Source organism: Sinohyriopsis cumingii, chromosome 7, assembly GCF_028554795.1.
Source record: "Sinohyriopsis cumingii isolate HCF-2022 chromosome 7, ASM2855479v2, whole genome shotgun sequence".
NCBI lineage: Eukaryota > Metazoa > Mollusca > Bivalvia > Unionida > Unionidae > Sinohyriopsis > Sinohyriopsis cumingii.
Genome location: NC_142967.1, coordinates 32,548,658 through 32,609,605, shown reverse-complemented (window position 1 = coordinate 32,609,605; position 60,948 = coordinate 32,548,658). Strand labels below are relative to the sequence as shown.

The 60,948-nt window shown below is 35.4% G+C and overlaps 2 protein-coding genes across 3 annotated transcripts; one reads left to right on the top strand and one right to left on the bottom strand.

The window, feature by feature from the left end:
- Nucleotides 1-1,430: 1,430 nt before the first annotated feature.
- On the bottom strand, nucleotides 1,431-4,510 carry LOC149794984 (neoverrucotoxin subunit beta-like). Its single transcript, XM_089964641.1, has 2 exons — nucleotides 4,328-4,510; nucleotides 1,431-3,969 (listed from the first exon to the last, which is right to left on the bottom strand). The coding sequence occupies exon 2, from the start codon at nucleotides 3,964-3,966 to the stop codon at nucleotides 2,347-2,349; it is 1,620 nt and encodes a 539-aa protein (XP_089820767.1). The 5' UTR covers nucleotides 3,967-3,969; nucleotides 4,328-4,510; the 3' UTR covers nucleotides 1,431-2,346.
- A 195-nt stretch (nucleotides 4,511-4,705) lies between these two features.
- On the top strand, nucleotides 4,706-49,615 carry LOC149794983 (cytolytic toxin-beta-like). 2 transcript variants are annotated; one of them, XM_089964019.1, is made up of 12 exons: nucleotides 4,706-4,831; nucleotides 19,717-21,024; nucleotides 34,247-34,321; nucleotides 35,921-35,995; nucleotides 39,170-39,244; nucleotides 40,009-40,083; nucleotides 41,389-41,463; nucleotides 42,164-42,238; nucleotides 43,081-43,149; nucleotides 43,774-43,848; nucleotides 46,443-46,505; nucleotides 47,802-49,615. In XM_089964019.1, exons 2-11 carry the CDS (start codon nucleotides 19,950-19,952, stop codon nucleotides 46,463-46,465), a joined length of 1,692 nt encoding a protein of 563 aa, XP_089820145.1. In that variant the 5' UTR covers nucleotides 4,706-4,831; nucleotides 19,717-19,949; the 3' UTR covers nucleotides 46,466-46,505; nucleotides 47,802-49,615. The 2 variants fall into 2 exon arrangements, with proteins under 2 accessions (XP_089820145.1, XP_089820146.1); XM_089964020.1 differs by having other exon boundaries at nucleotides 4,733-4,822.
- Nucleotides 49,616-60,948: the final 11,333 nt, after the last annotated feature.

The following is a 60,948-nucleotide window of genomic DNA, read 5'->3' as shown; positions in this document are numbered from 1 at the left end:
GGGCAATATTGTGTGTATTTTCTTCATAGACGCAGTCTTGTATTTTCCGTACAACATTTAGCAACATATTTATATAGAGAAAAATCTAGAAATGATTGTAAACTAGATATATGGTTGTGTGATCATTATGGGTATTTTTTGCATTTAGTCTTTTGTGTATCGACAGCAATATGTCAGTGCCTTAGATTAACGGAAGTCAAATTTAACCTTGTAAATACGTTCATCTTTAAATAGTGTTTGTATTCCTGTATTCTGTCAGAGGAAGCTGCTTTTTAATTTTGGATATGCTAATTCGTGAAATAAAGGTGTTGTCTTTTCAATTGAAAACAAAATGGTATGGATCACATTTCTTTATTATTAATCTTCATCAGCATGTATTCTTTATATTCGCGTACGTAATCGGAGGTATTTTTGCCATCGTGTTTGCGCTGCTTCCATACAAAACAGTGTTTGCACCAGATTGGTTATACACCCTTGATAGTGTATGATGATTTCTTTATATTTTCCCCTTGTTGTACATCCTCCCAATCTTCAGTCATAACAGGTTTGTATGTATGTAAAAAAAACGTGTGTAAATCACTCCTACCCTTTTCACTGGTTAGTACATGTAGGGCATTGATTAGTCTGAGAATTTGTTGGATAATGATGAACACATGGGTATTGGATAGTCATCAAAATGTGGGTTTTGTATATAAAAGTTGGGTGTTTGGTAATATGTTTGTTTGTTGGATAGTAATAAAAATTACTAGTGCGTAGTAGGGTTAGGGGTCGAGAGTAATGAAAGCTAGATGTTGGATAGTATGCAAAATGGGTGTTAAATAGCACATAAAAATGTGTGTCTTGGTTAGTAATAAAAGTTGGTGTCGGATAATATATTAAAAGTAGGTGCTTAATAGTAATTTAACGGTTGATGTTGAATAAATAGTAGGCTGTATGCTGGATATTAATAACAATTGGTTTTGGATAGTATGTTTATGTGATTTCATCGCTTATTTTACAGCCTAGCCTTTTCGTCTGATAGCATTTGTGGGTTTTTAGACATAACACAAAGTGTTTTGGAGAATGTGTTTGAGTTTTTGGATAGTATATGTGATATAATGGATAGAATGTATCATTTCAAACTTCGTGTAGATCATACCATTTCTTTCTGATAGCATATATGATGTTTTTAATGGGGTGATAGATAACTAAGTAATTTGATATAGATAACTAAATATTTAATTGTAGGTAACACAGCAATTGGATAGTATCCATATTAAATTCTCGTAGACCCCCACAAACTTTCGTCCCTTTGAAGTTGTGCACTTTCGACACCTTTTTCATATGTTACTTTCCTGTTGATCCTTTTACGTTCTGGATAGTAATAAAAAAGCCGGTGTTGGATTGTATAAGTAGTTTGTGTCGATTGTAGTTAAAAAGCGGACGCTGGATAGTACCTCAAAATTTTATTTTGCACAGCATATGATATTGTTAACATTCCATTTCCCGTTTGACAGCAAATATTTTTCAAAATTGAAACGGTCTATAATAATTATAAAGTTAACGTTACAATCATCCTTGTTTCTATAAACACTTTTGACTCTATAAAAACAAACACTCTGACAACATAATACGAAAACGTACTGGTAATGGTAGCATAGGATTTCCTGTACGTACCTACAGCGACGCGTTTTGAGGTCAACTCTACAAAAATGTTGCCATGTAACCCCAAATTAGGTCAGCCCCTTCCAACAATGGTATCATTTACCCCCAATGTTTAACCTATGGGTGTTTAACCTATAGGTTCCTATATAATAAGCATTTGACTCTTGAGTGCTTCCTGCATGTTAACCTATTTGCACATATATAATTATCCCTTCATACAATTAAAGTCACTTTATTGCAAAATGCAAATATTTTATTGATCCACACAAAAGTCTATGCATATCACAATTAATCTTTTTAATTATTTACATTAAATATTTTGTTGACAATGTCGAAACTTCTGCTCTGTGGATGGCGTTTAGGGAAATCGTAGTATACTAATACTCTTACACTCAGCCCTTGAGACTTCTTTCTTCGTTATACTTCACAATGGTATGAACACAAATATTTGACTAATGGTCATTTAGAACTCTATCTCGTGATATTTCAATTGAAAGAACTATAAAGGCCATGAAAATGTACAATATATCAATTCGTGACTCTATTAGCTAAGTTTAACTTAGATAAATTAAAATAAGTCAAGCGACTTAGCATGAGAATAATGCTTTTGGTTATTATGCTTATCAATTTCAAACCATACTAGCAAAAACCCGAGATTATTATTAGTTGCTGATGTCTTCAAAAATTGAATCTCTCTCTGGATCATTTCATCTCCGTATCAATGTAGTTGTCAATATCAACTACTTCATTGTCACCTTTTAAATCATCGTACTTATAGATTGTTGGTTGCCCTTCCATTATATAAACCTTGAACACGCACCTAAACTGTGTTATGTGTTCCTCGTCGTCATCTTTATTTGAGCCAGCTAAATGTGCAAAAACCTTGGCATATTTCAGAACCTTTCTTTGAATGTTCTCGTCCTCGAATGGTAACGTCAATGACTCTGCAATCCAACGTGCCGAACTTTCACCTTTGTCCGGGTCATAGTTTTGCATTTCCTTTAGTAGATCCTCCTCTTCTGTAATGATGGGTAACTCTAGTACAAAGACGTTTGATTTTTCAAACGGGATCACAAGATCGATGTCGTCTGAACGGATATCAATAGTAGTTTTATTTTTTCTAGCTTCCCCTTCTTTTCTGCTTGTGTCGTCAACGCTGCTTCCATTTTCATGGCTCACGGTAAGCATTCTCACCAGATTCTCCATGAAGCGTACCTCTTTCTCCATTCTTGATATATAACTACCAAGAGTTTTAATTGAGAAAGGCGAATTTTCATGCTTCTTCAGGACTGCCCGTATTTGTTCAGATTCTGAGGAATCTTTCTCCATCTTAGGATCACTCATTATATCGTGCAACTTCATCTGTAGCCAGATTTTGTGCCCTTTCAGCAAAGCTGCCAGTTGTTTAGCCTTTCGTCGTATTCTCGGTTCCCGTGTAGCAATACCCGAGGTCTGTATTCCACTGAGTGCCACTTCTGAGCTGGCTATATCTTCAAACGTTGCTGTAACGGAACTCAGTAAGGATTCCTTAATCTGACCGCACACTTTAGGTACAGATGGATATATAGAAGCCAGCGGTAAAAGATAAACTGTCATTGGACAGTCTTTGTCTTTCGCCAGCTCTGGAATTGTTTTATAAATCTCCATCGCGTCTTGGAAGGTTGTCGGGTTTGTTTTGATCTGCACGGTCCCGTGAATTTTAACTTGCAACTCGTTTACTTTCTTTTCTTCTTTCGTATTATACGATCCTTTGATACTTCCTTCGACAGGAAGATAAGCAACTTTCAATTGAATACATCCTTCAACTTTCACCTTCTCTTCTTCGCTCTCACAACTTGTCTCCAGCTTCAAGAAGAACTGAAACCCGTACGTTATTCCAACAACAACGTGTGTAGCACCAATCCTTCTAATCAGTTCCTGATCAACCTTTTCTTTGAAAAAGCAATTCGTTTGTAAGAACTCGTCTTTTGTTGTACCGCTTGCCTCAAGTACTACCCTAGCTTGAGTTTTTGATGTTTTCGTATCACTGAAATATTCACCGGAGCCTTTGACTTCCACTTTGTTTGCTAAGGCGCTAATTGCCAAATTGCCTGAAATGCCGAGAGACCGCATCTTAGATTCTAAAGAATCTCTTGTAGTAATATCTGTCTTGTACGTGATGTTGCGACGCACGTCTACATTTGCACTGCGCTCATTTGCGTCTTTATATTCACATAGTGAAATTCCTGGAACTATTTGGTTCTTGTTCGCATTATACAACGTACCAAGCGCAAAAGGAAGTCCCAGAGCTGGCAACTGTAAAAACTTTTGCTCCTCTGCCATAATCTGAAATAAAATTTGAAAAAAACTATAGAGATCAGACAGTGGTTTCTCTTTGCATTTTAATAATTAATATCAGATCGATAATTTTATTAATAGATGAAACTTATACAAATATTGTAAAGACGAAACCGAACGGTCAGACATTTCTACGAACGTTGAAAATTGATTTGCATGTCATTAATATGGAAAGAACTTGAAATAATTTTAATTACTTTGTTTATATCAAAGAGCAATCTTAGATAAAAGATATATATATATATATATATATATATATATATATATATATATATATATATAATAAACGATAAGTACATAATTCCAAATTGGTTTTTTATATAAAGTTTCCAAACTAAATACTTACGTTAATCAATATGCACGCTTATTTGTATGGTATTTCTTGCTGCAAAGAATATATGATCCCTTATCAAGACTTCATTGACAAGTCGTCTTTCTAAATATTTTGCAAATATAGCAAGCAGTGACAGGTGGAAGTAATACGTTGTTGGTCCTACTGCATTATGCCATCTGACAGTATAATGACTGGGCGTTCTGTATTATCAACCTTACCCGTCTAATCCAACAGCTGTGGTTGTATCGATCGTCTTTTGCATTCGTGTTTCCTGGAAGAACAAGTAGACGAAATTTAAATTTTAGGTCGGGCCATTTTCCGTAAAATGTATTGGGTTTGTAACTAATGAAACACAGTATATACATTCGCGATACCTGCAAGCACAGTTCGGCAAAATCCAATTCTAGGTCGGCATGTGCCTTGTACAATGTATTGGATTTGTAACCGTAACGAAACACAACATACAATAAGTGCTGGTTTGATGACTTACAGACCAAGTATCAAAGGGTATTTTGGGTATAGTCTCTCTCTCTCTCTCTCTCTCTCTCCCTCTCTCTCCAAGAATTACTTCACCCACATTTAAAATATCTTAAACGTGCAGGTTCTAAAGTGGAAGAAAGCCACCGCAAATCTTGCTTCAAATGAGCGACACAATTTTAATGTTATTTCTTAATACGTTTGTGAAATTCGCTTTAATGGGCTTGCTAAGTTAGCTATAATTATTGCCTTTACGTATTTTTAAAGAATCAATAAATCTCTAGGGAAATTGTATAAACATAATGGCTATTTCGATAACCGAATCATTGTAGATAACCAATTTTGTAACCATTACTTATATGTCAAAATTTATTTTTGAGACTTAAAGCTTATCAAAAATGTATTCATAAAAAAACAGTTTTCATGCGTCCACAAAACGTTTGTGTTAGTAGTGTCGTTATGCCGTTTATATTTTCTTTTACTTTCTGACTCCTGACTAAAAGCTACATAATATTATCAACTCGTAGACAATCAGCATTAATATTAAACGACACGAAAACGAAGATTTTTTTACTCATATTTTATCATCTGTTAATCCCCTACACGGTTCCTAATTTGTGCTCAGAAATGCGGGTGATTTTCTATTGAAGTAAACACGGTCTCAAATTTGCCCGCGCTAATTATTTTATCCTCGACAGCAACCGAATTATTTATTGGTCGTGTTAAGATTGCATAGTTCCGCTGCAAGAAACTCTGAATATACGCATAATCGTGACTCTAATCGTACAGAAATTAAATTGCTAGTACCACCAGATGCACCTATTACTATATATATATATATATATATATATATATATATATATATATATATATATATATATATATATATATATATATATATATATATATATATATATATCTCCAACAGTAATTCCGATTGGTATACCTACGATGACCACAACAAATAGTATCTTATAACCAAACAAGCGCTTTTGCATTTTTCAATCAACACGGTTCTCGTAGTGATTTGATCTCTTAGCCCTTGTTCCTCTTCTCTCATTTGTTAATCTTGGTAATATTGAGGGGCCATCTAAGTTCCTTTATTAATAGTGCAATCGCGTAGTACAAATTACGCGAGCAACATACCCTGTTCAGAATAATCACATATATTTGCCAAAGGCAGACACATGTCTACTCAATTATCCATTTTTACTTGCAAATTTGTCATTCAATTATATAAAGTCTCTTCTTGAGTAATATTTAAATTTCCGGCAATTGTGCATTCTGGGATTTAGCGCCCTTTTCATTTATAAACACGGTTATTAACCACTATGCCCATTATAACAATTGAGGAACATTTGGCTTCCCTATGGGAAGATGATAGAAACTAGAATATAAACTCCCGATTTTTTCATGAATTCAAAGTGTTATAGTCAATTTGAAATCTGTAAAACAAGTAAAAAAATGTATTAAAATTTATTTGTAGACCTTTTAATTTCCATATTTCTATTTTTAGCATATTTTTAGCATAAAAGCCAGCCGTATAAAATATTGTTAGTTTGTATGGGGTGGTGGTAAAATTTTATTAGGGGGCTCACTGAGAGTTTGACAGTTGTTGACAACGGTGGGGGGAGGGGTGTAAAAAATTGCCTAAAATTGTTGACATAATTAATAGACGTCCCCTTAAATAACAGTCAAGATTTTTTTTCTCAGCTGTGTCAATGATGGTGTAAAATGTTGATTGGTGAATTTAACCGTCATGGGTACAGCGGTAAATGTCAATGCGCCAATGTAGAAACAATCCCTGAGTGTTTTGGGACCTGGTGGCACATCCATTTGCTTTGCGTTTCACATACTACTATTATTATATCATGTTGGCCTCGAGTTGGTTGCGGTACATACGGGTGGGCCCAAACGTCAATTTCTATTTGACCTTTAACAAGATTATATTTCAGCGTATACGAGGGTCTGGTAGCACCATTCTGAAGCAGATGTTTGTCAACAAGTAGACCAAAACTACTATCGATATAGGCATCCGCTGACAATTGGTTTAACACCTAGTCAGTCGATTCCTCAGCCTCATGACCATGATCAAAATCTATTACATATATACAATAGTAAATCTAACCTTAAACACAAACTCCAAAGATAGATAGATGTTGAGTCTTTGGAACTGAATTTCATATATTGCCACTATTGGTACTGATAACACAAGTATGAAGCTCTCTATAGTATTTTCTTCTGAAAGGCGTGTTATTAATGCACGGTGTAGGGCATTATATATCGCTATTGTCATTGCACACTACACACCTATATATCTGTTTATAATAAACAAATACGGTCTGAACTCACGCAACGTTCAAATTAAACAATTAGGCATAACAAAACCATCCAAGAAAATGATTAAACCACAAGGATACAAATTCGGTCACGTTTGTTCAAGAAAGTTTGAGGGTGACCCCACATTAATTTTTTAATGATGGTTTTATTTTCGTAAGTTGATTCTCACTAAGGCCGACATTCCCTTCGTGACAGGAAATTTTTATTTAAATACATGACAGGTTTAACTATAAATTTTCAATAGTTGCATCGAGTACACTAATTCGACCACTAGCACCACCAAGCAACACAGTTTTGTCAGAAAGTATCACAAGTTTACCATCGGAAACCACCACCAGCCTTATCTACACGTGGAGGAAAATACATGTTGACAAAGTATTTTCTGAACAATTCAAGGTGCTTCAATGAAAGGTAATACATCCTGTCAGTAGGTAATGTTGGGAAATCTGCAAACCAGTGTCAATGTTTTGATACAAGTCCATTATATTATGTTATGCATGTGATTGGTTTCAAAGAAAAGATTAATTTCTTCAGAAGGTTGTTGAAGATCATTTAACCGCAAAGTAACCTCAGTCACTTCTAGGATTTCCAATATCATTTTACTTTAAGTTTGGGCACATGTTTTGATGCAGTAAGTCGGTGCGGAGTACTTATTTGCCATGTTAACTGTCCCACAGTGGCCTTTCTTCGGTGGGCATCTGTGGTAAGTGCGAGAAACGAAAGCTTTGATGTGGTTCCCAACTGCATAAACCATAGCAAACGTGATTTTGTAGTCAGTGAAGGGGTTAACACAGGCATCCATAATGTTCAATCTGCTTAAAGTCAGATCTCCATTGTCCGATGTGACGATCTGACAGCGACAGCTAGGGGTCATGTTCTGGTGACATGTTATTACCATAACAGCTAATTTGTTCGAACAGTCAGATGAAGTCTTTTATCGTCATATTTGGGAGACTCAGCAGTGTTACTGAAGAGCATCAATGTGTGCCAAAGGATCTGAATAACGTTTTTATTTTCGTAGGCTGCATTTCCATTGGCTCATTCAAAGGTCACCAGAGCATGACCCCTAAGCGGTCAATGTCAGATCTTCACGTAGTTCCTCAAGCACCGTTATGCGCCTGTGAACACTCTGCAAGCAACATCAAAGAAGCCAGTTCCGTAATGTGTCGAGTAAACGCACGACTGTCACTGTATTATATTTAAATCTCATTTATATCTCTATGTACAGTTGTATTGTCAATGTTACACCGCCTAGATCAACAACGTGCTCGTCTTGATCTACAAAAAATAAAACGAATATGTGCCTACCGATTATTATGACACGGAACATATACAGGTGGTGTCGCATGTTTAATTGATATTAAATCACCCGGTTAACCGGTTGGTGAAAATCCAAATAGTATAACCATGAACAGCAACGCCTGTCATTTCAGACCTACTTTCGTAGCTCTCACTGACAACGTCACAAGTTAAATTGATCTGCGTCATTCAGGTAATCATCACAATGTCTGGCCTGATATGATATCGCATACGCAAAATTCGTTTATCATCTGGAATGTCGTCAAGTTAACATAAAACTGATCTTATTGGTGACCGTGCAATGCCAACCGCGTACGAGATTCTATTGCAATGACAGAACTGAGTGTAGGCCCATTGGCACGTACAGAAATTATAGAGGCTCTGCCAGTCACCAACGTGATTCTTCGTCAAATTTCTTCATTGGTCGACTCCATGTTGTAGGGATTTAATTAGTATTCCAGGTGGCGCCAGTGTCTACTGAAAGCACAAATGAGTTATTTACAGAAACACAACCAAACGGATGCGATCCATGTGTGTGTGTGATTTGGATTTTTAACGTAGCTGTAATAATTTTTCAGTCATATCGCTACGATGTCTGCTGCATTGTGACAGTTTATAGCGATGTCTAGCACTGGGGCATCAAGCCGCAGACATGTAGCATGATATCCCACCTAGTCACATTATCCTGACACCAGGCCGACCAGTCCTAACACTAACCTCTTAATGCTGCGCGCCACGCGAGGCAGCTGTTATTACCATTTATGTAAGTCTTTGTTAAGACTCGGTCCGGGAAAGAACCCACGATATTAAGCCAGTCGTAATACTCTCACAGCGATACAAATGCAGTCTCAAGTGTGCGTGATTCAACAGGTGCATAAAACGTCACACTGAATTCTGTTTTCGTTGATGAGATTGTGATCATCGCGGTAACGCTACGTGTTGTATTTACAACACCCTATTGCATCGCAGCATACGTCATCATCGGTGCACAAACTTCGTTCGTCGTATACATCATTAATATCTTCAAAAGTTCATATTAGTAGTGTGCGATATGTATCTATGTCCATAATATCATTGGCGAGGAAGCCAAATCGATGGGGCTTCATTGATGACATCTGGTGCATTATTGTCCACACGAACTGAGCCCACCAGTGTTTTCGATTGAACCGCGTGGTCGTTAGGGTCGCATAGTCAACCAAACCTTTCTCCTTTCTTTGTGGGTGTACGTTTGTTAACTATTGCTATGCCAGTGTTTTTACCTGTTCGTCTATCCATTCTGATTGTTCTTTGATTGTTCGAAATTCAAATGCAGGTTCTTCCTCTTCCAGTGTGGGTGCAGGACGTTGCTCTTGTTCTTCTGGTGTTTTTACTAAGTTTTCCCGTGTAAATTTTACGGTGGCCATACACGTTTTGGTTGAGATGCGGCTGCATGTTTGGACTATTCTTATGTCTCTGTTTCAGCGGCTGATTCTGTTCCATGCAGGAGTCTCGTAAACGTGTGCATGCTTGAACAGCTTCGTCAATTTTTCTATCTTTATCCAAAGCAAGTACTTTATTATGCGACTCCAGAGACTTGTTAAGACCCAGTAAATTCCCTGTATACCCAGTTGTCCCATAAAAAACATTCTTTATGTTCGTTGATGGTTTTTTGATTACTAAATATTTCCAGTTGGGTCAAGTCAATGGTGAGAAAATTATACGCGTCCTTAATTGTCCGCGCAAATATGTCACGATATTCATCCCACATCTAGTCAACGACAAACCAAATCCAATGAATATTTCCAAGACCATGCTCGTCAACAGCACGAAAAATCACCAACATTTTACAGTTGTCACGAATCAAGTTCAGGACATGTGCGTATTTTTCAGTTAAATACACGTCGGTATTTTTCTGCCGATCTCTTAAAAAATAATATCTGGACGGGATTGACTTGGTTTACAAGCATTATATGATCCTACACTAAAAACAATATTGTCGTTTGAATACAAATCGTGAATGGTATGAGCTACGTCAATGATGATAAAGTAATTAATCTGGTGCTGCAACTATTGTCACTTAACACATTTTGAAAATCTTTGAAATCATCATAAACATCATCAGCCAATGGCACACTCATACACAACGAATCCCACTTCAGCCATCCTACAATTATATTCAACACGAGTTGAGTTTTTCTTGGTCCGTCGGGACCAATGGTCAGTGCGCGAACTGAATAAAGAAACATATCACCATGCTTGAACAGTTTAGGTGTTGACTGTGCAGTGAAGTGAATGACAGTGAAACTCTTAATTTCTTGCAAGTCCTTTTTCTACGGAAAGCATCTGGGGATTCCATTTTTCGTGATGTCAAGAAATAATGCATTATACAATAAAGTCATGTCTTCTTAGTGTATACAAAAACACGTACCGCAAATCCAACTCGAATTCAACAGGTAATGGACGAGCAGCAATTACTAGAACTTGTGCTTGAGGTGGAGAAAAGAAATTCACGTTGATAGTGTTATATATATTTGATTTAATTTAATTGTTTGTTTGTTGGTTTCAATATTTTTTATTCCATTACTTGTTATTGTAATGTAACTTTCTTTACTAGAATAGAGTTCAGTTCTGACTGATTTTTTAAAATATTTTTGACGCAAACAACTTTATAGAAACATTTTCAGAACCAGTGATAATTTGCAGTAAACAACCTTTTCTCAGAGCAAGGTTTATGAAGTAGAATCAAGACCATACTTGGACTACGTGTTAAATACCATTGGGTTTTTCCAGAGGATTGACAAACATCCGGGCATCTGTTTTGCGTTGTGCCTAGATTTATTACTGGTGTCTTGAGAAATAATAATCATTAGTGCCTTAACACTTTAAAAGCTATTAAGTATTTTATGCTGTGACCACTTTCTGGGCTAATTATTTTATTTTATTTTAAAGAAAAGTGATTCTTTTCCCTGGAAATACTAGGGCATTAAATTAATTCTTGGACAAAGACATTTATCGAAATTTATACAGGATTCAAAAACTGGAATAATATTTTCTGTGATTCAGCAAGAGAATGTTGATACTGCCGCACTTCACAGATTACAACTAACGTCATAGTCTTCCATTTTAGATTTCATTGGGACTCGAACTCATTTAGGACTTTTTAATAATAGGACTTCTTGTTTTAATTCTTGGATTATTTTTGGATTTGATTCGTAAAACCGTAAGTTCTTTGTCTCACCTTTACCTTTTTGTTTTCAAAGGAAATAAATTATTTGTTAAATTTTATAAAGCTTGTTGTCTTCACATTTTTTCTTGTTACGTTTCGTAAGAGCCTAAACGCGTCGAGTCTGGTTTAAAAAAAGTTGGTGGTGATTGCGCTGCTGTATTAACAAAACACATTCCTAGATACAGTTACTGTGGGCTTCATGCACGGCGTGATATACGACTTGTTTCTAATAACAAACGAAAGCCTAGTGAAGCACTTATAAACTGTGTTGATGCTGCGGGTTACCAACATGACCTTGCTGATAAAGCATCAAACGATATCCGTGCACATCAGCTTGCGGACGTGGATCTTATCTATGATTTAAATATTATTAATACAACACTCGGAAAACAAATAATAAGATGGTTCATCAAAAGAGGTATGAACGCGTAGACTGCTCTTGGGGGTACTCATTAAATGGAAATTGTACTGATATAAACGAACATAAAAATATGGACACAAAAAGCCGAACATTATCAAACATATACTACAGTCTGAATGAAAAGATGAAGCTGCCGTGTATAAAATTAGCAAGCACGGGGAAATTCAATCATGGGATTGTCTGAACTTGTTTGGCTAAGCAAACGAGTTGTGGCACATTTACCTACCAGTACCAAGAAAATTTTCGCGTGGTTAGTTTGATATCCTAACACCTAAAGAGATTCATGAGGCTGGTCTTTTCTCACGATCGTGTACGTGATCGACAAGGTAGATTGCACACCTACGAATATGAGCTTACCTTTAACGATGTTGCTAGCAGATACAAACAAGTGGAGTCTCTAACGTTAATAGCTTATGGAAAATTTGCAGATGCACTCGAACGGATTCCAAAACATTCACCATTAACATATCCACGGTGGTTACAAGTGGAACCTGGTAAAGAATTTCTCAGATAGGTGCTTGCTGATTTTTTGTTGACCAAACACCGTGTGTGAGACCATGTTGGATATGTCAATATTCATCGTGACCATGCTGTTGTAGGACAATTTAATGGCACACTCGCGGATCGGTTATTCGGACATCAGTATGAACTGGAATTGTCAATGTGATTTCTGAGTGCTAGCGCTCTACAGCGGTCTCCCAAATTGGTATCACATCTTCCATTAGTCATAGCAAGACTAAAAAACAAAGTCACACGCAAGATTGGATTAAAACCAGCTAATGTGATTCGATAAAAGACTGTGATCTTTACTCAGAAAATGATCTTACAACCGACACTGTTACAACCACTCGGAGACAATTTTGTTCGGTATATGTATGCTCTAGGAGAGTTAGAAGGTGGACAACGTCGTGCTGCCAACCCGGTATGGTTTGTGGATGTTTTTTCGATTTCAGAAAGGATTAATACTCCAAGACACCAACACATTACTGTTTGGGGCAGTCAACAAATAAACTAAAGGCAAGTGGACGTCGTAAACCGAATTCGAACATTTGGGCGAGAGGATGTGCACGTCGTTCTGATAAATACGGAACTGCCACTAAGAACTGTATTAACACGTTAGCGTACATCAGCAACGCTTTTGATGCTAAATGTTAATCGTTGTGTACATCATGCAGATGTCCGCGGAATTCTAGATCATCTTCATGGAAGTATCCGTGATAACTGTTGATATTTGTATCGTTGAAGTCTTTCTGCACGTCAATGTGTATGGGATAAATCCACTAAAACCGACCAACCGGCAGCGGTTGCATCATTGTCTTTACATAGAAAGCATTTCTATCCAGACACAAAATGTAAATGTTAGTAGTAACGGGGCCATACTCGTTGTGTTGTTAGCGCGAGCATATCCCTGACTCGCCATAAAAATCAAATTACGAAGACAGTGATCAATAAACAGATGCTGGTCAATATCGATGAATAATTTAAACTTGATTTTTGTTTTGACAATAATGCATCCCAAGCCGTTTCTGGTGATGAAAATTAATGTGCATCATCTAACTTATATATATGCATGGTAGTGTCACGAAATCTTTCAAAAACACCAGAGAGCAACAACACATAAGTGCGCAGATACAGATCGTGATAGTCACCCTTTTTTGCAAACAAAGCTTTGTTTGCGTGCTTGTAATATTTTCTGAAATACATTGGCTATTCAATGACTTATTAAACGCCTCGATCTGAGGCAAATGAGTTCAACAAACTTGTCCCAGTCACTGATGTACTCGAATCGATACACACATTTTCTCGTAAGCAGGTCCGTGTTGGTTGATTAGCATCGAGGAGGATTGCAAAGCCTTCCGCCACTTAATTGCTCACTAACTTGACAAAGGACGAAAACAAAACCTGTAATAACTCGATAAACTGCAGTTGACCCAGCCAAAACGTCATGTGTTTTTTCATGTTGTTTCCATGTTGTTGAGAATCACGCTTATTGGTAATTGTGATGTTGTGGCTACTGTCTGCATTATCAAGTGGCCATCATACCCATGCAGTTTATGAAGCACTACAGGGACTTTGTCTTGTTTGGGTAAACTATCAATTGTTGACTACTTGCGCTGTGTGCGAATCCTGTATAATGTAATGTGACAGTGATCACGAACCTTTTTATTCGTGTAAGTAAAAGCCTCTACACATGTCCAGCATTGAGTGGCTGCGGAAAACTGACGAATGTTTTGACCAGTTATAACCAAGACCGCGGGTGAATAGAGTCGTTGTCGAATCAATTTCACTGTAACTTCAACTGATTTAAGAAACACCTCAACCGAATCATTACCAAGATGCAAGATTAATAGATTAGTTTGTCCATCACACCTAACTTCTGCTTAACAAAACCAGGAATGGAATTGTCCAGCGACTTGTATTGTTTGGCTGTTGTTGGACTCAGAAATGGACACGTTCGCTTCTACCGCTGTAACGTTGATATATTCATAGTCCGACTAGATGATATAAAGGACTTTCATCTTTCGTGCACTGTCCTTTTTTTATTTGGTTCTTTGAAATGTTGGCAATTATGACTACTTATAAGCCGTTTATGTAAGGTTTTACAGTCAAACTAATGAGTGCAGTCCATTTCAGTTTCAGATACGATTCAAAGATTATGCGTGTCACGTATCCGATACAGACGTCAACTTTACAGTATCAAATTGATTTTCATATGTTACATTCACCAGCTCAGACTCGGTAGTCTCCTACTTACTAAAGAAACCTTTCTTCGAAACTTTGATTCGAACCAGCAGTGTCATGTTGGATAGCATGACGCTTTAGCTTTCACTGCCCTTATCTTTGTTAAGATAATAAATGAACACCCTCCTATTTCAAGTTATGAATTTTATGGGAAAACACGGTAGAAACCCTTCACCTAGTCAGCTAATGTCGAAAAATACGCCATTTTAAGTTACAATTTCACAACATTATTATGCATATCCACACGTGCCTCAGCCTTGTACTGGAAAGTAAATATAGTCATGAAATAATAATTTTAGACCAATCGGATATTTCGCCAGCGTGATCACTAAAATAAATCAAGTTATTTTAGCAAAACAGATTTTGTTATAACTGGTGTAGATTTGAAAGCTTGTATAATTTTGATTTGAATTGTAATTGAATTAGTACTTGCAACATTTAATCCAATTTGCTTATTCTCCTTGAATTATTCTGGCACGCTAAATAAAATATCTTGATTTTAGCTGCAGCGGCTGTAACTTGCTCATGCATTCCGCAAAGAACTATGTATAGCCTGAATATACTGGTGAAAATGCTTCCAAAAGAATGTAGTCAAACTTTTCTAATTCTAGGTGACTGAGAACAAAACTGATGCTTAAAATTGTTGACTGGCTCTAGTTTTAAAGATATGATACTGGGTCAGTATATACGACTCTTGACTTGGGAATGGCGGAGGACAAGAGAGTTATAAAGGGAAGGGATCTCAATTTTTAAACCAGAAATGACTAAAATACACCTTTGACTGGATCTATGAATAAATCTATGACTAGGTTTGGACAGTACTTGCTTTTTAGGCAAAACAATGAATGGTGCGATCTGGAGCTGGTATTGCGTCATTCATTATATGAATTGTATCATGCTATTCCTATAAGTCATGGATGATGCAATCAAAACTATGCTTACATCACTCTGCTCAACAAATTGTCCTATATCAGCTTTAGAAATCATACGGTGTCATGCTCTCTTATTTGTCAGTTTTTGACCTTGCAAAGGAACAAATTTCTGTTTAGCAAAAGTGAGCAGAGATGCCTCGTACTTGTGTGAACAATGCAGATAACTACTGCTTTGTTTATGGTGAAGTGACTCTTGCATCACAAAACCACTATGGTTAAGAAAGGCTATCACCTTTATTTTACCTCAGAACTGGAGATCAAGACAAGAGGTGGGCCCCACACATAGGCTGAAACGCTTGTGCAACAAATCTTAGCTAGTGGTTGAACATGGATAGGAAGTCGATGGTTTTTCCAGTGCCACTGATTTGGAGATAGCCAAAAGATCATAGCAGCAATTGTTATTTCTGCATAGTGTCTCCAGTTGGGGAAGGTGTGTCAAAGAAGACAAAGTGTACTGTGCATTATCCAATCTCACTTGAATCAGACAAGGAAGAGGAAGAGGATGAAATTTTTTGTCCTGAACCATCAATGTCACATGACCCATATTTTCTCTCGTCCTCCTCCTCTGAACCACACCTCATAACACAAGCTGAAATAAATGACCTTCTTGGGGATTTGGAACTATCCAAGAGTAAGACGGAGCTGTTGGACTCCAGACTACAGCAGTGGAATCTCCTGGCAGGTGATGTTAGGGTTTCCATGTTCCGTGATCGTCAAAAGGATCTTGCCCATCCTTCTTCATGGAGGGTGATTTTTAGCCTGCAAAAGCACCGATAGTGTGATGGCAGCCCACAACATCGCTCATGATCCAGATGAGTGGAGACTTTTCATTGATTCATCAAAGACGAGTTTTAAATCTGTTTTGCTGCATAATAACAATGTTTTGCCATCAATACCAGTTGGTCATGCAGTCCAAATGAATGAAACCTATGAAAACATGAAACAACTTTTGAGTTGCATAAACTATGACCAACATCAGTGGCAGTTGTGGCGATTTGAAGGTTCTTGCTGTCTTGCTTGGTCTGCAGACTGGATTCACATTGTACTGCTGTTTCCTTTGCAAATGGGACAGTTGTGTGAAAGATTCCCACTACATCAAGATAGATTGGCCACTCCGACAGTCATTGCAGCCTGGGAGGAAAAGTGTTCAGCTTCCACCACTTGTTGAATCAAGGAAGATTTTTGTTACCACCCTTGCACATCAGGTCTGGTCTGACGAAGAACTTTGTCAAGACCATATACAAAACACAGGCAGATTTCAAGTACCTCCATGGAAAATTTCCAGTGTTAAGTGAAGATAAAGAAAGGTGTCGTTGTTCGTCCTCATATTCGTGAACTTCTTCGAGATGATGCATTTGACCGTGCACTGCCCGGAAAGGAAAAGACGGCATGGAAATTCTTTCAGTTATAGGCAACACATTTTCTCTGAAACAACAAGTCATACAACTACAGTGAGTTGGTGGAAGACCTCTTCAAGGCATACAAAAGCCTTGGTTTCAACATTCACTACCGATACAATTATTGCACTCTCATCTAGATTTTTTCCCACCGAACTGCGAAACAGTGAGCAATGAGCACGGTGAGCGATTTCACCAGGACATTGAATCAGTGGAGAAACAATGCTTGCAGACCATTGATGGACAGTAACTAGAGATGTTCCATTTAATGAATACAAGAAAAAGACCACGAACAGCCGAGTAGGTACTGAATAAGGACTAAACTGTGTACTTATAAATACATAATAGTTTTACTTGCCTTTTGTTTTAAAATAAATTTTATTTATATAACCCTTTTCCTTTTCTTTAAAGTGTTACTTAGCAGGACAGGTGAAATAGTATCATGTGAAGCAACCACAAACACATGAAAAGACTTTGGGTTAAAATTTATGATTAAAACTCTATTATCTATACAATATACATATACGTAAAATCTAAAAACTTCCGTATCTCGGAAACAGTAGCCAATTAGTATGATTATAATTGTCATATTTGAATTCAACACATCAAACACCATAAGAAATAACACATTTTATCCCTAAAGCAGACGTCTTCTAAACAATTGTAGACCAGTGATGTCAGTCGATAACGCTAATGATTAACCGCCTGCCACTGATCTATAATGATACCGTGCACAGCCTGAAGAACGTGGATTATTGGTGCTAATCATTTACTGGTTGCACATATAATGTAGTTCCCTGCTAGTTTAAGGGGGAAAGAGGCTGTTGCCACTAGTCAAGACCCAAAAGAGCAAAACGTTGCGAAAACGGCATAATGACACTACTGTTTTGATATCTATATATTTATTGATACATCTTTCTACGTTGTTGAATGTCTGTCAATATGCCTACTTGAATCTTTCATAAGGGCTTTGTTCAAACCAGTTCGTGATAAATATAGTTCACCACTATCAGAGTATGTCCATACATAGTCAAGAATACATATTGCTACATCTCAGTTGTATCTTGCAAACATAATATCCTGATACCTACGCATACAAATGTATACATATGCATATATGCATCAGTCCATTAATCCATACAAACCATATATTGATTTCAATTCGTTAAAAAAATGAAAACGAAATTTTGGCATATTTTAACCAGATATCTGTACTTTAATCTTTCACTGGCTCCAATCAATGTATGCACTGCAATAGAGTGTCTTGAAAATTGCACATTCCAATATTTCGAAGCTGTGATCTATGGACCACAAATATGTTCTCCATGGAGCATACCAGTGGCATGTTCCGCAAGTTTCATCCAGTCTTATATTTAACAAGCATTGAATAAAACATTAGTCCAGGGACAAGCCGCAACATTTTAAAGGATATCGGTACTTGTTATCATGCCAGCAATTATATTGTCATTTAAATATGTGTAGAAAAGAAAATCGATGCCTTTTGACCTGAGACTGATTTGTTGTGATAATAAAAACAAGATCGGTCTAAACCATACCTTTACAATTCACCAATTTAAGTTATTATATTTCATGCAATGATGTCCAAGCTGATTCATTACCATTTTTGCCACCAAATTTAGAGTGAAAAACATAAAAATTTAAAACAAAATGTTCAATGTAGTCTACATTACCTGAGGTGTATATTAAGGTTACGGAATGATAATATTATAATAAAGTAATAATTAATGCCGGATTATGCAATCCATAGTCTAATTTCTTTGGTCCATACTGGAAGACATTGACGTGCTACAATTTGTAAGGACGCATACTTTATCATGCAAGTACATTTGAACGATCAACGTACAGGCAATATGATATTTTCCAACAAGACTGACAGAACATAGGCTGTATAAACTAACAAAGGAAGGAATGTTTGATGAAATTTGTATCATTACATCTTCTTAAGGAAATATTTTTGAAACACGACGATTTCGTTCTTTGAGCCACATTACAAGTCAGCACCTCATACTTTAAATTACATGTTGTCGTAGCAACGGCAAAATTACTGATATAACGGTAATTTGAATCTTTTCAACTCAAAAATAAAGTTCTGGTGATAAAATAAACCGTTAGCACAATATAAAATACCGGTGCCAGATATTTAAATACAATATGTAGTCACCATAGCTAGTGGTGGATATACTAACAAGTCCGATGAGCAGAGAAATGAGCTGATGATCATGATGATAATATAGCTCGCTCTACTTGGCATAAAAAATCATAGCACATAACATGTCATCCATATCACACTTTAGAAATATGGGACGAAGTAAAACATACATTTTCTTCATCACGTAAATAATATTAGGAAAAGTGTAGTTTGTCTCACTTAAGCATTGTTTATTTCCCGACGTCAGATCTATCAGAATATATTCTGACAATAGAGCTCTGGTTAAATTATTTTGGGTCTTGGTGAATATATACAGTGTAATATCACGAAACAATGCAAGAACTTCTCAGTTATATGTATACAAACCTATATTTTATGTCAGTCACTATATATTATGCAAAGTACTTAATTATTTCAGGTGCAGTCGATGTGCTTCAAAAACCGTGTCTGTAATGCTAAACCAGAAATTTAAAACAAAATCTTCATATCTTTTTAATAGTAACTGAATGACAAATCCAGTTATTTATTTGCGACAAATAAGAACAAGTTTTGTGCTATAAGTCAGTTTACTCATATAAGGACTGGCATTTGTCAAAGAGAATAATTATGCTGTAACCCTGAACAAGAAAATTACTGTTGGTATTCTCTAAAATGACCCAAGCTTCTTCTGATCAATCACTCAGTCTTTCTGCAGCCGGAAGAAAGTTCCAGCTTGGAATGGTGTATAATGCATATAAACATGAACTGTTCGAATCTTTAAATCTACTCGAGAAATGCTCTGATGTGGGCAAGAGATCTAGACTTTGTCCATCTCTCAGTCTTGAATTGAAGTCATCCTACACCATAAATGAGAGGTTGGAAGCTTTTCGATTTGGCGGCCATGTGAAAGTTGGAATATCTTTTGGATTCTTTACATTGGGGGGATCGGCTTCCGCCAATTATATTGATGACAAAAGTTCCTCAATTGGACAGGCTAGGATGACGCTTGATTACAAACATATAAAACGATACGAGGAACTTGATACGGAGACAATTCAAACACTGTCTGGTAATTATGGTATGCTCAAATTGGCTAGAGAGAGGGGTGCGACACATTTTGTTGCTGGGTTGACATATGGGAATCGAGTATTAATTGATTATAAATTCAACAAACGGGATGAGAAGGAACATGATCTCCTCGACATCCAGCTCGAAGGGGCACTAAGAATAGGACAGGCATTAGCCGCTACCTTCAACAAAGATGAGAAACGAGAGACTAACTTTCATGACATTAGGTGTGATATATTCTGTGACAGTATAAATCTAAGTGAAAGCGACAGTGACCGTATGGATTTCAAACAAGTCCAACGCATCTACCAAAACCTACCCACGAAGCTTCAAGACGTAGAAGCTGTGGACAGTGTTTACTTGCTACCACTCTCCATCATTGACACAAATGCGAGAAGATTTAAACAGAGTGATATTGATGAAGTAGCAATGCAAAAGTTGGTTCATATCAGGGATGATCTCTATGAGCAAGAACTGCAATGCGATGAAATGAAGAAACGGAGAATTAATACATCGAAAATTAAGGATGAGATACAACAGTACACAGAGAAACTGAAGTGTATACTGTCCTCCACTAGTGTCAAAAGCTGGAATGAAGAAGTCGTAAAACACAGCAGTTCCGATTTTGAGATGCACAAATTCCAATATAGGTTTAAAGAAGAGTTTCAGCTCATCAAAGGTAAAATGCTTTGAAAGCAAATTTTCCATTTCCCATCTTTATTAAAAAGTAATTGTCATTTTTCTGATGTTAAGAAGTGCCAAATACTTAAACATTTTTAAATATATGTTTAAAGCGCAATATCACATTTCATTTTTAAAACTATTAATGTTAACATCACTTTGTGAAACAACTAGTAATAAAGTAAATGTCTTAAAAGGAATCATACTATGTAATTGGTCCTCCAAATATCACTTTTGCTGTTAAGTTTCGGAGTGTAAAACAGTACTAAATTGACTTATATCTTGCAAACAGTAAGAATATTGTCATCTTTATTTGCCAATTTATATAATAACCGTTATCTATATATTGTCAAGCTGAAGAATTTTTGTAGCGCAAAATTTTTCTGCCCGTGCTAAATATTACTGAAAATCAGTTGCCTTTTAAAACTGATATGTTTGTTGCACTTGAACATTTTGAATGTGTTTGAATTTGTGTGTGTGTGTGTGTGTGTGTGTGTGTGTGTGTGTGTGTGTGTGTGTGTGTGTGTGCGTATGTGGTTTGGATTTGTAATGTAGCTTTAACAATTGTTCAGTCATATGGTTACGATGCCAGCAATGTGGCAGTTTATAGTGATGTCTAGCACTGGAGCATCATGCCGCAGACATGTAGCATGATGTCCCACCCAGTCACATTATCCTAACACCAGGCTGACTAGTCCTAACACTAACCTCTTAATGCTTAGCGCATAGCGAGGCAACTGTTAGTACCACTTTTATAGTCTTTGGTACGACTCCGCCGGAGTTCGAACATGCATCGGAAGCGGACGCTCTAACCACTAAGCCACCGGAGCGGTCCTTGAATATTTCGAAATACAAAACGTGTGAAAAACAATTGTTAGTGTATTGAGTGGCAGTAGAAAGCCTCTGGAGTGTTGGGGTTTTTTTGTGGTTTTTTTCTGTTAGAGAGAGAAAAATCACATTAAGTTATGGGAGTATGCAGAAAAATATTACACTGTAGAGAGAGAGAGAGAGAGAGAGAGAGAGAGAGAGAGAGTAGAGTTTATAAATGATGGTAAAAGGCAGAACAATAGGTGTCCATTTTTGTTCTGTTAATTTGCGGCATTATAGGACAAGGAGAAATTAACACGAAATTACCTTTTTATGAGTTTATCGAGTCAACTATATATTCTGTGTGCGAAATATTCATTGGACATTTTTCATTCATCAATTTTATTAACAAAATGTAGTGTCATATTTATTCTCAACTGACCACAGTAGCATTTTCTTTATATACACTCCCAGATTGAAGAGATGTCGTGTCTTGCAGCACACTCCTTGAGGTTACAATGTTGCAAAGTTCCCTAAACCGAGGACTGTAAAACAGCTCCAAAAAGGTCTAGTTCTATTGCACTCTTAAATCAGCTGAGAGAAAATAGGTCAAACATTGTTACATTTTTTTCTCTCACCTAAACGCCTGTATTGGCTCTGCAATGGGAATACGGAATAGGGTCGGCTATACTCAAGTTATTCTTCTTGCATTACATGTCGTTTACTTTAAAATTTTCCCAATTTGATCTGATAGTTGATGTGTGGAGTCTACACAAGGCGTTTTGGATTTTGTGTGTGTGTGTGTGTGTGTGTGTGTGTGTTTGCGTGTGTTTGTGCGTGTGTTGGCTATGTGCTGATGTTAGTATAGATGATGTACTGGATAGTATATTTGTGAGATTTCATATCCTTATTCATTCTACACCTTTTCTTCGGAGAGTTGTTGTTGGGTGGACTTGACAAAACGTTTTGGATAGTGTGTATGTAATGCTGGATAGTACAGATGGCGTGATGGATAGTACGGTTGATGGATTACATGTAGTATGTTTGAACCCTTTCCCGTTTAGTCTGATAGTTGGTATGTGGCTACCTTCACAAGGTGTGTTAGTGTGTGTGTCTGTCTTTGTGTGTGTTTGTGTTTGTATGTGGTGGTGGATAGTATAGATGGTGTAACGGATAGTATCACTGTTGAATTTCATCTCCTTGGTTTTTTCACTTCCTGTTTATGGATAATGTGTGTGTGTGTGTGTGTGTGTGTGTGTGTGTGTGTGTGTGAATCGTTGGATAATATAGATAGTGTGATGGACAGTATGTTGTTGATTATATGTAGTTTGTTTCAACCCTTACCAGCATGGTCTGATAGAATGTGTGCGGATGTGGATGCTACAGAAGGTGTTTTGGTGTGTGTGTTTGTTTGTTTATTTGGGGTGTTGGGTGGCATATAAGGTGAGATGGACCGTATGTGTGTGCGATTTCATCGTCTTCATCTACACGATGCAAGTTTAATTTCATAGTGTGAGGTTTTGGAACCTACCTTGTGTAGGGATAGTGTGAATGGGTTGTTGGATGGTATATTTTTGCGATTTTATTCCCTTCTATTACACATTACCCCTATCATCTGATAGTTGGTGCGGGGTTTTATATACTAAACAAAGCATGTTGGATAGTGTGCAAATTCAAATGTCATGGATAGTATTTATGTAATATTCAGTCTCTTCATTTACACACTGACTTTTTTTTCTGATAGTAGGTGTATGATTTAAGAGACTACACAAAACATTTAGGAAAGTGTGTATCGGTATTGGATGGTATAGGTGGTATGCAGGATAGTATCTCTCTGATTTAATTTTATCTAAAACAATGTTTTAATTAAGTTTTCCGTACTTTCTTATATAGCATAGAAACGGCCAATAACAATTGTAAAGTTAAAAGTTACATTTTCCACTGTCCCTATAAAGACTTTGAAAATGTATTACCTTTTGAACCCAAAACACTATTGCCCATAAATAAGTTTTGACCCTATAAACCCATTCCCATGTTAAACCTATAGAACCGTTTAACATGGGATTTTTCATACTTACCTATATTGACACGTATTGAGGTCAACTCAGACACTGTTACTAAATCAAGGCCATTGAAGTCTGCCACTTGTAACACTATTGCCCGTTCTGAGGCTATAAACACTTTTGCCCACCAAATGCCTCATCATGTTAATTTTATCTTGACCCCCAAGAAACCCGTTTATCCATGTTAATTTCTCCTTGTCCCCCAAGTGCCACACGCCTGTTATTTTCCCTTACTCTCCCAGCCGTTCCACTTTACATATATCGCGTGATTAATGTATGCCACTTGTGACAATTACCATTTGTTCCGAAGTTAAATTCCTCTTGCCTCTATAACGTGTCTATTGTCCACATTAATTTCGCAATGTACTTTTTCCCACAAATTACTACTAATACTTGCAAATGTTCCATAAACACATGAAAAGACTGGGTTAAAATGTATGATTGAAACTCTATTATCTATACAGTATACATAATCTAAAATCTATAAACTTAAGTATCTTGGAAACAGTAGCCAGGGAGTTATTTTAATTGTCATATATGACTTCAGCACATCGAAATCCATAAGAAATAGCACAATTTATCTCTGAAGCAGACGACTTCTAAACAATTGTAGACTAGTGATGTCAGTCGATAACGCTAATTATTAATTAACCGCCTGCCACTGATCTATAATGATATCGTACACAGCCTGAAGAACGTGGATTAGTGATGCTAATTATCCACTGGTTGCACATAGAATGTAGCTTCCCTGCCAGCTTAAGGGGAAAAGAGGCTGTTGCCACTAGTCAAGACCCAAAAGGGCAAAACGTTGCCAAAACGGCATAATGACACTACTATTTTAATATCTATATATTTATCGCTACATCTTTCTATGTTGTTGAATGTCTGTCAATAGGCCTTCTTGATTCTTTCATAAGGGGTTTGTTCAAACCAGTTAGTGATAAATATAGTTCACCACTATCAGATTATGCCTATACATAGTCAAGAAGACATATTGCTACATTTCAGTTGTATCTTGCGACTATAATATCTGGTTACAAACGGATACAAATTTATATGTAAGCATATATGCATCAGTCCATTAATCCATACAAACCATATATTGATTTCAATTCGTTTAGAAAGCGAAAGCGAAATTTTGGCATATGTTGATTAGTTATCTATACTTTAACCTTTCACTGGCTCCAATCAATGTATGCACTGTAATAGAGTGTATTGAAAATTGCACATTCCAATAATTCGAAGCTGTGATCTATGGACCACAAATATGTTCTCCATGGAGCATGCCAGGGACATGTTTCGGGAGTTTCATCCAGTCCCATATTTAACAAGCATTGAATATAACATTAGTCTAGGGATATTTTGCAACATTTTAAAGGATATCGTACTTGTTATCACGCCAGTAGCTATATTGTCATTTAAATATGTGTGGAAAAGAAAATCGATGCTTTTTGACCTGAGATTGATTTGTTGTGATGATAAAAACAAGATCGATGCCTTTATTACTAACCAATTTAATTTCTTATATTTCAAGCGACGATGTCCAAACTGAATGATTACAAGTTTTGCCACCAAATTTAGAGTGAAGAATATAAAATTAAAAAATAAATGTTCAATTAAATCTATATTACCTGAACATTATATTAAGGTTACAGAATGATAATATTATAAAAAGAAATTAATAATGCCGGATTATGCAATCCATAGTCTAATTTCTTTGATTCTTATTTGAAGACCGTGACGTGCTACATTTTGTAAGGAGGCATACTTTATCATGCAAGTACATTTGAACGATCAACGTACAAGCAATATGATATTTTCCAACACGACTGACAGAACATAGACTGTATAAACTGATAAAGGAAGAAATGTTTGATGAAATTTGTATCATTACATCTTCTTAAGGAAATATTTTTGATACACGACGACTTTATGCACACGATGTTAGTTATCATATCGCAGGACGGGCTACTGTGGTTACCATAATAACTTTTTCGAAGCAACAAATAAATTATTTAATGGTTTTAAAAACAAATTAAAATTTGTTGAATTGTTGAAACAAATTGCAGTTATAGTTTGGTCTTTAGTAAAGGGATACACTGGCAAAATGCCTGTAATGTAACTAAATTTAGGGATGTAGAAACAAGCTTACCTAAAATAAAACACAGCTTCATTGATATGTTATTGGTAATATGTTCTTTAAATGTTAGAAATAGGTAGTCAACTCATATTTCTAACCTTTTAATGGAGTCGCTTACCGATCGTTTAGCAGATTGCTATTATGATACATAGATTATCTACGTGGTATAGAAACAAGTTATCCTATTCCTCTAAAGGTATTTATTCAAGATAGTGTTACAAAAGGATACAAAAGGTAACCTCTGTATGTTTGCTTATCCCCCATTCACACAAGCGTACACATATACTGAAGGAAAGTATTCAACTGCATCTATGTTAATTGTCATTATTATTGTTGAACAGCCTTTTGGTAATATATGTGTGATTGAACTTTGGTCTTACATTTAATAATACAAAACCAATCCTTTTTTTCCTACGGCTTTTGTAGTAACCCAACTCAGCACCGTTTTTAGTTCGGCTTGAAAGTCTTGTTAAAAAGAAACCCTGAACTCTTTATAACTGGAAAATGAAGGATCTGGAGAAGATATATGCAAGCGAAGTAAACCCAACACTTAAATCATGATTATAGAATATAGCAAAGACATATCTAGCATTTATCTTCCTACAATGTTTGCATTATTTAGTCTATTACATTTTCGATCGTTTAATTTCCAAGCATTTAACATATCATATTTTCTTTGAATACCCTTTGTGTTCAAGTTCCCTTCTTTATATGTTTAGATATATCAGTGCTTTACAAAGTTTATAAAAGTGAACTTGCAACGTGACCGAAAATTTTAACTTTATGACTTTCAATCAGGCGCTAGTCATTTCTTAATATAACCTCTAACAATATAACTTTACAGTTTACTATAGATAAATCAGTCGCTGAGTCAATCAGCCATAGAGTTAGGTAAACAATTTTGAATAATTGGGAACAATCAGTTAATTGATGCCTAATTTTATGGCTTACTATATGTGTGAACAGATAATTTGTATCGGAATGGAAATAGTCTTTCCTGCAATTGTGCATTAATTAAAATGATTGAACAATAATTTTATTCTCTCTCTCTCTCTCTCTCTCTCTCTCTCTCTCTCTCTCTCTCGTGCACCTTCAACTTTAAGGTTTATTAGAGTTACTAGATAGATTCATCTTGTAAAATTCCTGACAGTGAAACTTTAATGCTACATTCAGAATACCAATGCAACACCTTATCATTTATGGTTAATACACTTAATTATTACTGTTATACATGAGGCAAGTATATTTACGTCTCATGACGTGATAACGGAAATTTTTTTGTGACATAATGAACTATATATTATTACGTATCTATGATCTCTCCCTCTCTTTCATAAATGGAAACGAAGAATTGCGTACGTGTAATTAATTCAGCATTGTTTCCACTTGCCCATTCATGAAAATCTCACCAAATAGAAATGTTTATAAGATCTCCATAAACTACATACACATTTAGTGACTCTTTCTTATCGTACCAAACTACAGTTTATCGACCATGGCAAACAAGAATGTGATGGAAAATGTATTCCTGAAAATAGTATCTAAATTTTAAGTTAAACATGATGTTGCCAGCAAAACGATTATAAGTTCCAGCCACAATAAAGCTTTACAACGTGTGTGTTATATAGGATTATCTTCAATTCTCCTTGTTATGATCAATAATTAGTGTCAAGGATCATGTTTAGTTTAAAGTTTCAAAGTTCTATCTTTTCTTGGTTTTATTTCCTTTGTGCAAATAGGAGAAATATGTATACACAGTCTATAAGAATAGTATATGACGATCATAACTCTTCCAATGTAGTTAAATATATTGATCAAACACATTATTTTAAGGGGCTTCCTGGATTGCCGACTGGTCAATGGCGCGCATCTTTACAAATTATTGATATCTCACCTCTGTCATCGTTGGTTCGATTCTCGACTCGACAAACATGGGTATTTGAGAAAGCTTGCTAGTAACTTCCCGTGAGTCAGTGGTTCTTCCCTAGGTCTTCCTGTGTTCTTTCCCCACTAAATATACTGGCCGTTATGTACAGTCTAGCATGTGCTGAAAATTCTGTTAAACCAAGAAAACCAATCAGAAACAAACTAATCTGAAACTTATTAAAGATGCAAATTTGTAGCAGTTTGTGTTCAGATTAACCACTATGGATTGCTTGAGTTCGCAACGCGTGAAAAGACCTCTGCATAGCAGACAAATTAACAAATGAATAGATAAAATATTGTGATCATCTATGTCATACCTTGTTACATTTAAACAAGGGCTCAGGGGTAATTAGGCTAAAATTCGAAACTTTTAATGTAGAGTGTTCACAAGCCGTTCAGAGCTATACTCACACTGTATCAGTTGTTTCAAATTCTCTACAAAATGGTTCAGATCTGCTGACTTTGCAGATCTTCTCCTCAGCGCACGCTCCTATGAAGCTTCGCAGCAAATGTGGCTGGAAATAAGCGGGAGAATGATATGGTATTCTCCAAGTTAGAGGATATTAGTTTTAAATCATTTAAAGTCCAGAACTATGTGTGATAATGTAAAATCTTCATATTATCTAAGTCATCTTCAAATTTTCTAATGTAATAATCTGTGACAGGGCGATAGTGTACTGAATTAAGAAAAATACCGATAGACTACGGCATAATCATTAAGCTGAAGTATGGCTCTCTATTTGAGAAAGGGTTTTCTCTACATTTATTTTAACACTACCTTTATCATATATCGTATGGCTGCCCTGCTTATGTCTGGGGTAAATATGGGTATCATATAGTCTGCCAAACAGGGCAACAAATACATTTTAGCTTTCGAACAGAATAGATTTACTTTTATCAACTAAACGCTATGGGGTTTCGTTTTCCCCTTGGACCTAAAATTACCATGCTCATCTGGAATCAATTCGTCGCAATTGTTTGTTTTTGTTGTTTTCTTTTGATGGAATTTTATTTCTTCTATTCCTACCGTAAACGTTAGATCGCCTCATAATTATCATTCTACCTTTAGTTTAGACTAATCAAGCGGACCGTACAATCTGCCTTAGAAGAAATAATGTAAATTGTTTTACATGCATGTGGAATTATTCTTATGGTTTTGTCTAGGTTCATTTACATTTACCTTTGCCTTTACAACCGTTACAATGTTAACTGTAATCTTACCGGAATTCTGCATGCATGAATCAATATTTTTTACAGAATTTGATTTCTCCACTGTTCAAAATAATCCAACCTTCTTCTACTTTTAGCCATTCAAAAATCCCATATATCAATAAAAAAAAACGAGTTGCTCTAATCTTATTATTGCTAAATCAATTGATTAATTTTTAATTTATATACTTATTTATTCATTTATTTATTTTATACTACAGATTTATGACTAGTTTGGATATTTGTTCCAAATTTATTGCAGTAATATATAAATACAGCTGTCTGAAAGAAAACACTCGCCCATGCATATTTGTTAGCAAACAAATAAAGATCGTCAGGAAAGACAAACAATTAAAATATGATAATTTTAAAATATGTTGTGGATGGTGATTAAATTGAAGTCAACAAATCAATAATAGCTTGAACAAGTAGCAAAGTAGAAACTGTACTGAAAACCAATATTGATGAGGCAAAAATAAGGCCTTCTTTTCACAAGATGTATTGATATGCAAGTAAAATTAAAATATTATGATTCAGCAATATTAGCAAATATAAAACTAATTCAGCATGTCAGCAGAACCTTATGCCTAATGTGTGAGTGTGGAACAGTTTATAATCACCACGTATCTGACTTGAATAAACATTGCCAGCAACCTTTTATAACACCATCGCCAGATAAGGCCTGTCTCGGCATGCATTTAGACGAATGAGAAAGGTCACTCATATTTTTCTTTTTATGTCCAAGTTTTCGTATATTTGTTACACACTTTGAGCCACATTACAAGTCAGTACCTCACAATTCAAATTACACTTTACTATAACAAAGGTAATATTACAGATTTAACAGTAAAAAAATTGAATCATTAATATAAGTTTCATTGATATAAAAAAAACCGTAAGCGCAATATAAAATACTGGTGCCAGATATTTAAATACAATATGAAGACACCATAGCTAGTGGTGGATATACTAATAAGTCTTATGAGCAAACAAATTAGCTGATTATCATCATGGTCTGCTCTACATAGCATTAAAAAAATCAGTGTACATAACACATCATCCATATCACATATACGACATACTTTAGAAATGTGGGAAGAAGTAAAACGCCTTTTCTTCATAACGTAAAGAACATTATGAAAAATTTTGTCTCCCTCGAGCATTGTTCATTTCCAGACGTCAGAGCTATCAGTATACAGCTTGACGATACATCTCTGATTAAATTATTTTAGGTCTTGGTGACTATATACAATGCAACATCCCTATGGTGGCGCCCCATAGTTTCATATTTTGTATAGGGTTAGAATTTTAAAGAAAAAGAATTTTCCCGGGTTTCCTCACTGGTTATACTGACTATTTAAAAAAGACCTTGTATATCTTAGGTACAGTTCAAAGAACCTTTCATTCCATTTATTGTGGTGTATGATTGATGTGTATAATTGAGTTATAGAGTATACAGCTTGACCTTACTCTATATGTGCACTGGTAGCTCCTCTTGGTCATTTTCGCTTCCTGGACTTCAGAGACAAATTGTAAATGAAAAAAAGAGCCGATCAGTTTTTTTTAACATTTTATATATGTAGTAATTCATCCATTGCACTTTCAGAAGCTGGTATTATCTAGCTGGGCAAAATTCGTTTTCCCTGTTTTAATAGGTGCTAAAGATAGTGTACTTTAGACTAATTCAGGCTGATTTGTTTAGCTTAAGGGAGCAGTCATTTTAGTTGGCAGTGTGCTTAAATCGTACAATTTCCAAAGACAAGTCATCCACATTACATTAAAGTAGCATAGAGGTAAGTCTCTCCACTGTGCTTGTTTCAAATGCAAACGACTTCACCTTACATACGTCATTCTCCCAAAAGTACATAATAACTGGTGAGCGCCCCCTAGACAAGGGCCGACACACTTTGTTGCTGGGATGACGTATGAAAATCGAGTACTCATTGAATTTAAATTCACCCAACGAGATAATAAGGATCATGATCTCTTCGACATCCAGCTCGAAGGAGCACTTAGATTGGGACAGTTCATAGCCAATAACTTCAACAAAGATGAGAAACGAGCGACTAACTTTGATGACATTCATTGTTATTTTTTATGTGCGTATATGGATATAAAATGACCGGCGTCCTTCGAAGAAGTCCAACACATCTACCAAAACCTCCCCACAACACTTCAAAATGTAGACGCTGTGGATAGTGTTTACTTGCTACCTCTCTCAATCATTGACAAAACTGCGAGAAAATTCAAAACGAGTGATATTGATGAAGTGGCAATGCAAACATTGGTTCATATCCTGGATGATCTATTTGCGCAGGAAATGCAATACGAGGCCATGGAGAAACGAGGTATGAATTAAGGATGAGGTACAACAGTACACAGAGAAACTGAAGTGTATGCTGTCCTCCACTAGTGTCAAAAGCTGGAATGAACAAATAGTAAAACACAACAGTTCCGATTTTGAGATGCACAAATTCCAACAAAGGCTGAAAAAACAGCTTCAACTCATTATAGGCAAAATGTTTCGTAAACAGTTATTCCATATCCCATATTTATGATACCACTTATTAAAGAAAGTAATCGACATTATTTTTGATTTAATAGAAAGCACGAAATACATGAATATTTTAAACATTTTTCAAAAGCAGTATCACATTTTAAAACTGGTATCGCTACATTCTAGTATTGTTAATATTTCTTGAAAAGATCAAAGGTACACTTTGGAATATTTCTTTTCAAAACAACTGGTAATAAAATAAAACAAATGTCTTAAAATCAACCATAACATAACAGTTCCTCTAAACATATCTTTTCCTGTTTGAGAGTGTAAAACAAAAAAAGTGGCCTATATTTCTGAAAAGAAATAAGAGTAATGGCATATATTTTGTAAATTTATTCAAAACAAACATTTTTATATAACTGTAATGTCAAGATAAGTCAAGATACGTCAAGATATATATATATATATATATATATATATATATATATATATATATATATATATATATATATATATATATATATATCAAGGAGTTCCGTTACCTACTTTATGATTGACATTAGCTTCATTTCGCGATATGACGTTGTGATTCCGAAGTCTCGTCATCCTTGCAGTGGCTTCTACCAAGCTTATCCTATATAAAGTTTATATTTGTATAGTGTTACATGGGTAATTCTTTCACCTTATGTTTCTAATTCATATTTTAATTCATTAAAATAAATTATGTAAGAGTTCGTCAAAGTATTTTAGGCGGACATCGAAACTGTAAATGTAATATATATCAATGTATCAATCAATCGATCAATCGAGAGAGAAAGAACGTCGTGAGAGAGGCTGCTACGCGAGTCATTTGAGTACGTATCATTTTTCTACTTTATACGCACAATCGTGTGTGTGTGTGTGTGTGTGTGTGTGTGTGTGTGTGTGCGTGAGAGAGAGAGAGAGAGAGAGAGAGAGAGAGGCAGGCTTCACTTTTTTCTTTCTTTTTTTTATTATGAAAGTTGGAGACAAAATAAAATTAAGTCATTGATGACCTGTCTGTCGCTAAACGCCTAATTCAACGTATCAGTGACAAGGAGTACAGCCACTACAACTACTTTGCTCTAGGAAAAGGACATGGATAACTAGATCGGCACTAGAAAGAACATGTAAAATATTGTAACTTTTTATCAAATATGATACCAGAGTTTTCAAGCACAAAGAGGGCAAAATTTCCAGTATATAGAAAGTACGATCATCTCATGACGGAACCTCATTTTCTCACTTTCTTACACAACTCGTGCTTGTCATAGATATAACAATGAATTCAAAGGAAAGTGAGATAGTGCATCATATGAGGATCCATGAGGGTGATAACAATGCCTTCCTCTAACTATAACCACGAGAGGGTAATATCTAATATACATACTTTAACACAAATTAGGCTGATATTAAATATTTTATCACATCGTGCTTGCCTAGTGGAAAACTAGATTTTTACTAACGTGTTTTCTCCCGACTCTCGATGGAAATTACAAAGCAAAGCACAATCAAACACGACAAATAATAAAACAAAAGAAAGGATCGTTCGTATTTCCATTTTTTATCGCTACTCTTCCTCATACATACATTCCAGGATGTGTTTTCGTCCCAAATGAAAATTGTGCCGCACGGACATCCAGTATGGCCGCCACACCAGCCATATTAAAATCTTTATACTTCTCCTGAGTGGACTGTCATATCAAACTGAGGATGCTACCGTAAGACTCCCAATTATATCTAGTTGGTCCTGAATAAAAATGGTACATATGTGGCATCCAGTATGGCCGCCATGGCAGCCATGTTCAGCAAGTTGTTTTAGTTACTTTTAGTATTGAAACGTTATATTAACGTGCGTTTTCACCAGAAGGCTATAAGTGATGTCCAGTTGGTCGTAAATAAATACTTCGTAGCGATATGACTAAAATTGTCAAAGCCGCGTGAAATATTCTAAATCACGCACACATACTTCTCCAAAACGGAAAGATATGGCAACATGTGGTTTCCACAAGAAGACTTCTTATGGTGGTTTTTGTTTGGTCATAAACAAAAGCGGTGCCAATCTGATTAATTAGTTGCTAAACTCTATCATAAGTGTTTAAGTCTTACAATGTAATTTTTGCTCCTTTATGTGAAACCAGTGTAAGCATGAATCACTTGAAACTGTTTAATATTACATAGGGGTCCATAGAAATCTGCATACTTACCAAAATATCATTGTGATACTGAAAAAAACAATGACTTTTACCCTCCCAATTTACACATAATTTCTCCGTTTGTAGCAAAACAAAAGGTTATTGTATTTATTTTACAGCTAGTGGAAAGACATTTTTCTCTGCATAATTTCACCTTTAGCTTGTAGCATTGACCTATTTGCCACAATACGGTCATGGAGATTTGGGGATTAGTGTATCTCTTTAAATCAATTTTCACAATTTTACATTTTATCAAATTTATCAGTATTTTTAAACACAAAGAATGCAAATAATTCGAAGTCCTAATGTATAGAAAGGGCAAGTATGAAGGAATCTGTTTTTATTTATCTTTATTTGCACAGCTCTTACGTGTCCCGCTTGCAAGAAGGAATTTTCCTCAGAAAGTGAATTAGAGCAACATAAGCGGAATAAGGAGGGTAAGGACAATGTTTGTTTCTAACTGTGATCAATAGAAAATAATACAACATTTTCAAGAAGAAATTCATTTAAACTTCAACCTATATGTTTGCAGAATCTTGGAACTTGTTTCTTTTCAAATCGCACACACTACAGACGAGGTCCATATGTTGCAAACATTTCTATTTAGAATTCTCTACTTTAAATATCTTTAATGTTTTGATTTGTTCATTCTTTATCCATCCATCAACCTCTACTAAACTTTAATTTTGCGGATCAAAACTCCAAAACCGTTCAAGATAAGTCTATGATACTTGGTAAACGTTCATCCTCAAGAATCATATATTGGTGAGGTGATCAAATTAATTATCCTAATTTCAATTAGCTTTTCTCCTTATTTAATACAATAAAAAAGTTGCTGAAATTATTTTACAGCTAATAATAGGATATTTTGCTGCATAACTATAATTCCATAGTGTATGTTGACCACCATAGAATTCAGACAACGGAATAATTGTTACAGCACAATAGGTACCAAGCTGAAGCAATATAATATCAGTTGTTTTTCTGCGCTTTATTCCATACACATTACAACCTGCTGACAAAATTACACAATATAATAAAATCAAAACTGATTGGTCAACTGTATATTCATATTACTTTAGTACATCATAGATCGTCGGATGCATTTAGTATTAAAAATGTTAATATTTTTAACAATATTCGATATGATTAATCCTTTTTGCTTTATATTCGTATTTAATATTTTCAATACTGTGTTATAAATTATGAAACTATCATTGATCTTTTAAAGTGAATCTCTCTCTCTCTCTCTCTCTCTCTCTCTCTCTCTCTAACACACAAGCTGTGAATGTTAGTAGGCACATGTGTGTGTGGGGGGCAGGAACGAGAGAGGTACATTTTCCATAAAATGTCTGGGCTTCTTTCATTTCATTAATTTACTTGGGAAAGAAATGAAAATAATTCATTAATTTACTATCTGCTGCTGGAAGCCAAATTCAAACTATAAGTCTGTTATACCCTTCGATAAAGATTGCAACCTAATTTCCTACTGGAAAAGGTCATAAACAATTGGATCGGCACTAGAAAGAAATTGTAAAGTATTTTCTCACATTAATATTAACTGCTTAAGGCTTACGGGATGAAAAATGTTTTGTTCCTTTCCATGACGGCCTGTAGTACAGGACCACGTGGCAAGGTTGTTATCAAATAACGGCCCCTTGAATTCTAAACATTTACATACTCAGAAACTACCATAGTGGTGTTCATAAAACGAAATTAATTTTACCCTTTACATTTACGTTTAACTTCTCCCTAACAAGATACATACAAATATTGCTGAATTTATTTGATAGCTACTAGACAGTCCTGTTCATGCATAATTTGAATTCTGATTGTACTAGTAAAGTATCAAATACAATACTTCAAAATATATATGGAAATTGTTGTATGTCTTCAAATACATTTTAATATTTTATTAAATAATATCAGCGTTTTGGAACTTAACGAGTATAAATAGTTTAAATTGTTGTAAACTCCAGCATATGGAAAATACAACTATGTCATAATAGAACATAATCTGCTGCTTTTTTGTACAGTTCCTCCGTGTTACATCTGCAAGAAGGAATTTTCCACCGAAAGGGAGTCTACAGATCATTGGTATGATCACTATGGTAAGAACAACAATTTTCTAACTGAAATATAACGTTTGCATTTCACCTTGAAACTTTCCGACGGCATGACCAGGAATTAGATGTCTTATCAAATTGTTCATGCATAGTGCAAAACTAATATATATATATATATATATATATATATATATATATATATATATATATATATATATATATATATATACACACACAAAAATTGACAACGAACTAGTATCTAGCTAGCCTGAGCGCTTTCGACTCTTTAATGAGTCTTTAAGTATTATTTCACTGAAAGCGTGGTCAGGGGAGGAGAAGTGTACTGCGGCCGGTCTTCTGTAAAGCTTCTCTGTCATCCAATCAGGTCAATGAAGGTTGATCCTTTTGCGTAGCTTTTCAGTTTCTCTGACAAACTGAAGGCTACATATCTTACATGTGAGGCGATAAATGACATTCTCTGTTTTGCACGTTTTGTTTGGACCATGTATGTTCAATTTTTCTGTAGTCACTGTGCTAGAAAATGTCCTGGTCTCTATCATATGTGGACAGGTTTTTCACCTTTTATCACCACATATGCCATATTGACTAGGCCAGGTTTTGCACCTTTTATCGCCACATAGGCCAGATTGACTTTCAGTGATATACTACTTATTGCAATTGCTCACAACCCCAACTGGAGTCCCCAAACCAAGAAACAAAAGGAATCTTACTGGATACGCCGCCTTAGAACACTGCAACCAAGCGGTTTAAAGCAAGAAGACTAGAAAAAGACAACCATGCACAATAAAATTATCTTTTGCAGCCGAAACATTTTCTTTCAAAAAGTTCTCTAAATTTACTTAATAGCTTATGACTACTATAACAATGAAATATCCGTGATATAATTTGCCCTTACATAAATTTGCATAAAATATCAGATGTCGTTATGGTTCATTAATTTCTAGGTCAATACCAATATTTTCCAGTATCAGCAACAAGCTGAAATACACTAGTTGAAACATAATAAAGTTAAAAGGTTGAATCCCTGTAGAAACAGCCAAGTAAAGTTTCGCAAACACAACCATTTTTCTGTTTTATTTGTTTGTCTTCTCTATGTTTTGCATTTGCCTTTGCAAAAGACTCATTAACGAGTTGAAAGCGCTCATGCTAGCTAGATACTAGTTTCCCACTGTTAGTTGTCAGTTTATTGCATTTATCTTAATCAATCCCTGACACACGTGATACCTTGCTAGATCCAGTACACTTGAAAGGATTCTTATATATATATATATATATATATATATATATATATATATATATATATATATATATATATATATATATATATATAGGTTACTGCATTTGTATGGGACTATATGAATTAGTTTTGGGATGGAATACTGCACGACCTTGGGAGTGCGGTATATCCTTCCGACAAAACGAGTTCATATTTTCCCATACAAATGCAGTAACCTTTTTATTATATGCTCATTATTTTATTCTACCTAAGGTTTAATTATATAAACAAAATACACTACAAGAAAGAACGTAAATTAATGTATGCCGCATTCTAAACTAAATACACAAGCGCATATTCATCATTACACAAATCAGCATCATTACTGCGCACATAACTCCGACCAGATATTTGAACTTAGTCGCGCGCTCGACATAACTTTCGAAAGAAAATGGCGTGTCTAGTTAAAATTGAAATTTGGATTCATATTGTGAATGAATGTGCATTGCAACAAATTTTCCATTTGATCTGGAATGAATAGATTTGGGTATTTTTCTCGATTCTATGAAATTTCGTGATTATGGACTGGATTTGTATGTGACGATTCCACATGAAATACATGAGAGTTAAGAAGCTAGGGAGAAGCATGTTGACATCTGCAAATGTGTTTCTGTTTCTGTCATTGAATAATGTGGGGAAAATATGAAGTCTTTCAATTGCAATGATTAAAAAGAAGCCATGGAATTTAATGCTTATTTCATTTTGAGTGCAGTCAGGAGGATGCAATTGCACTTATCATCGAAATTACAGCGCAATTTCGAAATGTGTAATCCAGATTGAAAACCTACGACATGGCTCATGTAATTCGGATTTGCAGAATTAAGAAAATACATTTTGAGGAAATTCAGGATGTAAAACTGTAAGTATATTTTATTTTGCCATTATTATCACCAGCTAAAGAAGAGAGTATATGACTTGTCATTTGTATGCTATTTGTACGGACCTTATCTTGCGTCTGTTATATACTGTAACTAGCCTAAATCCGTAACATTGTATCAACGCGGAATGTGCCAAAGCAGCTGGTATGTGGCAGTCCACGAAACATCTGTTTTAGTTCATTCAGAAACAAATTTAAACAACCACAACGTAAAGAGCCTCCTACGCGTATGTACATGATTTGTGTACAAATCAAAAGTGCTGGCGCCTGCGTCCATAGCTTGTTTACAATAGAAAGTAGTTCCTTTATGCACGTAAATGCTATATGTGTATTGTCGCGCGAGTTCAGTATCGGGTAATACTGAACGATTCTGGCAATGTAAAGTTAACCGGGAAAATAATGAGCATTTAATATATATATATATATATATATATATATATATATATATATATATATATATATATATATATATATATATATATATATATATATATATATATATATATATATATATATGATTTACTACAGAAAACGGACATGAACAATGAATCGGTAACGAAAAGACCTTTTAAAGTGTTTCAAAAGTCCATAATAAATGTTTGAGTCATATAGTGTATTTTTTTTTCTTTTCTTGGTACCCATGTATATAAAAATCACTTGAAACAGTTTGACATTAAATGACAGTCCCTTGAAATTCAAAACATTTACATACCGACGAAACTATGTGTTATGCTGAAACAGGAAATTACTTTGACAATCCCAATTTACCGATTGTTTAACAAACCAAATCGTTACTTTATTTCATTTACAAATTATCAAAACGGCTTTGTCTACATAATTCCAATTTCAATCTGTAGCACTGACGTATCTAACAAAACACCTCTATCGACATGCAACAAATGGTTTGTCTCTTCAAATAAATGTTTACAATTTAAAAACAATTATCTCAACGGTTTGAAACATTAAATATTTAAATAATTTGAATTCACAATGTATAACTTCATAATGAAGGAATCTACTCTTATATTTACCTTTATTTGTACAGTTCGTACGTGTCACATTTGCAGAAAAGAATTTTCAACACAAGATGATTTAGAGCAACATAAGAGGGATGTCGAAGGTAAGAATAAACATGCCTATAACTGTCCCCAAGAGATCGTGAGAGAATGATATAACATTTCCACCACGAAATTTGTTTATTTTAAACACACACACACACACACACACACACACACACACATATATATATATATATATATATATATATATATATATATATATATATATATATATATATATATATATATATATATATATATATATATATATATATATATATATATATATGATTTACTCCAGAAAACGGACATGAACAATGAATCGGTAACGAAAAGACCTTATAAAGTATTTCAAAAGTCCATAATGAGTGCTTGAGTCTTATAGTGTATTTTCTTTTCTTTTCTTGGTACCCATGTATATAAAAATCACTTGAAACAGTTTAACATTAAATGGCAGTCCTTTGAAAGTCAAAACATTTACATACCGACGAAACTATCAGTGTGATGCTGAAACAGGAATTTACTTTGACAATCCCAATTTACCCATTCGTTCTGCTTGTGTTACAAAACAAAACGTTACTTTAGTTCATTTACAAATTATCAAAACGGCTTTGCATAATTCCAGTTTCAATCTGTAGCACTGAAGCATCTAACAAAAGACCTCTATGGACATAGAAGAAATGGTTTGTCTCTTGAAATAAACGTTTACAATTTAACAACAACTATCTCAACGGTTTGAAACATTAAATATTTAAATAATTTGAATTCGCAATGTACAACTTCATAATAAAGGAATCTACTCTTATATTTACCTTTATTTGTACAGTTCGTACGTGTCACAATTGTAGAAAAGAATTTTCAACACAAGATGATTTTGAGCAACATAAGAGGGATGTCGAAGGTAAGAACAAACATGCCTATAGCTGTCCCCAAGAGATCGTGAGAGAATGATATAACATTTGCACCACGAAATTTGTTTATTTTAAACCTATAAGTCTCGATACTTCGGTAATTTATATATTGCCGAATATCGAAAGCTGAAGAGCCACATCTCCATCTAATATCAACGTAACCATTACATACATCTCTGTCTCTGTCTCTCTGTCTCTGTCTGTCTGTCTGTCTGTCTGTCTGTCTGTCTCTCTCTCTCTCTCTCTCTCTATATATATATATATATATATATATATACAGACAGAGATATAATGAGAGAGAGAGAGAGAGAGAGAGAGAGAGAGAGAGAAAACCAACAAGTTTTGTAAAATTCGACAAAACAATCTTCCTTAGAATCAGAAGTGATTGCGATAATATAAAAATAACAGTGTTACATTCTAAATCCAGGACAATCCTAGAATTTCTAACATAAGTCCTAATGAACAAGGTTCTGTAGTGGCTGCTAGTCTTTAATGTACTAATATACCAGTGCCCTGAATTGTAATGATGTGCCAACAGCCTTTTGTTTAATCACAATAATATAATTCCAGAAGTATTTGGATGAAGTCACTGTCATTCCCAATTAAAGTCTTTGTAGTTAAATTGTATTTTCCCTTTACGTGCCTGATGTTAATATTGTATTCCTGCAACAACAATGTCTACCTTAATAATTTTTGTTCAACTTGCCAATAACAGTAAGGAGGTTAGGAGCACTAAATATAATAATCGGATAAGGAACTGAAGTAATATTCACTTGAAAGTGTTGCAAAGCCAGTATCAAAACAAACATTTCTTCTTGATTGTAAAATAAATTTTCTGGTGCTTATTTAATTTTTTGGGAAAAACATGAATGGACTGCACCATTTTTTGCCATCTTCAATCAATACTGCACCAATCCCAACATCACTTGAATCAACAGACATTTGAAACAATTTCCTGAAATTTGGAGCTGAAAGAACTGGTGCACTCTCAAAATTGTACTTGGTGTCAGGATAATGTGACTGGGTGGGACATCATGCTACATGTCTGCGGCATGGTGCCCCAGTGCTAGACATCACTATAAACTGCCACACTGCAGACATCGTAGCGATATGACTGAAAAATTGTTAAAGCTACGTTAAAAATCCAAATCACACACACACACACACACACACACACACAAACAGGACATGAACTTTTCACTTGGAAATTGTTAATGAGTTAGTTGAACACTATAGCATAAAGGAACTAGAATTATCTCTTGATGGTAGTTAAATTTCTTACTATATTTGTACAGCTCGTACGTGTATCAAATGCAAGAAGGAATTTTCCACAGAAAGTGACTTTGCGCAACATATGAGAGATACTGGTGGTAAGAGAATAACGTTTTATTTGTCTTTGATTAGGAGATCAAGAGAGCATAAGTAAGATTCGCATTAAGGAATGCGTTGAATGCTTTACTTGTACGAGTAAATGAGTTCTGCATATCTAATTTTCCAGAATGGTATGTAAGTATATGCATCTCACAACAACTTTCACTAACTTAGGTTCTACGTTGGTCAGTTAGTTCTACTAAAGAAAACCTTGATAAATATTTTTGCATAATAAAATACTGCAGAACAGGAAATGGTATGCCAAGAGTACCTGTAGCTGTATCAGTAAGCATGGCAATATTCATCGCCATTGCAAATGTAGTAATAAAACGGATCAAATAAAGCAATGAAATAGGTACCAAGATACAACAGTGTATCTTCTGTTGTATTTATTAACTTTTTTATGTCTCGATGATCTCCTGAATACACTGAAATGTTGCTGAATTTATTTAACAGGTACTAAATTTAAAGAGAATCCCCTCTGCACAATCAGAATTTGAATTGTATCAATGAAGTATCTAATAAAAGACTTGAACAGAAATATGAAAAATGCTTTCTGTTCAAATACATTTTAAAATTTTGACAAATAGGAAACCCGTATTTGAAACCACAAGAGTGCGAATAGTTGGAACTTCTAGCATATACAAAAGTACAATTGAAAGAATGATGAAAACTACTTTTATCACTGTATTGCTACAGACTATAGGTGTGACAAGTGTGACCGGGAATTTTGCACAGAAGATGAGCTAGCTACACATGTGACCTACATGCATGGTAAGAATAAAACATTGCTCTGATGTAACCAAGAGAGAATCCTACACCTTTTGCATAACAGTATTTCGATGATTCTCGATAAATTAGGTTCAGGTTACTTTCTATCTGGTAAATATGACAGTGGATCATATGAATGAAAGCATAGGTAAATATTTTGCACAATTTTAACATATGACATATATTACTATGTATATTAATATTATTCGTTTTTGCAATATTATCAGTTGTATCGATAGTAGTTCAATATATATATATATATATATATATATATATATATATATATATATATATATATATATATATATATATATATATATATATATGTGTGTGTGTGTGTATATGTGTATATATATATATATATATATATATATATATATATATATATATATATATATATATATATATATATATATATATATATATATATATATATATATTTGGTCATTGAAAGCCATTAGCCAAGGTCTCTTACAATGGAGCAAATAAAATACGAAAAATTGAATAGTTATCATTGGACGACCCTTGAATTCAAAACGAATACATTGTTTGCAAAGGAAATTACTTTTTTTCCAATTTATGCCCATTTTCTCGTTATCATCTATCCCTCAGTTTAGGTCCACCCGCTTGTTATCATCTATGTAAGAAATGTGTGTTCTGAATGTATTTTGCAATATGCTACAAAAGACATACAGAAACTTTTTTTCACTCTAACTACATTGGAACAATTTCTGTAATATGATACCAACGTGAAATGGAAATAATGCAGAGGCTTAATACGTAGAAATATAATTAAATCACGTAGTAATCTTGTAATCTTGTTTTATTTATATTTATTTGTACAGCTCGTAACTGTCGCAGATGTAAGAAGGAATTTTCCACAGAAGAAGAGTTAGCACAACACAAGAGGGATGGTATGACAAATAGCGTTTCTCTAATGTAATCAGAAGAAAAAGATATAATAATATAAAATTTGCATTAAGACATTCTTTGACTTATATGTCTCAAAGATATTGCAACTCGTATCTTGTCAATTTGTGCATGTCTAATTTCCCAGAATCATATTAAATTGTATTTTATGAAGAATAATTTTTGAGAACTTATGTTCAGGTTCCTTTCTATAGAGAAAATCGAAAGTATATATACTAAGTTTAGCATGCATTGTGTTATTAAATTACAGTCCCTTAAATTCAAAACATTTACATTGTCCGGAAACTATCAATTTGGTACTCCGGAAAGAACTTTTTATTCTCTCAATTCAGATTTATTTTCTACTGAAATGTTATATGTTGCAGGTTTGTGGTATTTTTGTTGCAGATACTTAAGAGCCCTGCTACTACGTAACTTAAATTTTAAATGTACAACTGACGTATCCAACAAAATATTTCAGTAGTTATATTGAAAATGTTTAAACCTCTTGAAATACATTTTCACAATTTATCAAATATAATAAAAGTGTTTTCTATCACAAAGAATGCTTAATATGATAGGGCGGTTATCTCATGATGGAACCTAACGTTTTCACTTTATTTATGCAGCTGTTCCGTGTTGCAAGTGTAACGAAGAATTTTGTACTGAAAGAAAGTTAGCTGAACACATACGGATAAGCCATGGTAAGAACAAAGCTTGGATCGAACTGTAAGAGAGAAAAGAAATTGTATTTTCGTATTGAGGGTAGGAGCTGGGTCTACATGGCCTTGTTTTAAAATAGCACATTTCATAGCTGTTATTTACGTATGATTTTAGAATATATATATATATATATCATTATTATCTTTACATGGTTGAGTTCTAGATACAGCCAGAATTCTGACGTTAGAAAATTATAGAACCAATTACGTTTACAGTTTATTGGACATTTGCAATAATATTACCCGTATCATAGTTGTCATATTGTGACTTTCTTTTTGTGTAAGGGAGACATAAAGATATATTCTTTATTCTGATCACAATATCTGAAGTGGAATTGGTCTTTAACTGGTGTTTAGTTTTAATTTCAGATGATTTATGAAAATTATTCACTAGAATTATACAATGCTCAATAACAGTTTCTGACTAAATAACTAGTTTGGATTAATGTGAATTCATTTAAAGGCATTTTGGATTATATCATTGTGATACATCAAGACTGTTTGCACATCAGCACCATTTAAAAACATTGGTACATCAACACATACAACAGTTTTATTCATTTTGAACACCACACTAGATTTTATTCCGAACTCTATACTTTTGGACTTGTGATATAACTTTTATGTCTATTGGCGATTTATTCACAATACTGTGTGTACTTTTTAAATTTGCACTTTCTATCTGTGAGAAATAAAGTATATGTTGAATTTTACTAAACGTGTTGGTTTTTGCTCTTGTCTGTTACTTAGTTTACGATTATAGAGTCGTAATTATATATATATATATATATATATATATATATATATATATATATATATATATATATATATATATATATATATATATATATATATATATATTCGTATGACTAGAAGAAGAAGTTTTGATAACTTATGTTCACGTTACTTTCTAATTAGGAAATTGACCATTTCAGACTATAAATAAACATTTGGGCAAGTATCATTTGAAAATGAAACAAGTGGGCAATATAATAGGAAAGGTACCAACAATTTGTTTTGTAATATTAGTAAATACATTAACAGCATTCGTTATTGCACTGTGTTTGCTGTAGCTTTGGAGTTTTAGATAAAAGGACATTATGCACTGGAACAAGTAATGCAGCACAAAAGAAAAACGCTGCCGGTACCGTGTTGCAACAATATGCCTCAGATGTATTTCTGGAAATTGTTCCATTAACCTCAAAGACTGAGAACAACAGACAAGTTAAGGAGCAGAATGAACATCTTTTGTAAACAGATTGTAACACTGCATTTTATAAAAGTCTTATTGGTAATGTGCAATTTACTATGCCGCCCTACATCATTCGCGTTTCTTTACGATGCACTAGTCGTGATAGTTACGAATATGCGGAACACTTTCAATGTATCATAGATGAAGAACACACCTTTATATCTTTATGAGATATGCGAAATTCGTTTTACTATATACATTATGTTAATTTGGCTTTATTAAATTGATATTTACTTTATTAAATTGTCATTTTTCATTGAAACTATCTTCAATGGGACCTTAAAAGAGCAAATATATAGTATTCTTACGATGGATTGATTCATTACTGAAAGGGCATGTCAAACAATTTAGTTAATGAGAGAGAATGCACTGCATGACAAATCATATTATCGGTCAGTAGAGGGCAAATCAAATGTATCAGCTCTGCATATTCTTTTATGATAAATACGACTAAACTTTACTCCTCAAAAAGAGTGTAAGCAATGGATCAATGCTGGATAGACTGTGGAGAGTATTTCTAAACTCCAAAGCAATTGTTTAATTCTTACAGTCTAAAACGGGGTTATTTTCGTAGCGTTACTGCAGTAAAGAATCGCTTAATTTATTTTTTGTTAAATGTTGGTCGGTAGAAATGCAAAAATTTACATACTGAGGAAAGTGTGAGCTGTTCAGATATGAAGAACAATTTTACAATCTTAATTTACCTTTACATTCTCCCGTGTAATAAACAAGACGTCGCTGTATTATAGCTACCTTGCTATTAATTATTTCCGATTGTAACGCTACACAAATCGCTACACAAATATAAGAAGCTTCTTCAAAGGGCATACCGCTCCGGTGGCCTAGTGGTCAGAGCGTCCGCCTCGGATGCTGGAGGTCGTGGGTTCGATCCCCGGCCGAGTCATACCAGAGACTTAAAAAATGGTACTAACAGCTGCCTCGCTTGGCGTTCAGCATTAAGAGGTTAGTGCTAAGACTGGTCGGCCTGGTGTCAGGATAATGTGACTGGATGGGACATCATGCTACATGTCTGCGGCATGATGCCCCAGTGCTAGACATCACTATAAACTGCCACATTGCAGACATCGTAGTGATGTGACTGAAAAATTGTTAAAGCTACGTTAAAAATAAAAATCACATCACATCACATCTTCAAAGGACATATTGAAAATGTATAACCTTTTCAAACATAATGTCAAGTTTTATAAAATCTAATACACGTATTCTCGAATGTAAGTTATGTGATTAATTTGAATTTCCAATATATAGAACTTATAATTATATAAAGCAATCTACTTTCTTCATTTTTATTTAATTTGTACAGAGAGTACCAGTAGTGCTTTATAGGCACATAAGGAGTTAGCAAGACCGATGAGGATTCACGAAGGTATGATGTACCTTTTCTTTTGTTGTAATCAAAGGGTAATACTAAATTATTTGCATGAATAAATTCACTTAAACTTTAAACAATCTGAAGTAATAGCTTATCAAATCGTAGTTATGTAGTGCTCAGTATTAAATCTCTTAAGCTGAAGGAGAATTATCAGGACCTTATGATATTGTGCTGTTTCATTTGAAGGCTTTTATTCTGTTTGAAAAGCTGGTCATTTGATCAAGGTCTGGTACTTGTATTTGCAAATTGAAAATATCATACTCCGAATAGTATATGTATTAGCAATTGTTTTATCTTTAAATACTTCTTAAGTGATAGTATTCATTTTTGGAATAGTAGTAATATTAGTAGAAGATGTGGTAGCAGGAAGTGAGTATATTGTAGTTCTAGCAGTAATAGTTACAGTATGTATTCCTTTTCTTCGTGAATTTTCAAATATAGAGGTGGTAGGTATTGATACGACGTATCAAATCGGTTCCGTATGGCTCCGAATAATAGACTTTCCAAGACAAATGGACCATTATATTTCAATAACCAAAATATTTGTTGTGAAATGTAGAGGTACTTTATGAAATTCTTGGGGTTATATTTTTGTAAAGCGAACTCCGAGTCAGTTAAAAGTGTCAGTTAGGACTTTAAAGTTAGCCGATAAAATTTCCATTGGTATCAAATACGATTCACACACACACACACACACACACACACACACACACACACACACACACTTGTAATGTGGATTTGTGGGTACCAAGACAAATGAAAATATTTAAATATAAGTTTAACCAAAGTTCAAGTTATATGTGTATCACTTTTTCATGTACATCTCTTTAAACATTGTGAGGACTGCACTTGCTGTACAATCATTAGGAGGACGTCATTGGGAGGACAAAGAGCACACATTTGGATAGTACTATCCACCTTAGAACATACACAGTCTTTGACTTCTGTTCTTGTTTGTAACTTGCAACAACATATGGACAGTTTGATCTGAAAACTTATGAACTAATTTATCTCAATATAAAACTATAGACAGATACACCACTTCAGTTACTGTTGCACAAACTAATGACCTCTCCAAATGACTATTATAAGGACGTAGTGGTGAGGGCTGTATTTAGTTAGTCATAAATTACCACAAGGTTGAGAACTTGGAATATAATAATCAATACAAATTTAGTATCAACTCAAGGAAGTGCTAAGTGAAAATATAAGAACATCAAAGCTGTCTAAATTGTTCATTCACCTATAAGGAAAAGAAATATTTATATTCGTGTTCTTCTTTTCATTTAGGTTGTGACCGAAGCATGATTACAGCAAATGTTTCAATAATCACTAGAAGATGCACCAGTGAAGACTCAGTTTCAGTGTCAGAAATCGTTATGACTTTTCCAAAACGACACAAGGTGTCATGCGACGAAAAACAAAACGAGGACCTTTTGTTAATGTTATGCATCAGATTGAAGACATGTGCTAGTAACTGATGATGGGATTTATTATTGTACAATGTTATTTTAGAAAGTGATATAGCGATAAAAAATGAGAGTCCCACTAAACCTGATACAAAGTTAGCTTTTAATTAGTTTTGAATATGTATGTATATATGTTTGGCAAATGGCAGAATAATAGACCACAATTATTTCATAAATTTAAGAATTTGATTGAAGCATATACTCCATGCTGATCATCAAAACCAATATATGAATTGTTTTATACATTCTATTACATTAATGGTACATATTGTGTACATACATGTAGTACGTTTGACCCCCTCCCTAACCCTACCACCGCCAGAAAGATGAAACTTCAACAGTTACCACTCAAACATGCATACGCTTAATCCCATCATCTCGTGAACTTAATTAGATCTTTATAAGACATGTTTGCTACCAGTGGATACCAAATATTGCATGTCAGAATATTTATAACACTTTGAACAAGTGTCTCGTGGATCGTACGTTATACATCCACTAGATTTTGAATAGCCCTTGCTGTAGACAGTAGAAAGGTATGGTTAACTCTCAGGTTTGCTAACCAAAGGGTCTGAATGACAACAACCTTGAATTAAAGTATGTGATCTTTAACTGAACTTAATGGGCTGAAATGATTATTCCGTACTAGTCTTATCATCACCATGACGTCTTACCATCTGAACCACCAGGAATATCTAGATTTCTGTATTACTCAAAGTGCACGCCATCCACGAAATTTTGGTCAAAGAGTTTTTTTGCGAAGTTTGTTTTGCAACATGTTTCTCTGAGCTTCAACAACCCTGCAGTTTAGGCATTTTAGACTCCAAAATAATGAACTTCTCCCATCCCTTTAATACAAACCAACCACAATCTTTGAACAAGTTGCTTGGTTTAGAATTAAGTTCAGTCACAGTGGCTTGAGGATTGATTTTTGACACCGAAATCAATAACCTTATTTCTTATCCAATGTGTCAGTAACGCACATATGTTGGTGAAGAGAAATGAAACTATTGCAAAGAACTGGTTTACTTTTTTATCCGCAGTGACCTTGTTATTTAGTGACCAAATCAAAATACAATTTGCTGATTCCAAATAGACTGGGTATAAATTTTATCTAATATAAAGAAAACAAGACGAGACATTGATATCAAGAAATTCAATTTTATTGTAATTTATCATGAGCACAGAACATTGTCCAAGCTTGATCTCATCCAGGAAAAATGACAAAGGCATCAAATGACAAAGACGTACAACCTAAATATAATGTTAACTCTTAAACACATGTTCAGAGAAGCCGTCTGTTCACTGCCTCCAGACATTCCTTACATTAAAATACGTCTGCCCGCATGATTCTGGCATGCGAATCTGCAACTACAACATTTAAAGTTCACATTGCCACCCCATAACAAGTTGATTAGTAATACTAATGAATCGAGACAATTACTGTGTTTAGTGTTAAAATGCTTAGACCAACTTGTTAAAATGAAGTTCAATAATATGCACGGAGCTAAGAATCATTAATAAAAGTTGTTAATAAACTGACTACCAATAAATCAAGATAGCTTTCTTACATGTTTCCTTTATTGAGAAACATATGCTAAAATTTGTTGAATGTTTTGTGTTTGATTAAAAGTAATTAAAGGTTGCCTGTTCTCTTTATTATCGTTAAAATGTTAAAAGGTGTTCAATAGTTTTCTTGCAATTTCATCTCCATACAATCCTTTTAACTGAGTCTTTTGCCTCATACTCGTGATGTTTATGCATATATATAAAGAGTCTTTAGAGACTGTTCTAAGAATTGGCACATGGAACAAACCTAAGGACTTTTGTTTAACACACAATGCAACTTACCTGCTTAAATATGAATTTAGATGAACACGGTTATTGAGCGTTTTGATAAATATGCTCTACAGGAAAAGAGCTGTTAACTCTGCCACTTTTAGAAGTATAAAACCTGTTTATACCTTACTAATAAGCAAACAAGGACACATGTTTTACGAAAGATGCTTAGAAAACTGTGCATTGAGGGTGCGCTGTTTTCACTGGCATTCTGTTTTTGTATGCATCATATTTGGAAAAAGTACCAATCATTTGTGTCATGCATGTTCAAAAACAGCCCTATTCACAACGTGGTAATATCAAATTAATGATGAATTCCAAGTATTGTTTATTTGCTTTACAAGATTGTGCTTCATCTTTTCTGTTAAAACACAATATAGTTTCATCCATAAGCAACTTAGCATAGCTTTTATAGGACAGCATCTCCATAAAAAATTAACAACTTCTCAACAAGTATCATCTGTGATTTAATCTTAATTGCAAACGTTAAGGACAATCACAGTACCGTAAATTATATCATATTGACCTTAATTTTTTTTAAAAATTAACATTTCGCTGTAATCTTATCACTTCGTATCTATATACAGAGCCTCGAAAATGAAATAGGTAGGTATTTGTAACCCACCCATAAAATGCTACGAAACACAAACTATTTAACTGCAAGTCCACCAATGATTGAAACCAAAGTAATATACCAAGAAAAAGTAGGATACATAAAAGAAAAGAATAAACATTTTAATTGCATTTTTATATTAATCAAGACATCCATATATGCACATGTTCTCTCGGGGAATTTCAGGTCATTGTTGAATAAATACAAATGCAGGCCCTTAATTATTGCAGAGCTTGCCGTTGAGTTATGTTTTAAATCTGAAGGTGGAATACAAATGAATTACCACCTTTCATGTTTGTTGGTATCCAAAGGTATGGGTGGATCTACGGAAGGACATGCACACTACACGAAAGTAATCACCATGGAAAGCTCGAAAAACGACGTCACAGAAGAAAATATGCAATTCCATTGAATTTTTGCGTGAATATATTTAGCCAACCTGTCAACAAAAAATGGCAAGAATGCCAAAATATTAGCTGTGCGAGTGGTTGGAGGAAACGCAGTTGTGACCACCCATCCAGACAAAACCCTGTCAGACACCTTTTGTGGCCTCTTTCACATTACCCCAGACTGTGAGATCATTGCGCACCACAGGCTTTTATCAAATAGGCCTGATAGAGACGCTTACTTTTGACCTAATGTTCAACGATTACTTCCACATGATTAGAAGTGGAAGCAAGCATTCATATGTGGTCATTCGATTCTGATGCAGCAAACCTTTCAGTGCTGGCTGGGGAGATCCAAAATCACATGAGCAAGCTAACCATCTAATACACCATTACCGTAAGGCTGGTGGTTAACATAGAGACACTGTGTGGAAAATGAACCTAAGCATGGTGATTACCCTTTAGGCAAAGGCTATGCTCGCTGATAAAGGGCATTATCCTTCAAATATTATGAAGGTCGCCTAGCGACCGCAGTCATCATGATGATGAGTGGGAGAGGAGAACGTGTATTGTTTTCACTCTTGCGTCAATGTTTCTAGATTCCAGTCTTTGTCCCTCAACCCGCATAGCGCCCAGACGAGAGGGTCAAACAAGACAGCCAGATGGCGTGGCCACAGAAAAGTGCAGACAGAATACCGTCTAAAGCGAACTTCCTTAACGATTATGTTCAAGCCAAACGCAACGCTGAAAAAAGGACGCAGAGTATCAACAAGGCTATAATAAGTATTTAGGCCGGCTCTACAGACCTTGGCCTTGATGCTGAAAACAAGCTGTCAGCAGCGGAAGGGGGGAGGGGCGATCAAACTCAGACATTTGGGGTGGGAGAGGCAACCGACCTGCCCCGCGGAGGCACCCGATTCTACATCTGGGCCTTAGAAAAATACTGAGAACTTAATTGCCACAAGCCAATCCGTGCCTTGTATGTAAGCCTAGTTAGAAATATCTTGATGGTGTTTAGAAATAGAATTACCATTTTTTTAAACCGAAGAGCCACATTGATCTGCGTTAATATATTACAACTTTAATGCCCAGTACATCAGCAGGATATATGTACGAATAACAGTTAATTTGTGCATGGACACCATAGTAAGCTCAATGGATAAAATACTGGCACTGATTACTAATGACCGACCAACTTTAAATATCACGAGAAAGCTCTATGGAAAAATACTGGCACTGATTACTTACCAGTCTAAGCTCAGTGGAAAAATACTGACACTGATTACGCTTGACAGACCAATTTTAAACATCACTAAAAGCTCAGTAGAAGAAATACTGTCACTGATGACATTAGTTCTTTTATTTTAATTTGTTGTTCTCGTGCTGTCAGAGACCCACCTGGATTTGCTAACTTTAGCCGCTCCAGGTCAGACAGTTCTGGTGACCTAGTAGTTAGAGCGTCCGCTAGATGCGGAAGTTCGCGGGTTCGAACCCCGTCTGAGTTATACCAAAGATTGATAAACATAGTACTAACAGATGTTTCGCTAGGCCCTCAGAATTAAGATTATATTATTAGGACTGGTCGGCTTTGTGTCAGGATAATGTGACTGGGTTTGCATCATGCTACATGTCTGCAGCATGATGCTCCAATGCTAGACATCCCTATTATCTGCCACATTGTAGACATCATAGCGATATGACTGGAAAAAATGTTTAAGTTATGTTAAAAATTCAAAACACAAACACACACACACACTTCAGGTCGATCGATAACGCGTCGTTTATGCGTGACTATACACCTGTTTATACATTCCATTGCCAAATTAATTACGATAGCGCCTTGTACAAGTGTTTATATAATAAAGTCTGCCTATCTGACTTTATCAGAGACTGACTGAAACTAAACCAACTATGTAGTTAAACGTTTAGATAAATATTTCTTTTTCAGTAATATTAACGAAAATATCTACTAATAGTTATGGTGCGGACAAGTGTATTATGTCATTGCACTTGAAGGCATCACATGAACTCCCTGTTATTTTAGCGCAGTATAAATCATTCGTATAATAAAGTATATACTACTTAAGCAACTTTCTTAGATCATCTTATGTATTTGTATGCTCTTAAATTATTTTATCAATAAGTGTTTAATTATAAAACCTCAGCATGTGCGCTTCCATTAATAGTAATTCCTTCATTGTTACATGACAATAAAACCGTACCGGGTATATGTTACCATCATTTGTGGTAACTTCCTCAGTGATAATCCCCTATATATGATGGTTTTCCTTAGCTATCCATTTGCCGGTGACTTATATACTCTTATGGATCTTTGTTTGTCTGATAAAGAATCGGATCGTTGAGGTTGTGGTGGTCCAATATAAACTGATGCTACCATCAGCTACCCCAGCTAAGCCCTAATCGACGACCTATCTATGTGAACACGTTTAATGGAAATCCTGGGATTTCGGCGCTGATATTTCAATGGCTGCGCTCTGCGTTGTTTCATGTTACGAGTTTTCAATCTTTGATTCTTTTTCCGTTCTAGATTTAATTAAACGCTGATATTCATCATTAATTTGTTCGTTTTGCTATGATCATATTGGAATTCCCACAACGTTCCAGTCAGGAGGATACTCAGATTCCTTTCTACTCCTATACGCAAAAACAGCTGAATTGTTAACCGATAATTTATCAAATTATTTTGATATGATATATGGGCAGCCATAATTAAAACGTAATTGTGTATTTACAATCTCAAGTGAGCGACCATTTGGTGGTTTAACGGAGTGGGAAAACTAATAATGAATTATGGCTGCGTTGACTTTGGAACTCCGCGTTGGAACGCTTGTGGTCTAAGTGGCGACTGGCGAAGGATCGCAACTGACGCTATATCCTGACGAAGTCGGGAAGCTTGCTATCTGTATATATGATAAATATCACTAATTCCAGCAAATTCGCTCTCTGATATTACACCGTCGTTTAACCCCGTTGACATTAACGATGGTAATTTTATATGTGCATTTTGTCGCCGCCCACACTATTTATGTGTGTTCATGTAATATTTTACCCTCACATGTTGATAGTCTTTTCGCGATAATATTAAGGATACCACCAACAATGCCAACAACAACAGCGACACCGATTCATATCACTGGAATCTCATACGTCGCTGATAACGTACCAATTAACGTAGGCAGTATTTTGTTTTTGTTTTGTCTAGTACTCGTTGATGATGTTTTACAGCGTTGGCTTCCACGCACATGCTTGATTATATCTGTAAGACTCTTTGGAATTCATTGTCGCTATATCAGGTATTTAGTAACCAACTGAGGCGTTTTTGCGACGAATTCCAGACACCATTAATACATCGCCGCAATTAAAGTTTTATCTGCGGAATGCAATATAAATATGTCATCGGTATTTCGATTTAGCACGATTGACAGTTCCAGAAAATCTATCGGTTGAATGACGCCATGGATATGTCGTAAATATACTAAATTTCGCAGCACTAAACACTGAGAGCCTGTAATCCCCGGTGACCGCAGCGGTAAGTTTGATAGTGATATTGTGCTTTGACCATATTGCTGATCCAGATTCCACCGTGTAATCCGCTTTGATGAATAGAACCGCATGAATTATTAAATGACGGGTCGAACACTAGATTAAACCCTGAGGATGGCACTCTCTCAGCCATAGACCTAACCATCACTACCCCAAAATTGGCTCAAATCACAAATTGGTGGGTGGATCAGGAAGATACGTTAGGAAGTGACCATTTTCCCATCACAATCAATATTCAAACAAAAACTCAACACATTCCAAACGAAACCCCACCTAAATGGAGGTACCAACAGGCAGACTGGGACCAATTCCAATTATTACTAGCTAGAGTAAATCCAGATAACTTAGAAAGCCCAAGTATTGACATGTATTATGATAACATAACAGACACAATTATAGAAGCAGCTAACCGATGTATACAAAAGACAACTAATATCCAAAATAAAAACCCTGTACCATGGTGGACTCAACAGTGCACTATAGCACATAAAGACAAAAAGGGGCCTTAAATAAATATAAACGCACCAAAAATTATATCTACTTCCAGCAATATAAAGATAAAGAAAAAGCACTAAAACAAACTATAAAAACTGCTAAAATTAATCTATGGCAAACCTTTTGCTCTAAACTGAGTCTAAAATCAAACTCAAAACAAATATGGGACAAGATAAAAGCCATCAAAGGGAAAGCAACTACCTCAGCTCCAAAAATTAAAAATGCCATAACAAATAAAGATAAGGCAGACCTCCTAGCGAAGCATTTTTCGAACATGAGTAGCAACAATAATCACACCAGAAACTTTCAAGAACACAAAAAACTAATGGAGGGAACCCAACCTCAAATGTTTCAAGACCAAGGAACAAAAGAATCTCACCTAAATAGCGACATCACAGTACATGAATGGAAGATAGCCCGACGATCCAAAAACGAAACATCCCCTGGTAAGGATCAGTCAGGTTACATTATCTACAAAAAACTACCTATCAATATAACAATAGCCATAATCAAACTCTTTAATAGGATATGGGATAAAGGCCAACTACCCACCAAATGGAAACAGGAAATAGTAATACCAATCCCCAAGCTAGGTAAAGATCCCAACAACATAAATTCGTACCGACCCATCTCCCTTATAAACAATATTTGCAAAATAATGGAGACAATAATCGCAAATAGGTTAAAACACCACCTAGAAACCAATAACATACTCTCCATAAATCAATGTGGCTTTCGGAACAAACGGTCCACCACTGACCAACTTCTCAGATTGGAAACAGACATCAAACTCGCTTTTAACGCATATAGGAAAACCGATCGCAACCTCATAGCGGTTTTTTTAGACCTAGAAAAAGCTTTCGACCTAGTATGGACCAATGGACTAATGGCCAAATTAAACCAATTTGGAATAACTGGACGCTTGTTCAGCTGAATTGGCGATTTCCTCACAGGCCGGAAAATTACCACAAGAATAGGCAACACCCATTCGGAAGAATTTTCACTTGAAAATGGAACACCGCAAGGCAGTGTAATAAGTCCCTTACTATTTAACCTAATGGTAAACGACCTTGACCTCAATGCAGCCTCCACAAAAATAAACTTGTCACAACTTGCAGATGATAGTGGCATATGGAGGAATGAAAATCCTGCCAATAACACAGCAGTTAAAGAAATCCAGCAGAGCCTAGACAAGATAGGGAGATGGGCGGACAAATGGGGTTTCAAAATATCTCATGAAAAAACTGTGGCAATCATATTCACCCCCAAACGAAATAACAACCTAGTCTATCCAAACTTCTTTATACAAAGTCAATTAATCAAATACGTAACAGTAGTAAAATTCCTAGGAATGTTCTTTGACAACCACCTCACATGGAAACATTACATTGAACAACTCACCCAGAATTGTAACAAAGATCTCAATTTACTCAGGAACATCACAGGGACTGACTGGGGATCCAACCAGGAAACCCTCCTCACGATATATAAAAGCCTAATTAGATCAAAACTGGATTACGGTTGCCAAGCATATAACTCGGCTAAGCAAACTGTACTACAAAAATTTGACACTATCCAGAGAAAAGCCTTACTATTATGCACAGGAACACTCCCCTCAACATCATTAGAAGAACTACAAACACTAACAGGAGAACTACCCTTAAAATTACGTAGGCAAGAATTGCTCCTCCGATACTCCATTCGATTAGATACCCACCCAGACAACCATCCCACCAAAATAGCTATAAATAAGTGTAAAGTTGTCTTCAAACCCAAAATCATACCCATCACACCAAGTGGCAAAGTAATCCTTGAACTAAGAGAAAAGATACCTCTACTAAAAAGACAGGTAACAAACAATACAGACCAGAAAATATCACCATGGTTACAAAAACCACCAAGGATTAACACTGAAGCTACCAAATTAGGCAATAAAGAAGGACAAGAAAACTTACTAAAACCTGTACTGGTAAACGAAATCAACCAAAAATACCCGGACTATGTTAAAATATATACCGATGGATCAAAAACAAACAACCCACCAAGAACAGCAGCAGCAATAGTCATCCCTGAATTCAATATACAAACGGGATCCAGATTACCTGACTATTGCTCCATTTACACACTGAATTCTGGGCTATACTTGAATCACTACAATGGATCAAAAACAACCAAATGCCTAAAGCAGTCATTATAAGCGATTCCCTAAGCGTTATCAAATCGATCCAAAATCGCAATACACACTCTAGGGAACAATTCCTCGACAGAGCATGCCAATTAATCGATAATATCACCACAGCACATCAATTAGTCTAGCTCATGTGGATACCGTCGCACATTGGAATCTCTGGCAACGAAACAGCAGACAAAGTTGCAAAAACCAAACTAGGAGATCAAAACTCTATCACGCTTAACTATAGCTCTATAGAAGCAATAAGCTTCGCACAAACATATATAGACCAAACATGGCAAGATTTTTGGAACTCCTCCACAAAAGGTAAAAAGCACCATGAAACCCGAAAAAACGTAGATAAGAACATACAGCTACCTAATGGTAACTATTTAGAACAGAAAACCATAAACAGGATAATAACTGGAAAAACTAAATTAGCAAGCAGTTTTGGAAGGTTTATAGGACCTAAACCAGCAACCATTAACTGCTTTAACTGCCACACCACTGAAAATCTACACCATGTATTCAATATATGCCCAAAATATCAACCCGCTCGGAAAATATTTATCAAAAACCAAAATGAGATTGGATCACCACACACATACCCAGAGTTACTTATGGACTTTAATAAAAATAAACAATCAGCATATAAAAATATAAATCAATTCATAGACTCAGCAGGACTTAGGAACAAAATATAATTACTATCCCCACAAAACCAAAAGACCCAGTAACTAGCTAAATAAATTTAGAAGCCACCACATAAAAACCCATAACATATCATTCAATTTTATAAAAGTATTAATAAATAATTCACTTACGAAGCACCTATAAAAATCTAAGGAAACCGCAAAATCGGATGTCCTAGATGTCCTTAACGAAACGACTAATCAGCTAGGACTCCGGTCCTAGATGTCCTTAACGAACCGTGTAATCGGTTAGGACTCCGGTCTCTTGCTAAATAAAGTATAAATAACATTCAATCTCTAAAAACATTAATTAATAAATAACTTAAAGTGGTAATATGTAAAAACTTATAAATAACATAATGTAGGAAACACACCCTAAACACCTCGACTAGTAATACCATAATAACCTTGAAAATCTCTCTTCATACATGATTTCTACTAAGAACCTCTATAAACAGCATAGAACATCACCCCCTCCTTTTAGAACATTTTGAAGAAGAAAAAAAAATCGAAAAAAAAAAAAAATAACAAAAAAATCGCAAGAACACCAGGCAAATGCAACAAGAAATCAGCGATGTAAAGCAAGCAGGACCGTTCCCGAGCTCTCCTTCCCACTAATGACAGCCAACCATTCAACTGTAGGGACCTTTATGGACCCACAGATTGAGACCAAACTATCAGGGTTCCTTGAATCCATAAAAGCCTGGGGGAGGTGGCACCATCTCCTTCCCCAGGAACAACTAGCAGACTGCGGTGCAGTCAGAAAAAAGTGGCACATGCACAATTGTGCGCACGCCACTATAATTAAACTCAACAACAACAAAATGAATTATAACAGCGCCAATCTTTCAAAATTTTGGCGATGGCAAAGAGTCATGTGCGAATTTCAGGGAACTTAACGTCTACGCGCATTGGATTTCCATAGAAATCTTCGGAGACTTTATTATGTCTCAGAGTGTTACTGGAACATTCGTAAACGCGCTACATGAACATCATACTCGGATAACGTAGTCAATTTATCACTGGTTGTCGTTAAGGCGGTACTTAGCGTGGCGTTGCTGTGGTTCACATATTTCTCTGTTTCTGTGCCATCGTCTGATGCCGGTGATCTGAGAATAAAAGTTATATTTACGTTCATGTTTAGTTTGACAGTCATTGTATCACCGGTTTTATCAATGAGTTTATTTATCTCGCTTCTGATCGTCGTGATTGACATGTTTTAGTCTCTGATTTTCCCTGTATCAGTAAATACCGGCATGTTATCGTTGATCGCACCTGAAACGCACAGGATAATATCGACCCCCTTAATATTGCGAGACGCATAAGATAAGCAAGTTCATCCCATTTCGCATCCGCTATCAAATAAATATCACTGGGACCCTTGCGCATAGCAGATCTTCTGTAAAAATCTACCATTATAAATAATTAACCCGTTTAAAATGACCGCTGCTGTACTTATGCACGACCTTATGTGGCGGCGCAGATGACCTTGATATAGCGCTAAGTACAGGTGGAGCTGTTAATGTTTGCACTGATAATGTTGAATACCAGATCGGAATGGTAATTCCACCGATATATTTTTTTTTAAATTGTGGTGCCAATCCATACGAATCAAAATAAAATACACCACACGGATCAACTGCGTATGCAACCCAGTGAGTACCTGGACCTGAACTTTCATCGAGATTAAAGATACCAGTTTCAACACGATTGGCTGTTTTGGTAATTGATTACGCATGAAAACCACTCTAAAGTGTTTGATGTTTATAATCCCGAGTCGCATCAAATAAATCAAGATTAGACATGAGGAGTTTCAGTGAAACGTTTCTGGTAGTCGTTGACCTTGGCACTACAACGTTCATGGTAATCTTTGATCCCGTCCCTTTTGTATGTTTTTAAACCGTGCTACGTCGTTTTTTTTAATGGCATCGCAGTAGCTCTTCCAACGGCACCTAGTGCGGTTGCCTTTTCAATTGCTAGAGGTACATCTGCAATCAGAGCTGGTAATACAGCTGTGAAAATATGCTTTGGGTCTTTGCAATATATTTGATCTCATTCAAAGAAAGATCAAGTCTAATACCGGTTATCGATTTATTTGTGTCATTAATACGTCTGAGCTGATTCCATCTCAATGGCAGCTTATATGGGTCTTGCAACGCCTTTGATTTCAGCAATACTGTTGTTCCACAACTCTTTTTATACCGTTGTCAGCATTTTAATCTGACCGGGTGTCAGGGTGACTTTGACGTGTCATTATGACATTTTATGCAACATTGTGAGGGGCCCTGAGAGGCCGAGTCGTCTAAAACGCTCACCGCTACGGATCACTGCCGTCTCACCTGTCTGCATGGGTTCTACTCTCGGCTCGGCAAATGTGTGTACCTTAGAAAGCTTTCCGGTAGCTTATCGTGGGTCGATCGTTCTTTCTGGGATTTTGTTGGGTTCTTCCTCCACCATTTATTATACTGGCCGCAAAGTATAGCCTATCTCATGCTGATAATGGCTTTAAACCCTACAACAACAACAACATTATGTTAAATACCATTTGGGTTCGCGTCTGTGAACCTACTAGGACGTTATCATGAAGTGCTATACATGTATGTTGTGGTGTTGAAACTATGAGCTGATGCTATCTGCCATGTGAATAACCCAACGACGCTTATTTGAGCCCTGTCTGTGCTTATTATCAAACACAGCATCTTGGATTTTCCACCGCTATCCATAGAAGAGAGTAGACGATATTCCTCAGTGAGTGATGGTGTCCTTAGCATTCACAACAAAAGTTTGATCAGTTTTACCTTACCTTAGCATTCACAACAAAAGTTTGATCAGTTTTACCTTACCGGCATCAGCCGTATTGGCACGCCAGATTGCGTTGTTGTCCTTTCGAACAAGTACAACTCTGCGATTAGCACCAAAGACAACGTTTGTAACATTTCTGAAAATTCCAAAGATATGTGATTGTGGAATATCGTCGTAGCAACGTAATAATTTAATTATTCGATATTCACTGTGTCGATGTCGTACGTGGTACTGTTAAACAACACTATAACACCATTGTTAACAAAATCAACTCAGTCTCCAGTTCCATATACTATATAATTTGCTTACAAAAGTTGCCTTACCATCTAAATAAATGCCTCGGGCGGGCAGGAAATATATGCTTCTAGCCTGAACGTGTGGCTCGATTCGTACACGTTCGTTAGCTA

What these genes read in the sequence shown, in the direction of transcription:
- LOC149794983 (XM_089964019.1), top strand. Translation starts at nt 19,950, where the DNA reads ATGACCCAAGCTTCTTCTGATCAATCACTCAGTCTTTCTGCAGCCGGA. An exon ending in AGAGTTTCAGCTCATCAAAG is followed by an intron (nt 21,025 to 34,246) that starts GTAAAATGCTTT and finishes TTATTTGCACAG; the next exon opens with CTCTTACGTGTCCCGCTTGC. An exon ending in ACATATGAGAGATACTGGTG is followed by an intron (nt 41,464 to 42,163) that starts GTAAGAGAATAA and finishes GTATTGCTACAG; the next exon opens with ACTATAGGTGTGACAAGTGT.
- LOC149794984 (XM_089964641.1), bottom strand. Translation starts at nt 3,966, where the DNA reads ATGGCAGAGGAGCAAAAGTTTTTACAGTTGCCAGCTCTGGGACTTCCT.